Genomic DNA, 72,089 nt, shown 5'->3' on the forward strand with positions numbered 1-72,089 from the left:
GTTGTATTTGCCTTGAGTGTTGGAGACACTACTTGTATGGTGAGAGATTCGAGGTGTTCTTAGATCACAAGAGTCTCAAGTACCTTTTCTCCCAAAATGACTTGAACAACAGACAGAGGAGATGGGTTGAGTTCTTAGAAGATTATAATTTTGATTTGCAGTATCATCCAGGCAAGACAAATGTGGTAACTGATGCCTTAAGCCAGAAATCTCGTGGAACCTTGGCCGATTTAGCTATTCGAAAATGAAAGATGCTTAAAGATCTGGCGGAGATGGGATTGTAGTGTTTTGATGATGATGTTTGCAGTGAGTCGGCATTCTTGTTTAGTCTTGAGGCTCAGCCTACTCTTGTCGGATGAGTGATTGAGTCATAGAGATAGGATTCAGATTTGGATGCCATTCACGCTTTGATCTCCAGTGGCGAGACAGTAAAGGATTGGACCTTGCATACAAATGGAGGTCAACAGTACAAGGATTTGTTGGTTGTTCCCACAATTTGTCGAGAGGATGTTTTACGGGAGTTTCACACTTCCCGCTTTGCAGTTCATCCAGGTGGTACCAAGATGTATCACAATTTGAGGCGTCAGTATTGGTGGAACAGAATGAAGAAAGATGTTGCACAATTTGTGGTTAAGTGCCTTACATGTCAGCAAGTGAAGACCAAGCACCAGAGGCCAGCCGGTTTGTTGCAACCATTACCTGTAGCGTAATGAAAATGGGAGCAGATTACTATGGATTTTGTGACAAGTCTTCCAAGATCACGGAAGGGTAATGAAGTCATATGGGTCATCATTAACAGACTGACCATGACGGCACACTTTTTGACTATTAAGGCAACGGATGACGCAGAAGAACTTGGTGAATTATACGTGAAGGAGATTGTGAGGTTGCATGGAGTTGCAGTAACTATTGTTTTGGATAGGGATGCCAAGTTCACTTCAAAGTTCTGGGAAGGACTTCAAGCGGTGATTGGCTTAACGTTGCACCTGAGTACGGCATTCTACCCACAGATGGACGGCCAGTCGGAGCGTACCATCCAAATCTTGGAGGATATGCTTCGGGCATGTGTGCTTGATTTGGGAGGCAATTAGGAGGATCACCTTCCACTTACTGAGTTTGCCTACAACAACAGTTACCAGGCAAGCATTGAGATGGCTCCATTTGAGGGGTTGTATGGTAGACCTTGTTGGTCTTTAGTCTGTTGGACTGAGGTGGGCGAGACAGCCGCCTTAAGACCGGACATTGTGCTCGAGACTACCGAAAAGATTAAGCTAATCAGATAGAAGTTGCTTACAGCTCAGAGCCGATAGAAGAGCTATGCAGATAGGCGGAGACGACCGCTATCTTTTGAGGTGGGAGACCATATTTTTCTACAGGTTGCTCCACGGAAGGGTTTAATGAGATTCAGAAAAAGTGGCAAGTTGTCGCCGACCGTTTGAGATTTTGGACCGCGTAGGAGAAGTTGCTTATAGACTTGCTTTGCCACCGCAGATGGACAGGGTTCATAATTTGTTTATGTATCGATGTTACGGAATTATGAACTGGATCCATCACATGTTTTGGATTGGGTTGATATGGACGTTGATGAAGATGTCTCCTCTGAAGAAGGACCAGTTCAGATGCTTGACACACGGCAGAAGGTGTTAAGGGACAAGACGATACCAATAGTAAAGGTTCTTTGGAGGCACCACGAAGTTGAGGGAGCTACTTGGGAGCTTAAGCAGGAGGTTCGCTCCAAGTATCCAGAGTTGTTTTCTTCACCAGCTATGGCTTGATTTCGGGGACAAAATCCTTTTAAGTTAGGGAGATTGTGATGTTTCCAATTTTCAGAATTTTTTATTTTTCCAGAAATTTTTATCGTTGTAAGGGCATTTTCGTCTTTTTTCGTTTTGAGTACCGGACACTGCGGATTGTGCTGGTTGTGTCCGAGAGTTGGTTGGAGCATTTCATTGAGTTCAGGACTCTTTGAAGTGCAAGGATGATCATTTTAGCATTTTTCAGTTTTTTGGGCCAAACGGTCTCATGTAGGACCTGCTACCGGAATTATTGCGTACGGGGTTTTTGTTTAGGTCTATTTGCATCATGTTTATTTTATTTAATGTGTGGTATATGGTTGTGATTTAATATGTGTATATATGTATGTGTGTGGTGTAAATTAAAAATAAAAGAAAAAAGAAAATGGTGGGACCCACTTTAACGTCAAAAATAGGGTCAAGAGGCATTTTGGCCTCATTTCTCATATCTCCTCTCTCTCTCCCCACTAGTCCTCTCTTTCACCCCCTTTACTTTGCTTTTTCTTTTTTTTTTTAATCAAATCTTTAGATCTTGATTTCTCCCTTAATATTTGGTATTTTTTAGAGCCGTTTGCGGCAAATTGAAGCCCACGACGAGATCTACGAGTTAATCGAGCCAATCTCCATTTGACCATCATTTGAGGGATCTATAAATCCTAGGGTTTGAGAAGAAATTGGCGGTTTTTGCTTAGATTGAGGTAAGGGTCTCTAATCCTCACTTTCTTGCACTTTTGTGAGTTTTTCTACTATATTTGTTGACAAGCATGATTAATTTAACTTATTTGTCTCTTAAATGATTTGATTTTGTATATGAAGCATACAATTATGTGTAGTTGTTGATTTGTATGAAAAGCATGCTTAATTATTGATTTCTCTATGTTATTGTGTTGATAAAATTGCTAGAAATGATACGTAGAAGCATTATGGAAATTTTCTTAAATTATTGTAAAGCTTACTTATTTGTGGAGTCTGAAATTTCTTATTACCCTAGCATTAAATACATGAGACATACATGCATATTATGGGGCATGAATGATGGGAAATGATTTTGAACAAATGAAAAGGGGGTTTTGGGAAAATGTTTTGGTTGAAGTGATTTTATGAAAACCTGGTCGCCGCGGAGTCACCAAAAGGCCGGTGTGTTAATATAGCCTAGAGGGAACTAGGGAGATTGCCCTAGCGTGGTTAAGCTATCTGGGCCCCAAATGAGGCCGCGGGGGTACCAAAGGTCAGGGACAGTAGCCAAACCTTCTCTCGAGTTACTGCGGAGTCACCAAAGGATGGGTTATATTAACAGTTTGTGAAATGATGGATGTTTTCTGAAAATAGGGAGTGACATGCATGGCATTGCATTCATGGCACGACATTCATTTGTTTTGAACTTGAAAATTTATAATGTGTTTTCCCGGCTTAGCATGACCCCGTTCCCTATTATCCTATTCACTGTTTGGATTCACGAGGCTACAAGAGGTGTGTCTTAGACACCACCTATTGAGCAATTTGTTCACCCCATTTTATTTAGCATTTTTCAGGACCCGGGAAAGAAGTTGTGGACACTGAACCATCTCAAGCTTAAAGAGGATTAGAAATTTGTTTTTACTACCCTTTTTGTGTATCTACTAGTCTTTTGTAAAGTCTCAAATATTGTAAAGTTCCCTCATATTGTGAACCATGGTTATGTGTTGTAATTGTAAACCATAAAGGTATTTTGATATAAACTTGAGACTATGTAAATATGTGATGATAAAAGGGAAAGAAACCTTATTTTGAATAATCATTAGCACCCCCTTGTATTGATTTATGTCTTGAACTATTGCCGTGAATTCGGAACTTCAGTCCATAACAAGTTTATTGTGGGTTTAGCAAGCACAAAACACATTCAGTGGCTATTCTAGTGAGTTTCAGGGTTCAGGACTTTGTTTCGGCCGGCTGATCCTCACCATCAGTCGACCGAAACTCCAGGTTCGGCCGACCGAACCCCCATCGACGGCCGACCGAAGCTTGTACAGTGAAAGTCCCGAGAGCCTTTATTTCACCCCATCGTTTCAGCCGAACAACCTTGTAGGTCAGCCGGCTGATCCTGCCTTGTCAGCCGACCGATGAAGGCCCATCAGCCAGCTGCTCATCCCCATTTGACCTGTGTTGTTTGACCGTCATTGTGGGACTGTGATTAATGGTGTTTTAAACCCCGGAGTGAGCTTTACGACAGTTTTTGGACATAGGAAGTGGCAAGTATGACCCAGTGGACCTCGGGTTCAGTCAAGGACTCGGTTAACGGTCCGGACTCACGGGTTCGAGTCATTACAGTGTGATCGAAAGAGAATTTGATTCTGGGGCGAGTGTGTATTTCATTTAGGGGAACGGATATGGTGGTTGTTTTCGCTCTTGAAGATTCACATCTGTGAACTTCCTGGTAGAATGGTTTGGGTCGTCAGGGACGATTTTGAAAGCATGTGTGTGTAGTAACTGGACCATGACATTTCATGTTTTATTGTGAGCACTAGGAGCTTAGAGATTTAATGGCCGATAGTTATGGTGTAAACATTGCCCCCTAAATTTTATGTGCCTGATATTCTCTGAAGAATAGTAAGGCATATAAAATTTTAGATAATAAGTAAGAATTTGGCATGTCATACTTCTATTGGGTGACGAATGGGACAACTAAAAATTTTCAGCCTATTGTCTAGGCCGAAAGTTGTAATCTTAAAGGCTTGATACCTTTCATCCAATTTGTTGGCCCCTGAGGTCTCGGGGTTTACAAGGAGGACGAATTTGTACATCTTTCGACCAAATACATTGTTAATTATCTATATTTTGCCCCCCAAACATCTCTAGAAGTGGGTTTGGGTCTACTAGAAGTAGGGATGGCAACGGGGCGGAGTTGGGGCGGGTTTAGCTAAATGCTACTCTGCCCCGTTAGACAATCTATCATACCAACTCCGCCCCAACTCCGGAACGGGTTTGTAATTGTTATACCATCTTCGCCCCTACTTCGGTACACAAAATACCGACTCTGCCCCAAGTACTACGTTTACTTGCAGGGGTGGGTTAGATTTAGGGGTGGCAATTCGTGTTGGCGTGTCGTGTTCGTGTCGACACGATTACGACACGGACACAATTAGGGTTGACACGAACACGACACGATTATTAATCGTGTCTAAGACCCTTGACACGAACATGACACGATTATTATACATGTAACACGACACGACACCCATAACCTGTTTAATAAATGGGTCAAGATTCGACACGACACGAAAAGACACATTTAAGTCATTTTCAACACGAATACGACATATTTTGCTAAATGGGTCATTTTTTACCCGAATGCGACACGTTTAGTTAATCGGGTTAATCGTGTTATAATCGTGTTTACAGGGTCAAACACAAACACGACACGTTTAGTTAGCGGGTCAATCCGTGTCGACACAATTATGACACGAACACGATTAACCCAAACCCTAACTCGCTTATCTCGTGTCGTGTTAGCGTGTCATGTCAAATATTGCCACCCCTAGTCGGATTATGCCACTTTTATTATGTAGAAAAAAAAAAAAAAAAAAAAAAAAAAAAAAAAAAAAAAAAAAAACTAGCCCAATGTGCTCAAATTGGGCTGGTAAATAAGTTTGTCCAACTTTTAAATTATTAAGTAGTGAATGTTAATATATTAACAGACACTTCCAACAAAGTTATAAGAGTCTTAAAAATATAAAATATATATTTTATATATAAAACAATAAAATAAAAAGTACATATATAATCGGTGCGGGATCGAGGCGGGGTCATCACTAAATCCGCCTCCACCCCAAATCCGCTTAGGGTTTATAATTATTTTACCATATCCATCCCAAACTCATTTAGGGGCCACTAAATCCACCCCATTAGGGGAGGGAGCGGGGCAAAAACCCGTCAGGTCGGAGGAAATTGCATCCCTAACTCGAAGGTTGTTGCTCCATCGAGGTTTCTTTGGAAGGGGTTATGATACCCCTCGACTCCGAGACATAGGTTGATCAGGCCCAAGCCCAAACCCGAGGGATATCAAACAATTAAAGTATTTAACAAACATAGAATGCAAAATGTTTTAAGAATAAAAAATAAGTAAAAGCTGAAAGAAACTAAAATAATAAATCCTTAAATAAAATAATCCTCCATAAGATAATTCCATAAAATCCTCCACTATAAAAAAAAAATCCAATCCACTGATATCGTTACAACTCGGGAATCCATAATGTGGAACCCTCATAATCCCAATCGAATAAAAGAAATAAATCCAAAAACTAAAACATAAAGAGAATCCTATATAAAATCGGAAAAATGATGTGGACTGTCTCTGCTCAGCATGAACAAGCTCTATGCCTGAAACTGACGAACACCTGAAAAATAATAGTGGGTCAGCCCACAAACAAGTCTTTTCTACGACAACCCAAACAGAGATCGAAGAAACTACACATTTATAGCTAACCCATGCAATAACTACATAGTCCATAAATATATATATACACACTAAAGGAACCTCACTAGACTATAGGGTTACCTCAACCTGAATAGTAGGCAACATGCAAAACACACATATAGTGGGCATGAGTACCTAGACGTACCAGGGCACACAACTACACTATATCTAGCTACACATCCCTGGCAATATACGCACCCTAACCACTGATCCTAAGATTCAAGCTCATATCTAGGATTTCTGGAAATTTTTTTTATATTTTTCTGGATTTTATTTATATTTTTCTGATATTTTAGAAATTATATATATAATTATTTATGTGTATTATTATATATATATATATATATATATATATATATATATATATACACTGTATACACTGGAGGCGGCATCTGTAAAAGAGGGTGTGATCCAGTGCGGCGCGGTACAAAGAACTATGGTGTGCCGCGGATCTGACCCTTGGATGCGGTTTGATCATAGGGAGAGGGATCTGGTGTGATGCGGTATAAAGAACTTCAGTGCGCCTCAAATAAAGACCATGGGATGGTCATGATGACCAGCGAATAATCCAGTGTTAGCGTATACGTGGGAAAGGTTGCAATCGCTGATCTGGGCTGTTGATTAAAGTAGATGGGTGTGGGATGATTCAGCGTGGTACGGTTCATAGGAAGATGGTACACATGCGGATCTGGCGGTTAGATTTAGCTGAAGAAGGGCGGCCGATCCTGTGCATCGCGCTGCACAAAGAAGAATGCATCCAGCGAATGCAGGTGTGCCACATCAGTCAGAGAGAAGTAAGAGGCGCGTGGGAGCGCGTGAAGGAAGCTGCCAGCTAGTGGTTGCGCGTGGAAGCGCGTGGGATGTGTTTAGGAGCTTGTGGTGGCGCGTGGGGGCGCGTGAAATACTGTTTAGGGTTCCATTAAGGTCCTGTGAGGTCCGGTGAATTTTCAGAATTTGTTTTAAGCTTATTGGGGTTGAAAACAACCACTAGAGGAGGTGTCTTGGTATTCTGAAAACCATAGAGTGTTACTACGAGGATTAGTAGCATTTTTTTTTAGTAAATATAATAATTTATTATATTGTTATGGAAGGATGTGTATATATGTATATATAAGTATATATATATATTTACCTATATGTGTGTATAAAAGGGATTTTATTAAGTTATGATTAGTAAGGAAGGAAGGATGTATATATATATATATAGGATTGAAATAACCAAGGGTTATTAGGGAAGGATTATACACATATATATTATATTAAATATGTGTATATATATGTATGTGAATTAAGATTATTAGTATTATTCTTTCTTATTTGATATATTTGGATAGACTGGTTATTTAATTAAGTATGTGCTTATAATCAGTAGGGGATATCTATGTATAAATTAGTTATTGTTAAACTTACAATTTGTACATGGATGAGTTGTCATAGGTGTAATTATATTGCCTAGGTATTTGTATGAATAAAAATATATACATCGGAAGCATGGATGAGTTGCTAGGTTATTAGTATAAGTATATATACTTAGAGGAGGCATGGTTGAATTGCCACATGTATAAATAAATATATTTAAAAGAGGCATGGTTAAATTGCCAAAGGTATAAATAAATATACTTAAAGGAGGCATGGTTGAATTGTCAATATATAAATAAATATATTTTTAATGGCATGGTTGATTTGCCAAGGTTCAATTATTGCTATGTGTTAGATGATTAAAATATATCATCTATGGATACTGCATGTATAGGTTGGATTTTGATTAATTAGATATTCTTAAATTAGAATAGTCTAATATTTTCAGGATAGTATATTATTTCATACATGTTAACAAAATATTACTGATGGTGACATGGATGATTTGTCAAAGCCTAGTTGTGTGATTTAAATACTTATAAATGATGGTTTTGGTCTAGGGATGATTAAGAATTAATCGTTGGTGAATGGTTTAATCAAATTAGTGAACCTATTAATTGATAGGATTACCGTTTTATATAAAAGTTTTTATATACTTATATTAAAGGTTAAAACTTTAATTAGGATGATTTTGGTTAGAGATGCTTTATTTATTGGTTTTCAGAGGCTTGGTAGAGGGAACTTGCTCGTGGGTCTAACCCACGATTTATTTTTCAGGTTATTAGAAGTTTCAGTCTCAAGGTTGAGGATCCGCAGCTGGGAGACTGTCATTCATCTACTCATCTTGTTTACCTTTAATTAGTATAGTTAATTATTGTTAAATGTTTTGTATAAACTGGTGGTTTATAAGATTTTGGTTTAGAGGTCCTTAACTTATGGGATTCCCGAGTTGTATAATATTTTCAGAATTTGAAACTCATGGAAATATTTTTGTAAAAGAGATTTTATTTTATTAATAGAATTCTATTCAGCGATTTAATCATTTTTTTTTTTTATTCCTCTTGTATTCTGTGTTATTCCTCTTGTATTCTGTGTTCGTTTAAGTACTATATTATTTTGATATTCTCGCATTTTCGGGTGTGGGCCTGGCCAGCCTACACGTGGAAATGTGGGGGTATCACATAATCCCTATTTAATGTTCAGGACTCCTCAAAATCAATTAAAATCAGTTTAAACGTTGTTTACGAAAATTCCCCAAGTAAGGCTCGAGCTTTTATCCTGGTAGCTCAAGCTTTCTATCCATGGCTCGAGCTTTCATCAATGGCTCGAGCTTTGCATCCAAGGCTCGAGCTTTTCACCTATGGCTCGAGCTTTGCTTCTAAGGCTCGAGCTTTTCACTTATGGCTCGAGCTTTGCTTCTAAGGCTCGAGCTTTTCACTTATGGCTCGAGCTTTGCTTCCAAGGCTCGAGCTCTGTAATAGCGAATCGAGCACTGTTACACAAATCAACCCAGAAATCCCACTGTAAGTCTGTTCTGCATTGTTAAGGGTTCAAAGGCATATTACTAAGTCCCATCAACACAGAAGCATGAAATTCATAATTATAACATGTAGAAATCCATAAAGAAATCCAATTTAGCCCATAAATTTATCAATTCATACAACAAGAATAAACATGAACATAATTCATAGAACCTATGTTCTAGATCAATTAAATTATAGATTCCAATTTTAATTGTTCTTTAAACATCCCTAAAGTTATACTAGAGATATATAGATCACAGATCGAAGGGAGAAGTGTAGAACAAGAACTTGACTTAAATTTTCGGATCGAAAGTTAAACTCCTTCTTCCTTGATCTTCTTCTCTAATGGTTTTTCGCCTCCTTCTTCCTTCCTCTTCCTCCTTCTCTCTCTAACTCTCTCTCTCTCCCTAAAATATATTATGTGATATATTTTCCAGCCCCTTTTACAACCCTATAGTTATATATTTATAGATAACTAAAATAATCCTAATCTTTTTCCCAATCCAAGTCAACTTAATAAAGAAAATAATTAAATTAAAATATTAAAAGGTAACTAAAAATATGTTATGTATATAATCTATGTATAACCTTATTATATAAATACATAAAATACAACATCAGATTATTTATTAATACTAATGTTACCATAATATTAATTAATAAATTACTTTTCTTTTATTAATATATATATATATATATATACACATATATAACTATCTATAAGTAATTATCCATACCCATTAACCCTCATATCCAAGTAGTTCATGGAACCTAACTAGTTGGCCATTACTACTAACCATAACCATAAAACAAAATAAAATAAAATAAAATAAAACAAAACAAAATAAACATTTAATCATTTAATCTACAATTAATTACAAATAAAAAACAACATCAATTAAATCAATCAATTCAAATAAAACACTTAAGCATATACTTTCAACTAATCATTTAATTTAAATAAAATATTTAATTATAAGTTCAATTAAACACGTAATCAAATAGCCAAATAATCAAGTAAATAAATAAAATTGTAATTAAAACAATTAAATAAATACCGAGACTATCATTTTAAAATTAGGGGTATTATAGGGGTTGTCCTTCAAACGCCATTGGAAAGGCCATAGGTGGCCTTGGTGGCGTGGTTGCAAATCATTGAATACTCACAAATAGGACCTGAGATGAAGGTGGTTGGACTATTGTTGGTGGAAGATACTGCACTTGGGGTGGAATCTATACATGCAGTAGAAGTGGTTGAATTATTGCTGGTTGAAGGTTCTGCACTTAAGGATCCACTTGAAGTGGAACGCGAACTGGTGGTGGTTGTGGCTGCACTGCTGGTGGAACTAGTCGTTGCTGAGTGTGTGGACGGGTTTGTTCATATTGTTGGGACCTTTCCCATTCTACTATTGCATTCCGAAAACATTCTTGGAACTTTTTCTTAAGTTTTTGGAAATATTGCTCACGTTCGTAATAAATAGGCTGGGACTCATTGAAATTCTTCTTCCATCCATTATCTCTAATTTCTTTAACCAGTGGTCCCACTGGGTGTGCCAATATGTTTGGCCACAAAAATTCATTTTGTTCCAAGTGGAAAGGTGGAAGATGCAGGCATGCCAGAATTCGCCGAGAATCCAATGGAGATGGAATAAAGTCAAACTATTTTCCAAATTTGGCCGTGAGAGGCTTGAAGTTCAGGCGATTGTGGAAAGCTTAGAATGACTGCTCTCGCTAGGTTCTTTTTGCCTTTATGGAAAAGGACTTCTAAAATGGAAAAATGAAAATGCTCAGTGAAAATGCTGCTAGAATATTGAAATGAACTTAATTGAATGTCTGAAATTCATTAAACTGGGAACTGAAGTACAAGTTCTGGAAATTAAAGGAATTGAAATACGCATGCGAGAAATTAAAGTGCTCAAAAAGTAAGATTACACTATGAAAAGATAAATTGCATGAAATGAAATGAAGAGAAAATTAAAATAGGAGTTTGATCTGTGTGGAGATGTCTTTTATTCTGTCCAAGTCTTTTATTTATAGCTAGTGGCAGTTCCATCTATTGTTGAGATGTTTCCAAGTGGAACGTCCGATTTGTGCCAAGTGGAACATCCGATTTGTGCCATGTGGAATGTCTAATTTTTGCCACGTGTCCCATGTCCCCCTTAGTCTTCTCACAGTGTTGGCACGTGTAAGAACATGATGTCCCATGAATTGCAGCTTTGAATGAGTGGTTTTGGTGGTTTAATTCTAATTGAAGGCTTCTAGCCACGTTCTGAAAGTGCCAAATGGAATGGACCACGATCTCCTAACTGCCTCTTAACTTGCATGTAACTACTTTCTTCTTTTGTTGACACGTGTCCCATTCAGTAACAACATTTCAACCGTAGAAAACTGCTTCCTTCTCCGCCCGCCACATGCCCACTTGGAAAGTCACACGTGTCACTTCATGATTGCATCCTTTTTTGCATGTCACCCTTCCACCGGAAACGACCACCCTTCCATCAGAATTGGCCATGACAACATTTCCAAACATGAAATGGTCGATAGTTATGGTGTAAACATATATAAATATAAAGTTTTATTTATATACATCTAGCTGACATCTAAATCATCTATGAGCATATCTTAGCATAGAAAACAGAAATAAATTAAAACTTTATAATAAAATAAAATAAATGTCAACTAATTCGCACTCAGCATAATAATAGAATTGCACCACGAAAAGCACCGTTAGTCATGTTTTTTTCTTCCCACAAGCCACGAACTTTTCCTTGGTCAGCTTCAAGCCACTTGTAACACTGCGAACAATGGTTGTGGCATGAAATTTCTTACTAAATCCATTTCCATTTTGAATTCCGTCATTTTCAGACAAATTTTTTTTTTTCTTACAAAATTAAAATCCCAGCAACAATGTTGTACCGGACAATGTTATTATTGTTAATTGTATCAGGAAAAAAGAATACTGTACAGAATATAAAAGAAAAATGGACCGATCCACCAAACAGTTTCGGTGGGCCCAGTCAACAAGCCCAAAAGACACTCACATAAAATAAGACAAGACCACAATAGGGCCCAAACAAAAGCCAACCAGAGAGGGAAGCAGCCCAACCCAACCTTCAATGGTTGTGAATTTGAATTTGAAGTAAACTCAATAATTTGATAAAATTTTCAAATTTTCCAAAAAAATATAAATCATTTAACACAAATGACAAAATGAAATTAAACCACATCAAACCAAATGAACACCTCATTCGATAACACAATTAAGCTAAACAAATCAAAATCTCTATAATTTTCCTTAATTAATGTTCACAAATGTATTGCTCGTCAGAGAACCCATATACACAACATAGCTTCCAGTCGGCAATACAGAACTCCAGTAAAACAGTACTTACCGATGATCAAGATATTGCACCCACAAATTAACGGCCTTTGATCCGTGCAAGGCTAATCGAACCAAGTGGACAGCATAACCATATATATATGTGTGTGTGTGTGTGTGTGTGTGATTTGGTTGCTAAACCACAATTAACTAGCCAAAATGATCAAATATCATCAATCCAACCTGCGAATTAACCGGTTTTACTATGCTAACATGCATGTCCACATATTTGATAACATATATAAGACAGAAAAAAGCAAGATTGACAAAAACATACGATCGACACCGTCCAATCTTCCTGATTTCAAATAACATCTCTAGTTAACCACTTTTCATGCCGACATACATAGCCATAAATTGAAGGTAATGAAAAACTAGGGATGTGTCATTAGACTAATAGATTTCTCCCTCAAACAAAAATCAGCCTATACAAAAAAATTGTTTATAATTCGGCAGTTCTCCAATTCATCTGTTTCTTTCACCATAATGGGACTAAATCCTATATAGTTCCTGACAACTAATCCACCGAAACTCTGACCTCAATGTCTCCAAAAACGGCCTTGTGGCTTTTGCCCTTGCTTCCGCCTGCATCAAAGACCAAATTAGAATGTCAGCCAAACGATGTTATCATAACACCCGCAAGTGTAGTCTAAGCTAGATAGGACATCTCCATTGATGGGCATAAATGGACAGCTTCCATTTACTATCATCTACAAATCAAAATGATCCATTCACGAGAGGTCCATCAATGTGGGTGTTCAAGTACTATCAATAAACGGTACGCAGTCAATTTGGCTTCCTAAATGAGAGGAGACAAATGCCTATGTAAATCAACAATTTATTATCCGAAAATTAGACAGCATGGAACGTATATTGTAAAATGGAGCAATCACGAAGATCTCCAAATCAGTGAAATGAGGTATCAATTGCAATCCTAACATTAGAAAACATAAATTTCATAAACAAAAGGGAAGTTTGCATCACAAATTTCTAGTCAAGTACTATACAGTCAACTAGTTTTCAAAAGCAGCACTGCTACAAATTAATCATTCCTAAAAAATGGTATTCACAAGAAAATAGAGTGATTTAAAAATCCTACAAATAATCCCATACATCCAACAAATCCACTCTAATCCCGTATCCCTCACTTCTCTTCCACCCATAACATTGTTAAGTGGCATCCTTCTCGCCAACGTTATTTTCAAATGCTTAAATAAGGAGCACACAAAATCAAGAAATTCAACTAATGAATACTTCCTTGATAACCCACTTAAATTAGATGCATAAAACCTAATCAAGCAGGATCTCCCGTGTGTTGAGTTACACAATGAAAAATACAGCTCAAGACACCGTTAAAGATATAACAGAATAAGATCCAATTAGCAAGTCACATACATATATATAAAATCCATGCAAAATTTGAAATATGGAAGGAATATGTAGCATTTTGAACAGAAACCACAAGGTCCATAGCCAGAGCTTATTTAACCAGTACCTTACAAAGGTAGTTGGCTAAACATAATTGTAAGTGTTCAACTACGCGTCTGCAAATAGTAAACACACATATTGGAAGATACTTTTACCTCTGGAGCTCTTTGGAACGCTCAATGAACTCTTTACCAATATCACGCCCTTGATAAGAGGCTAGTACAGGACGGATATCAGCTGGTCTATGTATAGCAACATCTGCAGCAAACCATGCAGATAATTAATCCTGACATCTAACATAAGTGTAAGCAGTAAATTCGACAAACATGATCATCAAGAACACAATAGTGCCTTCTATAAATATATAATATAGTCTGATAATGACAGGATGCTCACATTCAAGAAACGGGATAAGATCCAACAGTGCTGTATCATCTTCTTCAACCTTCCACGGCTTAATTGGTACATTGTTCTCTGGCTGAAGGCTACTTTCAAGTGCATGACCACTCACGTAAAGAATCCTTGAAGGGTCTCTATTCAGCTTTGAAAGATCCTGCCACCAGGAACACCTTATTAAGAGCATTTCTCCTTTTCATGAAAGTAATATGGCAAGTTGTATCTATCAAGTATGAAGCATCCATCTGAACAATGCTTCACGAGGTAGAATTATATACAGTCACAGGTATGTTCATTCTAAACTTAGTATATATTAAAATGATACAAAAAAAATAAAAAATAAAAATTCTCCTCAAACTACCATAAACAATTCAACCACATGTCTAGGTTAAACCTATGTCTCTCACTCTTGAACTCTCTTTGAGAGAAAGCAAAGGGTTAAATGTCAGTATAAAATTTAAGAGATTACAGAAACCTATATTAGGGAATTATCGATCCCCCTCAAACTACCAACAACATAGGAAACCAGATTTCGAAGACTGGAGTTTTACCCAAAGATAACTCTGAAGCATGCTTCATGACTCACTTTTTTCCATTCAGACCTGTGAACCCCCTTGACTAGAACAAGCATCCTTCTACCTTAAACATGAGTTATAATAAACTGGACCAGAACTCTACAGCCCATCCCAATTTGTCAGCAAAAACAGGAATATATAATTACTAAAAGTGGTGTATAGAGTGACATGGGAAATTTGATAAATTGATTAGCATAATCTAACCTCATTTCTCTTTTACCCAGAAATGTGGGATGATACTATAACGAATAATGAAAAGATTGGCCATGCAAGGTTGTTAAAATCGGGATTCTACGTAAAATCGTTTTGGGCTCCGTAGAATCGGAATCGTAGAATCGGATCGAAAATCATAAGATTCTACCAACTAGTGAAAAAAATAATTCAAACTAACTTCTTAAACAATATAATGTGTAAAATATAGCAAGAATAAGGCCAAAACACACACACACACACACAAAAATTTAAAAAAAAAAAAATTAAAAAAAATAAAATAAAAATTATGAAGGTACCATTCCAAAGTTCAAATATAATATAAAAGGGAATGTAGCTCAAAAGGTAGAGCTCTCATGACAACTATACAATTTGTAAGTTGTGAGGTGTGTGAGAAGATCAAGGTTTGAATCCTAATCCATCACATAAGTTCACAAATCCCAAATCCTAATCCAAACTTCCAACAGCTCCCTTAAAAGAAGAGAACACAAATAAAATAGAAAAGGAACTAAACATAGTTATTAGTTACAAAACATAATGTAAAGAAGTAAAGTACAGAACAGAATTAAAGGGTCCATTCTTCATGCTTAAAAAAAAATAAACAATTGATCAGAAACAGGGAAAAAAAATAAAAAATTTGAACAGCAACAGAAGAAAATAAAATAAAATAAAATAAAAAATAAAAAATAGAATTGGGGATTAGGGCTAAATAGTTTTTTTTTTTTCTTATTTATATGGACTTTTTTTGGGCCCCAAAACTGTGGACCTTTCTTATTTAGAGAACCCAACACTTAAGAAAGTGAACCAGACCCAAAAACAAAGCCCAAACAAAAAATATCTCAGAATCTTCTATTTGCGATTCTACTACGATTCAACACGATTCTATACGATTATGCACAGGGAGCAATTTCTATACGAGTTGACTCGTTTTGGATTGGTAAGATCGTAGAATCGTGCGATTCTACGATCCAGGATCGCGATTTTGACAACCTTGGGCCATGTAAGCGCCCCAAAAAGTAAAAGGATCATTACACTTTCTACATGGTAATTAATAAGATAATTTTTATTTGTGTCACTTAATTCATTGAGGAATGATAGATAACGCGAAAGAGAAAACGCGAAAACTCCCCAAATCTGACTTGGGCCACTTGGCTAAGCCACGTCAGAGTTAAAAAAGAAAGAGTCATCTCTTACATGGTAAAACTGAAAGGGGGAAAAAAAATAAATAAATAAAAATAAAGATGGAAAAAGAATAGTGCTTCCTCTTTCCTCTCATTAACTGGAAACTAAAATCTCTTCCTCTTCCCCATTACCATAATCCTAAATCACAATACATAACAGATTATAAATGATACTGTATTTGTTTTGTTAAAATCAATAATTAAGGAAGTTTCGACTATTAAAATGATTTGACATATTCAAATTGTATAGTTCGAATTTTTACCAAGTAATTTCCAGTTAGTGATTTTATCTTTTGCTCTCTCCCTCCAATTTTGGAGAGTTTTTAGTTTAAGGGGAAAGAGGAAGCACCATGTTTTCTTTTCTTTTTTTTCCTTTTTTTTTTTTTGTTTCTTTCCTGTGTTTTTTTCCTTTCAGTTTCCATGTAAGAGATAACTTAACTTTTCTTTTTAACTCTAACGTAATGACGTGGCCTAGCCAAATCAGATTCGGGGAGTTTTCGCATTTTCTCTTTCGCGTTGCCTATCATTACTCTAATTCATTATATAATTGTTTGTATAGCATGAAAATGAACAAAACTTGAGTAAATAAGGTAAGCACCACAAAGTAAGAAACATGGCTGTTTGAAAGAGCTCCAAAAACAATAAACATTGTTGCCGGATTCATTTTGGACAGACAACAAAACTGTCTACTAATTGCACAATTCAGAACTCAAAGATAGAAAAACAGATTACTTTGTGAAACTATTTTTAGCACCTTTGTCACCAAACAATTCAACACCACCAAGCAAAGTCAAAGTTGCAGTCCATGATTGCAAGAATCCAAACATGTGGATATATAAAATAAATCGGAAGGATGGAACAGAACCAGAGTTTAGCAGTGCAATGTGGATCAACATGATAGTTGAACAATGCATTCAAGCACAAAGCACAGCCAGCTCCATTACTAGGTGCAAACTCTTTTAACACTAAAATGCATACACAGCACCTACACATGAACCACATTTTTAATTTAAAGAGCAATGATATTTTAAAATAATATCATATTTCTTTACAAAAATTAAAAAGATTCCCCATAATCGACACAAATATACATGTAGGGGCACAACATCAAATGGATAATTTGGTATAATAACAAACTATATGACAATCTCCTATGAAGGAAAAAGAAGCAGCATATTATGATGACCACAAAAGCTCTGGAAAACTATGTGATAAAATAAATGTCACATGTAATATGTGAGGAAAATTATCAACTTACTCTATAATGCTTCCCGTCTTGATATCTAGTTGCACTCCTCGATAGCCTATATCTTATACATTGCTTCGAATCCAACCTGTCAACAACAGGATCAACATACTGCATATGCAAGAAAAACAACGTTAGTGTTAATGGTGAAACTTACAACCTAAATAAATGATGACACAATATAGGGAATAAAGAATCAAAATTACCATACTCGGCAGGTCTGAATACACTATAATTTCATAAAACTGAGCCAGATGTTCCAAAAAGGCATCAACTCCAGGCCTTTTGAATGTTCGCCAGCCTCTATCACGCTTTACAAAGTGAAAAAAGGAATAAATAGATAAATAAAGACATTAACATCATGCAACATATAAACAAATCAACCATGCTAAACCATTTGGAATAACTGAAATCTTTTGTAGGACTATCATAGCTCCAAAAGGAGAGTCAAAAAATAAACCATTGCACATGATGATAAAACATATCCATAATAAATGTCTGTAGTAATGCCATACAACCATTCTATCAATTTTTAAAAGAGTTAAAATAAAGAAAAAATAATAAATCAAACCATTAAGAGTCAAACCTTACCTTCCAATCAGAGTATAATAGTGTCTCGTTGACATCTAACACAAGTGTAAACACATGCTGCTCCATGGGGTGCAAATCAGGAAGGAGCTTATCTGAGGTTGGTTCCGTAAAACCCTATAACGAATCAAGAAGACTTTAGATTCGTTCCAAACAAAAAATGAAAGAAAGAATAAAGAAAAATAAGAAAAAGCAATGGAAAACAAGATAAAGTACCAGTCAATATAAAGTATATAACTACTTACTCGAACATGCTCCTCAATCGACCTCCTCAAATCTAAGTAAAGTTCAACTGACTTAGCAGGCACTGAAATACACAGAAAGGAGGCAAACTTATGATGATAATTGATAGTAAGGAAAGAATGGCAATATGATAATGATGATGGTCACAAGGCATAAGCTGAAATTGGAATTTCGCAATTAACAAAACAACATTGTGGAGTATGTAAATGTCATTTTGCCAGTGGAGACAGTAGAACTGTAGAACGTACATAAAGCTAAACATATAGCAATGACCCTAACATTTCTGTGTGAAGCATCTCCTATCCTAAGGCATGGTTTTGTCATTTGATGGGTAACAAGCCACAAATTGAGAAGAAAGGAAACAAATTGGGGGCACACTGTTTGTGCCACAACCACCTATGTCACATGCAAACAAACTCATCCATGGAACATCCAGTTTCCACATTACTAGCTCTGGAAAACTACTATAACAAAAATGACAATATTAGTAATCTTTGAGTTCTTCAGCATTCTAAATCTTGGAACAGTTAAAATATCTCTTTCTTTTGCATAACAACAAGAACAAACTTCAATAAAGATTAGGTAGTTCTAGATGTTCACACATTCTAAGGGCATTTCTTGAAGAAAAAAAACTGATACACCTCTCCTTTTCACTTCAGTAGCTGAATTTAGCAAACATAGGCAAGGCTAACAAGTGTCTGTCTTACAAAATGATGATATTTATATTACTGCTTTGAAAGAAAAATACTGAACAATAAAATAGATCTATATTGAAATAAACTAATCAGTTAGAATTAACAATTAAGTATAATATACCTAGCAATAGATGCTCAGTCCATAAGAAGACAATACATAATCTTCGAGGAATAGAACGCATGAACATAAAAGGAGGAACAAAGTATTTGATTAGTAATATGAATATGAAAACAAACCCGACCTGTCATTGCAGCAGAATAGAGCGAACCTTGAAATTTCTGCACAAGTGATTGACAGCAAAATGTTATTCTCTGTGTTTCATAACCTTAAAACCATTGAAGTAACAATGGTAGTGTATTTGTACCATAAAAATGAGACTCCAATTAGATACACAAATCCTTGCATGCACCTATATCCACACACAAACTAACAAGACTGTCCATCCCAAAGCTGTGGTAGCAAAGTAGGGGAGCGTTCGGCACGACATTTAAAAGAAAGGGAGAGGGTCAAGGGTTGTTCAATTCTTGTCATTTAGGGGACTAGCTATAGTGTAAATGGTAAGGTAATACAAAACATTGGCAAAAACATATAATAGTTCAATTATTTGCACTTGAAAGAGAAATTGGCACTCAATCAACTAAACAATGTCTGTTATCACAATAGTTGATGAACTAATCAAGTAATAACTTCGTGAGCAAAGTAGCTCCTTTTTTCAAAATATATGTTCTTCTATATCAATAGATTGATATTCTTGACTCCTAAAATTGCTTCATGACCAAAACAGCTTCTTGCCTGGTTAAAACACTTAATTTCTCTGGGATTTCTTAAATTCTCTGGGATTTGAAATTGCAAGTCCACCACCATGTCGATATTACTAAAAATTACAATCCCAAATACATAATTTACAGCCAAATAATAGAATGTTATGCAGACTCACATCAAGAGCAGATGCACCATCCCCTATGGTATAATTTGCAGATGCACGCAACGTCTTTGTCTTCTCATCCACCTCATCCAAAGTATAAGCTGCAAATAAACAACAGATATGATTGCGATCGTAGTGAGTAATGAATTATTGGTCAATATGCCAAGCAACAGCATTTTGTTTATAAACTAGTCAAAGCCCTTGACACCATGAGCCCTTCATTACTATTTTTTAGCGTCTTCTGCATTTCATAACAAGAAATTGACTTTGCAACATCACCCAAATTCAAACTTTCAAAAAAAAAAAATCACCCAAATTTAAGCAATATTAAGTGATGACCAATACAAAGCAAAATTAGCAACAGAAAAAAAAAATTTAAAAGAGGAAAATATTAACATCCATAAAGACCAAGATATAATTTTTTTCTACAATAACAAATACAGAACTAAATAGGACTGTTAAGTTACAGTTATTATCAAACCTTCATGCTATGCATGTTCTAAATTCTCTGAAATCTCCTTACAGTGTTCAAGAATCGCTAGACTGATTCAAGAGTCATCAATCCCCTTTCTTTGTTTCGTTCAAGAAGATCTCCAAAGAAGAAGAAGAAGAGAGAGAGAGAGAGAGAGATAGGGAGGAGGAGGAAAAAGGAGAGATATACTGATGCAAATAATATACAGGAAAGATTTAGAATATACTAGGGGGGGGAAAAAAAAAAAGGATAATTGGATTCAAGGCCAATATTGTCACTTGGAAACATTCTAATGTAGAAGTTGCCAAAGCGATGAACTACCTTTAAATTGTATTGCTGTTTTTATGTTTTAAATTTTTAACATCACTTCGATAATTTTGGTCTAAGAAGCACGGATATGACACGACACCGACACGACGACACGGCAAATCCAAAAAAATTAGGACACGGACACGACGAATAGTATATATATATATATGATGTAGTACTTTAAAAATTACTAAGTGTTGCTATTTTTCATCAACCTCACAATGAAAAAAAAAAAAACACAAATCATAACTCATAACTAATAAACTATAAAAGAACAATGTTGCAGAATTATAAAACCAAATAAAAAACAAGACATTAGAATAATAACTAGTATAATTTAATCGTCATTGCAACTTTACTCCAAATACAAAAGCATAGACAGAAAGGACTATTAACTAAGAAGCACGGACACTCCAAAATGGGCGAAGAATCCGTGTCCGACACGTGTCGGACACGGATACGCGTCAGACACGCCCCGACACATGTCGGACACGCCAAAAAACGTGTCTGGAATTTTTTTATTTTTTTTAATTTTCGGACACGGCTTGGACAGCTCGGACACACTTTTCTGGAATTTTTTTTTTTTTTTTTTTTAATGCTGATATTTCATTTTTTTTTTTTTTAATGCTGATGTGTTCTATTCTTTGTTTTGTACTACCCTAAAGATGCTGATATATATCTATACTAACCTAAAGATGCCACAATTCGCCGTATCCGTGTCCTAAAGATACTGATATATATATATACTAACATATCAGTGATATATATATATATATATATATATATATATATATATATATATATCAGCATTAATAATTTTTTTAAAAAAACACTGATATGTTTAGGTTGGAATATATATATATATATATACACACACTATTCGCCGTGTCAGTGTCCTAATTTTTTTGGATTTGCCGTGTCCGTGTCGTGTCGTATCCGTATCAGTGCTTCTTAGACTATTAACATTCAGGACTGTTTAACATTCAGGACTTTACTGTTAGCACTTAATATTCACAAAAACCTAAAGGCTAGTCCCCAAAAAAGATACAAAAACGAAGTCAGTGTACTATCATCTATTCCCATCCATCATTTGACCTAGGACTTTTACCATTTACAATACCAAAAGGGTAGTAAAAAACAAAAAAAAGAACATATCAGCATTCAAAAAAAAAAAAATTCCAGAAGTGTCCGTGCCGTGTCCGCGGAGTGTCCGTGTCGTGCCCGAAAATTCAGAAAAAATAAAAAATTCCAGACACGTTTTTTGGCATGTCCGACACGGATTCTTCGCCCATTTTGGAGTGTCCGTGCTTCCTAGATTTTGGTTTTGGGCAGTAGAATGGGCTTCCATGTTGGACTTTTGACTGTGAGCTTACTTATGTATTTTATGGCAGGGTTTGTGAATCTAATGAGTTTAAAATGGTCCAAACCATTTTGTCAAATTTGGCCACCAGATTGCTTGTTCAGAAACTTCCCTTGGTATCCCATCTCTAGAACTTCATATAAGGTGAAGAATTGGCCTTCTCTTCGAAAATAGAATAAGGAAATCCTTTAATTATATTAGCTGTGAGCCTGTGATATGAAGTGCATATTTTCTTTGGTGTCATTGCAATTGCCAAGGCTTCTCACTCCTACTTCCATTCTCTCTCTTAAAATTTTCAATCTTATTTCTCTAAGTTGTTCCTTCCGCTCTGATATAAAGTTATTAGTGCACAGAACACCGATCTTACATCATTTACAATTAACATGAATTATCAATTACCAACGTTTTTTTTTTTTTTTTTTGATAAGTATCAATTACCAACATTTTTGGTTTCTAAAACACCAAATAGGAGTGTTAAATGTTTCTGGACTGTTAAACCTTCAAGCTAAAAATGTTCCAAAATTCTCAGGGTTCTCAATTCTAGAGAGCTCTAAGAGTAGTTTGATATTATTTATACTAAATCCATTCTCTTTCTTCTTTCAGTAAAAAATGTTTCTTCTAGAGTGTTCTAAAAAATAGTTTGTTCCTTCCTCTAATGTAAAGTTACTAGTGCTGAGATTATGGATCCCACAGCATTTAAACTTTACATAAATAAAGAAAATATTTTGTTTCTAAGTACATGTACACCGCCAACTCACATGCCCACTATTGTCCCAACGACTTGAGAAATTGAGCTAAAGGCTCAGGACTATAAATTGTAGATATTTAATATAAAAATAAAAAATAAAAGGAATGTAATTATTCAGCCATTGCCAAACCGCCACACTTTAAATGTTCTAAACTTCTCTGATCCGTAATAGTGCTCTGGAAATACCATGAAGTAATTTTTACTAAATCCCTTCTTATTCAATTAACGTCCGCAAAGAGAAAAAGGTTTACACTTTACAAGAATTATCAACAATTTTGGTATTACATGCATAAATAATATATTTTTACTTCTAATAACATTTGCATATCAGATATAAGAGATAGTTCCAGATGTATAAGTAAGGAAGAGAAAGAGAGAGAGATTAAACAAAGAAATAACAAAATTGACTATTACAGGAAGAACTAAACCATAAGTAGCATAATTAGAAGCAAGTTCCTGTAAGAACTCCATTTATTTCGATATAGATTCTTTGCACTAAAAATTGTTTTTCTTGTAGTATGCCATTTTCTTTCTCATTTGATTGAATCAAACTATGAACATTATTTAGTTTACAAATACCAAGATGCAGGAAAGGCACTTACATAAGCATGTAGAGGACATTCATATCGACAAACATATTTGCAATATAAGCACATTTTTAGTTTGTAAATGAATTGAGTATATTGAAATGTAGGCACTCGACTTCTTGATGTAAATATCAAAGAAAGTGGAGTGTCAGAGGCTTTTTTTTTTTTTGAAGTGCTAATTAATTTCCCTATATATATGCACATATGTGAGTTACATCTACCAGTGTATTATGCGCACACATAAACACATAATTCTCTATGTTATCTTTTGTTCTTTATGTTTTAAAATATCTACATTCTCTGAGTTATTTTCATTTTGGTGTTGTTTGATAACCCAATTCAACACTTAATTTTGAATGGATTAAAAGGTTATTAATTAAGTGTGTTCGATAATGCATTTTAAATGTCACCTAAAAAATAAGTTTCACTTAAAATGAGGAAAAGTTTTAAGTGACAGTGACTTCATTTATCACTGATTGTGAAGAACACTTAAAATCTAAAAAAATCTCAATTTACAGTTACCTTTAAAACTTCAGCACTCAAACTTAAGCTCTTAAAATTGTGAGTACTTTATTTTTAGTTTTATCAAAGACTTCATAAAATTGTGAACAAGCGCCAAACACCAGAAATGGAATCTTGAAATTCTAGGTTCTGTGGTTAGGTTTCAAATTATTCACTTTTCAGCGATACCTAAATGGTTCAAGATCGTGCTTGTGCAATTATAGAAGCGAATTTAAGAACAATATTCTGGTTTCAGAACACATAAATACATGAACAAAAATACATTTACAAATATACCGAAATTGATGTATAACTAGTGCCATATACCGAAATTATTTTCTTTAATCATTTGCTGTTTCCTCCAATTTTGTTGCTTATTGAATTTTTTTTACCAATAAGAAAAAATTGGAGGAAACATAATTTCTATGATTCAAGAATGTTCAAATAACCTTCACATATTCTTGCACCGTCCACTTATATCACATATTTGACATCTAGAAGTTACATGACAAAACGTAAAGAACACAAACCGTAGGTGGCGTAACCAGTAGACGCAACACCGCCGGTGAGAGCTGCAATGAGCCCGTACTTGAGAAAACTCCATCCCTTCTTCTCTGTTCCGATTTCCGCTGCTGCTGGTGGAGGCGGAGGCGGAAGCGGAGGCGGCGGAGGAGGAGGAGTGTGAGGTGGTGGAGGTTGATTGTTGAGGATAGATGAAGCGGAAGTTATTGGTTCTTTGGCAGGATCTTTAACGATGTTCGATGAAAAACGTCGATTTTTCTTCAAAATGGTAGAGAAAACCCTAGATCGAACTATCGCAGACATTGATGATCTACTTTTATTCAGAGAGAGAGAGAGGGGGGGGGGGGGGGGGGGAGGGTTTTGTAAGGGTTTTTTGCGAAAATGAGCAGTCTTTATGGGCCCCAGTTGGTTTGGACCCCAAGTAAACCCATGCTCCTAAACAAATGTGTTCATAAATCGTGGACAGAACCCTAAATGCCCTATGAAAAAAAAGAAAAAACCCTAAATGCCCTACTGTGAGGGTCTTGTCGCATATCATACTTCAACAGGAAATAGAGATTGGTTACGCATATGCGCGTATTACCCAACAACAGTGTTACTTTTTGGATCAAAAAGTGGCGTTTGATAAAACTAAATATTAAGGCTGTGTTTGTTTTGACTGTAAAATATTTTTTTTGGAAATATTTTTTTTTAATAAAATATATTTTTATTTTGACTGTAAAATATTTTTTTTGGAAATATTTTTGTATTAATAAAATATTTTTTTATTTTTATTATGTAAGTGTTTGGCAAACGGAGCCTAAATAGTAAAAAAAAATTTAAGAATTGAATTTTAAATGCTAGAGTTTTTAAGTAATAATTAAAAATAAATATTTTTTAAAATTAATAACATTAGTGATATCTCTTTCACTTAAATTTTTATCTTATTTTAAGAGGTGTTTAGCATTTTTAATAATATTCAAATTACATTATTAAACACACTTAATTGAATAAGTCCTTAATTCGTTCAAAATTAAGCGCTGAATTGAGTTATCAAATAATACTATTAAGTCTCTAATCCATTAGTATTAGAGCAAGACTTAGTCTTAGATTCATTTCATGTCAAGCACCCGTCTTCGCTTGGGAAGTGCTCGGATCTATACCTAGTAGGCAAGATAATCCAACCGCAACTAGGTTCGACTGAACCTTTCAAGACTCATTGAATATACTCATAAAATTTTCGTTTTTATATGACTATTGATAGAATTAGTTCAACGAATGTCAGGTTTTAGTACCATTAAGTTACTACTATAGTCTAGACAATTAAAAATGTTATACATCAATTTGCTAAAAAGCAGATGTTACTATACAACCTTTTTATAAAAATAAGAAAATAAAATTCATACCAACTTGGTAAAAATCATTCTTACTTACTAAACAACGGAGTTTGTTAAAATATTTTATATATATATATATATATATTAAAAGTATAAAGTATTTCAGTACATTATTGAATTTTAATATTTTTATACATTAATGATTTAATACAGTGATATAGCAGAAAGAAATAAATTGTTTCAAATCATTTAGTTGTATTCGAGACTACTTTCACTTTGAAGTTCAAACCTAATAGACTAATTTAGTTGCATCAAAATTCTTATATCTTCTCACTCTCAAATCTCTAGAGACTTTAAAAATTTAATATTACATAAGTAAATTGTTACAGGTAGATTTTGTCTCACATTGAATTTGGATGAAAGTTGAAATATATAAAAATGGATAAGTATGCATCACTACTCAATACTTTAAGTTTTTGGATAAATTGACAAACGTCTATCATTACAGATATTAATATCAAAATCAAACCCAATTCTTAATCCGCTAATGTTATAGTTTGACTAGAGCGCCTGGACAAGCGCCCACCCTTATTTACATAAAACGACTATAGACTTTTTCTCAGATTGTTGTTGCTCTTCCCTCTCAAATTCATTTTTTTGTCCCTCTCTCTAAATATCCTCTAAATACTTGCACTCTCCGGCCTTATTTTCTCTCAATATATCTCTCTTTCATAACACAGAAGCGCGCACACTCACACATATATATATATATATCTTATTTTGTGAGCATATTAATAAATCAAGGGATAAAAACAGTATTCATTCAATTTTTTTTTTTTTTTTTACATAAGTATTTATTTATTCATTTTCTTTTACTGTTATTATTCTCTGCTCATGTTTATGAGGGATATTTGAAAAGTGATGGTTGCGGAACAATGCAAATTCTAATGTTGACTCGATGTGATAAAAATAAATTAATGTACTAAAACCACTATAAATTAATGTGCTAATGTTATAGTTTGACAAGAGCGCCTGGACAAGCGCCCACCCTTATTTACATAAAATCACTATAGACTTTTTCTCAGATTGTTGTTGCTCTTCCCTCTCAAATTCATTTTTTTGTCCCTCTCTCTAAATATCCTCTAAATACTTGCACTCTCCGGCCTTATTTTCTCTCAATATATCTCTCTTTCATAACACAGAAGCGCGCACACTCACACACACATATATATATCTTATTTTGTGAGCATATTAATAAATCAAGGGATAAAAACAGTATTCATTCAATTTTTTTTTTTTTTTTTACATAAGTATTTATTTATTCATTTTCTTTTACTGTTATTATTCTCTGCTCATGTTTATGAGGGATATTTGAAAAGTGATGGTTGCGGAACAATGCAAATTCTAATGTTGACTCGATGTGATAAAAATAAATTAATGTACTAAAACCACTATAAATTAATTTGCTAATGTTATAGTTTGACTAGAGCGCCTGGACAAGCGCCCACCCTTATTTACATAAAACCACTATAGACTTTTTCTCAGATTGTTGTTGCTCTTCCCTCTCAAATTCATTTTTTTGTCCCTCTCTCTAAATATCCTCTAAATACTTGCACTCTCCGGCCTTATTTTCTCTCAATATATCTCTCTTTCATAACACAGAAGCGCGCACACTCACACATATATATATATATCTTATTTTGTGAGCATATTAATAAATCAAGGGATAAAAACAGTATTCATTCATTTTTTTTTTTTTTTTTACATAAGTATTTATTTATTCATTTTCTTTTACTGTTATTATTCTCTGCTCATGTTTATGAGGGATATTTGAAAAGTGATGGTTGCGGAACAATGCAAATTCTAATGTTGACTCGATGTGATAAAAATAAATTAATGTACTAAAAAGTTCTAAATGTAGAGATTCATGAAGTCGCTACATAATATTAGATTATTGTAAGTCACTTTAAATATATATATATATATATTACGAAATGTGATTTTCGAATAATTTCTCAGAATGATTTTTGAAAAGGCCTTTTTTTAAAAATAGTTTCATGTAAGTCATGTCACGGTAATTCATGCGATTGGAGTTCGATTGTATCAGGAGAATGTCTTAGGTACTCCTGAAGCGTCCACAAAATATTATGATTATCACATTCTGAAATAATATTTTTATATATTTTTATCCTTCGAAATTTTAGAAAAAATTGCAACCAGTTTGAAAAAATATTTTTGTTTGTTAAAGAATTCAATGTTTATCCTCTTTGTCTGATTGTAATTTTAAGTTTTGGAAAAATCATGAAAATTGAGTTTTTGGTCTTCTCGGGACTTTAATGATGCATGAGTTTTTGAAAAAAAATACATTAAACCCCGATTAAATGAGGAAATATAGTACTGTAATTTTGGAGAAAATTAATTAATTTTGCATTCTCTACTTACTTATATTTCTTCATTTAATTGGATATGATTTTTTATATATAAAAAATAACATATGAATTTATAAAAAAACATGATTTGTCCCGCGACGAATTTTGATAGGAGTTGAAGTGTTGAATCGGTGTCACGCCAAGCTCCCACGTAGGGCATCTGGGTTTGGACCTCGGGTAGGCAGGGTGGCTTGGCATTACTCGGATTTGGGTGCGAGAGAATGTTACAAGTGGGACTTCTCCACATCAGGAGTTGAAGTGTGTATACAGGGGCACAGCTCAATCTAATTTGAAACCTTAGGCGGAAAATAAAAAGTGGCCTTTTTAACCATATAAATAAAATTAGTCACAACTCAAAAACAAAATATAAAAATATATATACACACACAAATTTATAATAACAAAAGTTAATAAATTTAAAAATAATTAAAGAAAAAGAACCATTAAACCTAGTTTAGAAAACCCAAATCTAATACTTCTATAAATTTTTTAATAGAATAAAAAAAAACAAAAAAAAACGTTCATAACAACTGTAAGAGCATCTCCAGCGGTCTGTTGAAATATATTTTTGTGTAAAATATACACTGCCACCTATGATGTGTAAATTTTTTTCATTTCCAACAGTTTATTAAGATATATTGCCATACCACCAATGTGTAAAAGGGTTGTATATTTTACACAACATTTTTACACTACCGGATCAACATATTTCATTTTTTATCTCTCTTCTTGTTCCATTAAAAAATCAACCATATATTAAGTAGTTTTGTAAAAGTTATGTGGGGTCCTTACATGATTCATGGTTGATTGTCATTGGGAGATATATTTTTACACAAAAAAGTATAAAACAACCATTAGAGTTAAAATTAAATAATCCAAAATTTTTGTATAAACTCATCATAACACATCAGATTTATAAAAAAAAATAAAAAAAATACACAACGGTTGGAGATGCTCCAAACTTGTGACGAGAGTATAAGGAGAAGAAGATAAAACATACTAAAAAAATAAATAAATATGGAAAGTTTTTGCTACTTTTCCAAACAACAACGTATATTTAATATTTTGTTAGTATAACTTATCTAAAAATATTTTTAATGCTGGTGTAAAAAATGTGAATGAGAGAGAAAGAAAGAGGGGAAAAAAATATTTATCATACAAAATTTTGAGCTTAGTATTAAATTTCTATATTGGTTAGAATTTAATTTAAAGCGTGAATGAGAGCAAAAAAAGGGAACAAAATAAGTCATATAATGATGTAAATTTTTGGGGGTCAATATTAAATTTATATATCAATCAGAGTTCAATGAATGAGGGAGGAGAGAGGAAAGAGAAAAGAAGAAAAAATTATTTTAAGATATAAATATTTAAGGCTAATATAAAATCGGAATGAATAAATGAGGAGAAAAGAGAAAAGAGAAGGACTAAGTTATTTTAGCATATAAATATTTGAGGTCTAATATAAAATTGAGTGGGGAAAGGGAAAAAAAGAAGTTATTTTAGGATTTAAATCTTTAAGACCTAATATAATTTTTTTATATTTATTAGAGTTTAACAATATTAGCAAATAATTATAGTATAACTTAATATAAGAAAATTTTAAATTTTTGGACCTTCTTATTGGCTGGGGCTTTAGGCAAAATGCCTAAGGCTCGAGCCGGTCTATTTGTATAAATAAATGAATATGCAGCAGCAGTGCTGTCTAATAACTTAAGCTTTTTGAGTAAATGAGTAAGCGGCCACCCGTTATAACTATGGCCTTCGATAGTCCCAAGTATAGAGTTTAGAGTCATCCTCGGACAAGAACAGAAAAAAAAAAAAAAAAAAAAAAACTAATTTATTTTTACAATGTTGTAATGACATCACTTCTTACATAATGACGTCAATTAATAATTAGTGGGATGTGTTTGACAGTTCAACAATCTTACTTCCTGTCATTACCCTTATTTTTATCCTAAAAAATTAGGAAAATTTATCCGGCCAAAGTTTTGTTGTAATAGTGAACTTGTAAAAAAAATGGGGGCAAACCCAGATTGGGACCAAAATAATTTGAATACCAAAATAATTTGAATAATGAATAGAAAGATGGGTTATATGTGTTCGGTCATGTCAATCGCTCTGAAACCCAAATAGCAACGAAACACAATTCTTCAAAGAAGCCCGCCACATCCACTCTTTCAATCCTGGAGAACTTTACAAATGCAATCGGGAGGTGAATCACCTGTAATTCCCTCCGTTTCGGATTCAGATTGGGACAAACCCTTCACACACCAAGAACTCGAAGCAATCGAAGCCGCGTTTCAATCCGCAACCTCCTCCTCATCTCCGATCAAGCGACGCCGCCGTTCTCCGATTTGTAGCGATGAGGACGACGGCGCTGGCTTTGACCGCCGCAAAAATATCCGTCGGTTGCCGGATTCAATCGCCGGTGGCTATTGCTTAAAAAGTGAAAGCAATTCGATGCAATTCCCGAATTCATTTTCTTTCGCGCGTTGTCGGCGAAATCCACTCCGCAGTCTTTATCACTCTTCCTCTAAGGGTAAATGTTTTCTTTACTAACATTTTTTCAATTACTTTTTGGACTGTTTTCGATAGAGTTGGAGTCCATTATTGGTTTTGATGTCCATGTGTGTGTGTGTGTATATATATATATGATGCGCAATTGAAATTGGATATTTGGTAGTTTTGGTGCCATCTTTATCATTTGGGAACACTGATACTGTAAGCAAATATTTGGTATAGTGGTACATTACCATATTGGGAACTCACTCTTTCAGTCTTTCCCTTGTCCTGAAAAAAAAAAATTATACATTAGGATAGTTTTATGAGTTCAAATTACAATAAAATAACTTGGATGATATCAAAGAATTTTTTTTAGCATGGTATGAAGTTCCATTTGATATAGTGACAACTCTGGCAAATCATCTCAGCATTGCTGGACTCTCTTCGTTTGGATAGAGTCATTTGGAAAGAAAAGAAAGGAAAGGATAGTGGAAATTGTGTTTGGGTAGTTTTTAGTGTAGAGAAAACAAAAGATTGGGAGGGATAGAAAATGGGAAGATTTGGAGGGAAAAGATATTGGGTTAAGTAGTATTTTCATAATCTTAAAACTACCCTCTTATAACATTTGACTCATATCTTTTAAAATTTTATAAAAAGGTTATGATATTAATGTAGTGGTTATCCTTTCTTTTCTTTTATCTCTTCTGCCTGTTCCAAACAAGAATACTATGTTTTCCTTTCTTTTCCTTCATAATTTATCCAAACATGAATAGAGGTTATTGCTATCATTTCTTTTCTTTTCTTTTCTCTTATAACTAATGGTATCATTTATTTTCTTTTCTCTCATCTTCATCCAAACAAAGACATAGTAACAGGAGAGAAAAAGAGAAGCTTGATGTTGTGTCTTTTACCAGATATGTCTAATGTGGGTCACTTGAAATGACTTTGTTTCGTGAGGTGACTTGTGAGACATGAAAAAGAAAGGAGCAAGATATGACCACGATAAGGAATTGCAATTACATTTATTGGTGGAAATGAGGAAATTTAATTCAAAGAACCTTCATGTGTCTTTCTTTGATTGAGGGTCGAGTCAAAATAGAAATGGGTGATAGTCTAGATGGTTTTCTTTGCACTATTAAAGACACTAACACGAATATGATAAAACATGGATATGATGACACGTCAAATTCTAAAATAGATTTAAAGACACGGGTTGGACAAGACTATATAAAAATATAGAATTTTAATTATATACATCTACATATAAGACAACAATAGAACATCATTTTAATTTTCCAATTCCAAACTAAGAATTGAATAATTTGGAGGGTGAAGCTATGCAAATGTCATAATTTTTTTACTTTATATACAAAACTGCACTCTCTCCTATTGTGTTTGTTTCATTACATTTATATTCTTGTCCTATATTAATTTGTGTGTTAAATGTTTGACTTACCAATAACCATGTCTATGATTTCAATTTTTCATAAAGAAAAGGTTGGGACACTTGGGAGTTTGTTCATTTTAGTTCTAAGATTGATGGATATGATTTCTTTTAGGATGTGTTTATGCTACATAAGGCTTGTGTCTGGGATGTGTCATCCAAGTTTTTGAAATAGTGAAATTTATTTTTGAATTACAGACACATTTGTGATAATACCGGGCACGTGTCTAGGAGTGTTTGCAAAGTGTCAACATCTAACACTTGTTTGACATGGACACTAAACCTTTTTAGAAGTGTATGTTCTTATCTTTTGCAATATATGAAATCCGTAAGTGTCGGTTAGGTCTCCTTTGTAATGTTAAATAATTTAATATAAATTGAAAAATATAATGTGTCACAAACATGGATAGCAAAACATAAAATAGCATTACAAGGAAGATCACACTGATGACCTCAACCAGAAGTGGATCTAGATTTTGACAAGAGAAGTGAAAATGAGAGTGGTGATGAGAGTGAGAGGAGGAGAATAGTCCTGAGAGGAGTGTTAATAACGATGATGAGGAGGAGGAGCAATGATCATGACTTCTTTGTAGCTACTTTGCTTATTTTGTTATATTGCATATCCATGTTAGGACTTAGTGTGATGTTATGGGAAATTTCATTGTCAAAACCTTTGTCGAGCTGTAATTTTCTATTTAGTTGTGTCTTGTTGAGTTTCGTGAGGAGTAAATAAGAACACTCTAAAGACATTTCATAATCAGTCACTGAAGGACATGTAATAAGAACACTTAGAGATACAGTAACTGTTAGCAATTCTGGCTAACAGGATTAGGTTTTAACTCTTTGGATTGTTTCAACTCTAGACTAAGTCCTTGTTTTTCCTGTTCAGGTTTTTTACATAAAAAAATCCAGTGTCTTTGTACTTGCCTTTTACTTGTAATTATGCTATGTTTTTTTATGATTTTGTTTGATAATCATTTAAAAGTAAAAAATGGTGCATTGACTAAAGGCGACTTATTCACCCCCTCCCCAGGTTACTTCCAGAGGATCTAACTGGGTATTCCTGTGTCAATTTGTTAAACTATTATGTATTTTTAGATTATATTTAATAAACAATTATTTAGATAGTAATTGTTTAATTTTGATACATTTTTGTTAGTCATTTAGACCAATTCTGTATGTGTTAAATGGTATATTTTGTTTATTTCATGACGTGTTTTGTAATTCCTATTTTTCCTAAAATTTCTGTACTCTCTTTTATTTTTTATTTATTTTATTTTTTATTATTATTTTTTTAATTTTTTTATTTATTTTAAAACAAGGATTTTTGTCATTTTATCTAGCAAATTGTTGCATATTGCTGCGTATTGCCAGATACCAATCTATGATGTTCCCATCTAGTCACCTTAGCGGCTCTTGAATCAGCGATCAATATGACAACTTCAGTCTCGGTGATATTTGGAACTTTTTAAAAAATCTCATTATTGGGGTCTATTGTGTTTTTCCATTCCTGCATGCCTCTGGTATATACATATATTTGAAAAAGTTACTCAAAAAATGTAAAGAGCCACTGATACATCTTTGGTATTTGGCGAGCCAGAAAGCTATTAGTTTCTGAATGGGAGGTAATAAAGTTAATTACTTAATTAATATTATATATTTTCTATTAACTTGTGGAAATGTGCTCCTATATAGTATTGCACAAATGGCTGTTCAGATTGCATATCAAACATGATGGTTGCTGTCTCAGTTATTTGCTGGCAAACTGCAAAGAAATGTATTTCATGTTTTTGTAGCATTAAGGCATTTTCTTGTGTCTTTCTTCGACAAGACTTTGAAGATGAGTTTTACTATAATTGACCTTTATGTATATATATATATATATATATATATATATTCTAATCTCACTTTAATGCTTCCTCTCCTCCTCCCTCCCTTGTTTTTTTATCATTCCACAGGCACTTTGAAACTATTTCTCTGCATTCTTTTAAAAATAAGAATAAAATAAAATAAATAATTTCACATTTCTTTAACACTCTTATCCAAAGCTTTTTTTCAGAAATAAGAAAAAGCTTTAGTGACACAATCTTCTTTGTGTTCCCAGTATCAGCTAAGACTGCTAAGTTAACAATGAGATATCCCACATTGAATTTTGGAGGTCAAATCCTGTATAGCAGAACAGTTGCTGAGGTAGATAAAGCTGCAAAGGAGCTTTTAAAGTTTGTTGAATTTAAGAAAAGTGAAGTGGGTCGGGCCGTTCTTGGATTTGACATTGAGTGGAGACCAACATTCAGAAGAGGTTGGTTCAATAAACAGAAAATTCTTATTTTCATTTGATTTAGTATGCATATTTTGTATGATATTTGCCAGTTGATGCATAAGGATTATTGAATATATATATATATATATATATATATATATATTTTAATTTTCTTAACCTGCTACTTAAGCCTGAATTTTTACTTCTTTAGGTTGGCTAATTCATGGATATGTTGGATGGCTGAATTTAATTTCTTTTTGTTTGATCTTTTTTGTTTCCTTTCCCGTTGGATAATTTTGTGTGCAGAGTTCAAAGAATATTACATTTTATTAATTTTGAGATATTATAACTTGACAGTGAAATTGTTAATTTCTTTTATTTTCTTTCTATTTTTCTTTTCTATATTGTTACTATTATTTTCGATAAAATTATATTTTCACAATTCATTTAAGGTTGTATTTTATTATGTTTCTTATCTTATTATATCAATTCAAAATCGTGTGAGTTATACTGGGAAAATGCTTCCTAAGAAAGCAATTTGGAAGAAAACAAAGTATACACTTAGTCACATAGTTCGCATCTGAGGGTCACGCTCTCAAGCTCCGCACGCGGATCGGTAGATTGGGAGCAAAATCGTGCAAAATTCGCGATTTGTTTATCTGAATTCGCGAACTCGTTTTTTTGAATTCGCGAATATAATTCTTGAAACCGCATAATCATATTTGTTCTTCTCTTGCGGCTCTTGCCCCTTTACTAGACCGATTTGGGCTTTTTTGCAGTCCAAATGCAGATTTCAGGTCGCTCATCTTCCTTGGGAGAACTTCATCAGTTGAGCATCGCACCATTGGAAAGGTCTAAATATGCAGAATTCAAGTAACAAACTAATACTCACCAGATTGAGGCTTGAGTATTATGATTTGTAGATGATTGAAGAGTGCATACCTTCCTCTTCACTGTTATCAACCGGATCTGGACAAGGCTGCTTTCTATGGGAGTGACTTTGTCTTCACAAGAAGACTCATCCACCGGAGCAGGATCGAGCGTTGGAGGCTTTTCCTCTCTCTTCTAGAATGTTGAGTAACTTTGCCTAGGGTTTTCTAGACTATATAATACTGTAAATTGTCTTTTGTCTCTTGGACCAACCGTGGATTGGGGAGGGCTTTTGGCATGGCGATCTGGGTTTTGGGTTGGGCTTTAGTCATAGCCCTTTGTTTTTGTTCATATTTTGGCTGGGCTTTGCCCTGTGTATATTTTTAATTCATCAATTATATATATATATATATGACTACTCCATAAAATTTATTTAATCAAAGTAATAATAATTAAAAATTTGATTATTTTTGAATAATTTCAGAATAAAAATAATAAAATATAATATGTAATAATTAAAAATGATAATATATGAAGTGAAATAATTACATAAAAATAAATATACAGCAGTTCTCACAGCGTTCCCGCTCTCAACTAATTTTAAATTTGCTGCTCTCGCGCTCCCGCTCCCGCATTATGTGACTTAGAATATATATGCAAATTAAAAAAATATTTATTCCCAAATCTCAGTCCACGTGGAGAACATATTGTGGCTTAGCCTCTTAGGCAAACTTTTGAATGGATTTTAATTTTTTGAGACCCAATGCATTTTCCACTTTCTCTTCCCATATATATTTTTTATAACTCCTATTTCCGTCATGACTAATAGATTTTATTATCTATATATTTTGATTGCATCTTTTCTTTTTTGCTGGATAGAGTTAGGCTTTATTGTATAAATAATACAATGGTATGAAATTTGTGGAAATATATTTTTACTTCAATGTCAGGTGAGGATTAGACTAGTGGAAATACGATTTGAATTTTAGATCTCACCAAAGTATGAAAGAATCATTTTGTTTCTCAAGCATTTGTGTAATATCGAATGGTTTATGTGATTCATAGTGATATTCCATGAATAGTAGCAACTTGGTTGGTCATAGTTTGGGAAGAGCTTCTGAATCTGGAATCCTTGAGAATAGTGAGGGTGTTTCCTGCATATATGAATCCAATAGTAGTTTTAATACTAATGATAATAGTGGCCTTACTTGCTCTCTTGTACACTTGGATTTCTACACTTCAACACGACACTCAAATGGAAAAGATACTTGTATTACTACAGATAATAGAATGCAAGGACTAGAACTTATAGGTACAACACTTGTTACCAATGGAGAACCAACACTTTTTAAGTAAATTACAATAGAATAGAACGTATACTCACTCTAGTGATACTCCAGCTATTGGGGCTTGTTGGTCAAATGGACCCTCACCTCTTGTATAGGCACCCACTTTCACTTTGAGTGGTTAGCATAAATATGATGAATGTCTAGGTACCTCCATGCTTGCACTCTCCTTTTGATTCTAATGCACTTAAAAGAGCGACTCAGCAGGGGATACAATTCAATAATATGAATTCTTTTCTATGAGAGCTTAATTTTGCCAGTGGTTAGACTTCTATTATTGGATCATTACTAAAAGAGACCTAAATGCTGTAGGTGTTTCGCCCGGGAAGGCTGCGGTTTTGCAGATATGTGGGAACAAGAATTTTTGTTACGTGATGCACATTATTCATTCAGGAGTTCCTCAGAGTTTGCAATCTCTTCTCGAGGATCCTTCATCTGTGAAGGTTAGTTGATCTGTAAACTCAAATAGTTCTGATTTTGCTACAAGTAATGTCTCAACCTTTCATAAATTCTACATAATTTATATTTATCTAGTGTGAACTGCTTAACTCAAGCACAGGTTGGAGTGGGAATTGGAAATGATGCTGTTAAGTTTTTTAAAGATCATAACGTATCTGTGAAAGATTTGGAAGACCTGTCTGCTCTAGCAAATCAAAAGCTTGTTGGAGATCCCAAGCAGTGGGGTCTAGGATCACTGACTGAAATGGTTATCTGCAAACAGGTTATTTTTGGGGCTCTTTATTTAATCAGTATTCTTTGCTCTCTCCTATTTCTAATTCTGTTTTGGCAAACCATGATGGGTGACTCAATAACTGGGGATAACTGGTTTGGTTCCCTGTTTTAGTGTTATTCATTTCCTTTTCCATTTATTTTCGTAATGTTTCGAATTGTTCAGAACATAGTTTATCTGATATTTATTGAGTGAAGTTCACTGTTGCTTTTCATGTAGTTGTTCATTGTGCCATAATTCATGGTAAAGTGCATGCATAACCTCTCTGTGCCAAACTTGATAGACATAACTTAAAATAACCCGTATTGGTTGCTTATGGAAAACGTCGATCACTATCAATTACAATATTTTATTCTGATACTTTAAACAGGGCTTTTCTAATGGAAAGATTCCGTTAAATTTGTAATGCCAAGTGCCGTGGTTGAGATTAATAGGCACAAGGATAGACTCTGCAATAGCTTATGAAGACATTGTTGACATGATCACCTAGGCGTTTGCTTTGATATAATATCTTTTCACATATGAATAAGCAATGCCGTTGAAATTTCTAATGTTGTTCCTTGAAATTCCAGAGTTTGTTTAAGGAATCAATTAAGTCGGTCCATTCAGCAATACTCTTGCCTTACAAATAACGTTTTGTTTTCTAGAAGCTTAGACTTGCTCGACGTGTTACTGCATTATGACTTACACTTGATTGAATGATGGTGTCTAAAATATGACTTTAGCTACTTGGTTTCTCAGTTTAAGGCCATCATATGCTTTGCAAATATACGCAAGGATTATTGCCATCAGGTCTAATCTAAGTTTCAAAAATGTTGCAGATTCAGAAACCCAACAGAATTAGACTGGGAAACTGGGAGGCTAATGTTTTATCACAGCAACAACTACAGTATGCTGCCACAGATGCTTTTGCTTCTTGGTTTCTATACGAGGTAGATGGATCGTCTTTTTCTTTGTTTTCTAGTTACATTACTGTCGTTTCATGGGTGAAGAATATTTTCTTCTTGACATTACTACAGGCGCTGAAGAGCCTCCCAGATGCTGCTGTTAGCAAAAGTGAGGAACCGTTGGAAGCGACGCCACAATGATCTTGCTGCTATCACCATCAATCTTTACCATATATTTGGATAAGAGCCATCTTGAAATTCCAGAGTACAAGACATGTTCCTGAGTTTGTGAGTGATTTCCTTCGGTTCCCTTCAAAGCAGTGACTGTATCGGACTCCCAGGCCTTTCCTAGAATGAAATCCAAGCAAGTGGGAATCTGTTTCCTTGCTCGAATCTATAAGAAGTTTTGGTAAAAGGAGGAAGACCCGCGACTTTGCCCTAAGCATTTTCTTTTTTTAGCTTTGGATCAGAGCATTCTTCAGATCCCCTTCAAAGTAAGCTCTTTATCTTTTTAATCCTCTTTGTAGAAGAAATATTTATTGAATGACAATCTTATGGGTAGATGTTGTTTCATGGGTTCGAATCGTAAACGGGTTTACACGATTAACCCGTTTAATTAATCGTGTCGTATTTGGGTTGAGAGGTTCAACACGTTTAACTATACATGTTATAAATAAATTTCTATTTAAGTTTCAAAATAGCTATCTAAATTTGTATCTTATAATTTATTCATTTGTAAATTAGAGATTATTTGGATTGAAACTTGTATTTTTTTTTTTTTAATATTTATTGTTTAATTGAATATTATTAATAATTTAAATAATATAATGTTTCGTTTTATTAATAGATCATTAAACGTGTTACACATATAACCTGTTTAATAAACAGGTCGGGTTAGTGTTGAGAGCTTTTGATACGACTATTAAACGGGTCGTGTTCGGATTGAGTTGTTTAGTATAATATCCTTAGGTCGACACAATACTATTAGGATCCACAAACTTGAATTGCTACCCTATTGAATGTAGATTAAAGGCATAAATCGCCTATGTATTACGGATATTGTGCATATTACACCATTGTCGTCAATACTGCAAATGAACAGACTATTTGGAACATCTCGGGCGCCACTCAGAATCATTCACTAAGTAATGAGTCGAGCCAGGAGTCATTTAACAAACGAGCCCAACTTTAACAATATTAAGTTCGGTTTACGAAGGTAGTTGACATACTCATTTACATAAGACCCATTATATTTAAAATGTTATATTTGGAAGCCTCCCATAATATTCAAGTTTAGTTTTTGTCACTTTCATTAGTCCGGTTGGTAGGATTTACATTGCGGAAATACAGGCGGCCAATTTTTTTTCCAAAAGGGCCAAATTGGTAAATATAAAATTTAAATTTAAAAATAAAATAAAATTGTAATGATTTTTTTTTTTTTTTTTTCAATGCATTTTAATGTATATCTTTAAAAGTCTACAAATGATATAGAATAAAAAATGACGAAAAAGAATGGTTAACCATCCATGAATTGAATTCTAATATGTACTCCTTATATTGTAGCCACCAGAGTTACAATAATAATTAACAAGTTTGATATTAGATTAAAATTTTAAAAGCGAAATTAAAAAGGTTCATTTAACTTAAAAATAAAATAAAATAAATTCAAACTATCGTTATTAACTAGATAGATAACCATAAAATAAAATAAAAATAGAAAAGAAAATTTAAAATTTTGGAATGGCCAAGAAATTAAATTATATTTGAGTAACCAAATTTAAACAAAATTGCTGACCATAAAGTAAAAAAAAAAAAAAAAAAAAAATGAATAATGATCGAATCTAAAAGTTAAATGCTAATGAGTGATCATTTAATGTTTTATTACGTAAATGTCTTTATTATAATAAATTATTTTATAATTAACCAAATTTACCCGCCCATTCTTTTTTCTGCAGCTCAAATTTGTGAAAGAGCTGGGAAAATTATTTTCATGGCTTCTGGTTCTATTTTTAGCAGAATTCCAATTAAGTCTTTTAATTGGCCTACATTAGTAGGAATCATACTTCTTTTCAACTTTTTATAATCTTATGTTCCCCACTTTTATTTTATTTTTCTTTTTTGAAAAGAAATAAAAAAAAAAATGTTTTTAAAAGTACACTTACACTCTGATTATATAATCAACTCAACTTAACAAAAAAATTTCTTTTCAACGATTTAAAGTTGGCTACATGAATCTTGTTCAGAGGGCCACATATGATCCAATGAAAAGGTCAAATTGTACAGTTGGAAACCTAATACTGAGTGATGTGAGAAATGACACTAAATTTTGTTATTTTTTAAATTAATACGTATTAGATTTGATTTAGGTCATATGTTTAAATTTTTAAATTTATTATAAAATTGAACTGGACTTGGACTTTTATTATGTTGGAGGTCCAAAGAAAATAATCATGTTAAAAGATTAAGAAAAAATTACCATGGCCACAATTACGACAAAGTAAAAAAAATATTTAAAAGTTGCTATATTATCACCTAAAGGTTATGCAGAGAATAATTAAACCTATCACTCACTCTTATTCATAAATGTCATGCCACTTGTTCTGTCATTTGACCTTGATGATACTAGAAATGACGAAATTTATAGGGATTTTTACGTATGCCAATTGTTCTGTTATTTTACCTTGATGATACTAGAAATGACGAAATTTATAGGGATTTTTACGTATGTGGTGGTAGCAGAAGTATATTATTAGATGATTGACTAGTTTGTATATTTACTATTTCATGAACCAAAAGTGGAGAGTTACTAATTGAACCCCTTTTATAAGATAAAATTATATTTTTGCCCCTAAAGTTTATTTTATGCACAAATTATCCAAAGAAGAACTTCTAGCAATTCTAAAATATTTTTAAATAACACTTAGGAACTGTTACATTTCACGAGAATCGGAAAATGCAACATATAACCTTCAATGAAGAATAGAAGAACTTAGATCTAGAATTATTCTTACACAGAATATTCTAGAAGTTAGATGACAAAAATTTTAGTTAGGTTTATGAACAGAATAAATTTTAATAACTTAGACACCTCGATAAAATGACTCGGAGAAAACTTAGATTATATTAAAACAATAGTTGAACAAAAGTCTAGTCCTGAAAACTTAGATAATTAAATTATAATTTTCGCCATTAAAGATATAAATAGTGATATAAAAGATATTGCAAAAAATCAAAAAATAATTATAGACAATTTAAAATCATTAAAAGAAGATATCCAAATGTTATTGTAATAATTTATGAGCATTAGTAATCCTGATTACCTATAAGCATTATCTGAGCTCTATAAAATAGATAAAGAACTTATAGGATTTACAAGTTTTACGACAGATGCAAAATCAACCAATATATATATTAGACAAAACAACTTTTTAATCCAGTTATTACTCTAGCTATCAGAAAAAGTTAATAAACTCGAAGAAGGTAGAAGTATTACAAGAGAGTATTCCTAGAGAATCTTTTAAAGAAATAGCTGAGCTGAGCTCTCAGATAAAATAAAAGATTTAAAATTATCAACTAATCATTTCTCGACTAAAAGCACCAAGCCAATAAATCTATTACAACCATATAAAGAATGACCATTATTCTTAGCAAAGCCAAAGAAATAATGCGTGTACAAGATTTACATGATAATGAACAAGATATTCAAAATTATTTAGAAATAGGAATGAAGAAAGTATCCTATAAAGTTAATCTTTATTCCAATAATCTGTTAGATTTCTAGAGTGTAGACACTAAAATTTAGGGGGCTTTGGTTTTAACGAATGGACCCATTAAATATAGGCCTAATGTTTAAATAAATTATTTAATTTACCAGGCTTGGTCCACTTAAATTATTCAATTAGCCCAGCCCAGATAATTAAATGAAACGATAATTATTCCTAATAAAATATATTTTGAATAATTATCTTTAAGGATAATTATCACAATATAACCGGTCCGGCCCAGTTATAGTTTTATCCTTATCAGGAGATGACACGTGTCATCATCCTATTAGTCCAAGAAGCCTATAAATAGAGGCTTGGAGGAAGAAAAAAAAAGGGAGAGGATTCAGAATTCAGAAGTCTACAAATTCAGACACAAATTCAGAATTCAGAAGTTCAGAGACTCAGAAATCCAGAGACTCAGAATTCAGACACAAATTCAGAATCGAAACCCAAAAGCAAAGAACATCAAGCACATCCAACAACGTGCCGTTCTTCATCAAATTCCACAGTGATTCAAGAACAAGCTCGTGCAACCCTTGGATCCAACCAACCAAAAACAAGGAGATCGAATCAGAGGACCATTCTTTGATTGTAAAAGATATTACAAAGGACTGTACTCCACATTCATAAATTAATAAAATTGATATTTGTTCCATATTTTGTTTCTATTGCAGACTTACAAAATTTGTGTGTACAAATTTGTGGCACGCCCGGTGGGACCACCTTTGCCTCTCATCTCTTTCTCCTACCATCAAGTTTCTTCTCTATCAAATTCTATGGCTCCCCCTAAGATTCAGACAGACAAGAAAGCCCAAAAAAACATCGCTATTGCAAAGGTCGACGCTAAAGCCACCATGAAAAGTGGCACGAAGACCAAATTAATCGATGGAAGTACCTTGACGGGCCCTGTGACACGTAGCAAGTCCCAGGCGATGGCGTCATTCAAACTTCAGTAAGATGTGGTGAAAACTAATCCTGCAACACCGGCGAACGTGAAAACTCAACATGTCAAAAACCTTGACATTGTTCCAGAGGAGGCTCCACCACCAGATTCACTTTGTTCTATCTATGATGCTCACTCTAGTGTCGGTTCACCCCCAGAGTCACCACGTCAGACTTCGGAGCAATCAATCACTTCAAGGAACGTGGATTCTCAAGGCTTATCATACTCAGATGTGGTTGCTACTATGATGACTGGAGCTGCTACGGTGGAGGAACAACTAGCAACTATGGCTCATTCCATTGAGAACCTCACAAAGACTATTGAAGAAAAGGACTTGCAAATCGCTACACTAATGAATAAATTAGAAGTTCAGACCTTCGGTGAAACACCAATGCCATCCAGGAATCGTGCAACTTTCACACCACCACCGTCTGGGAAACCTACATCTTCCACAGCAATACTAACGGAGAATCCTAATTCTACGGCACAAGGTACTCACAGGGAGAATCCCAAACAGACGCCGGTGACAGAACAAGTGACCAGTCAAAACCAGACGCCGGGGATAGAATAGGCGACTGGTCAAACCAATCATACCTCTTCTTCAGTCTCTTCATTATCTGTCGAACAATTGCAAGATATGATAGCGAATACAATCCGAGCTCAATATGGTGGTGTCTCACAGAGCACTCTCATGTACTCAAAGCCCTATACAAGGAGAATCGACAATATGAGAATGCATGTAGGATACTAACCTCCGAAGATTCAGCAATTTGACGGAAAAGGTAAGCCCAAGCAACACATTGCCCATTTTGTCGAGACTTGTAACAATGCCAGAACAGAGGGGGACTTACTAGTCAAACAATTTGTCCGGTCCCTTAAAGGAAACGCGTTCGAGTGGTACACTAACCTAAAGTCAGAATCAATTGATAGTTGAGACCAGATGGAACGAGAATTCTTGAACAGGTTCTAAGCACTCGTCGTACTGTTAGTATGATAGAGTTGACTAACACGAAGCAATGGAAGGATGAGCCTGTAATCGATTACATTAATTGGTGGAGAGCCCTCAGTTTTGACTGCAAGGACCGTTTGTCAGAAGTATCTGCTGTGGAGATGTGTATGCAGGGAATGCATTGGGGCCTGCTCTACATTCTGCAAGGCATAAAACCTCGCACATTTGAGGAATTGGCTACGCGTGCCCATGACATGGAGATCAGTATGAAATCCTATGACGGCAAAAGTCCCATGACTATAGAACCACGCAAAGATAAGAAGGACTGGAAGAAGGGCGACAAGTCATCAAAAAATGCGGCTAAAGATTCAATGGCTATCTCAACCACCCCAATCAAGATATCTGTTAAAGATGACAAGAAGGATGATAAAAAGCCTCGCCAGTTTCAAGAGAGAGAGAGACAGCGTCCTACGCTAAAGGAGTTAGAGAAGAAAGAATACCCCTTCCTCGATTCCGATGTTCCTGGCATCTTGGAATGTTTACTTGAAAGTAAAGTTATAGAACTCCCTGAATGCAAACGTCCTCCAGAGATGGGACGTATCAACGATCCAAAATACTGCAAATATCATCGCATTATCAGTCATCCAATTGAGAAGTGTTTTATCTTCAAGGAGGTGGTGATGAATCTGGCAAAACAAGGAAAAATCTTGTTGGATACAGACGAAGTTGTAACTTCAAATCATACTACTGCTACTTTGACAACCTCTGTCGTGGGGAGTGCTCGTTCTCAACCTTTAACTTCGGAGGTATCTTGCACAACTATCCAGTTTGGTTCATTGGAACCAATTCCAATCTATATTGGCCAAGGGAGTGTACGTGACATTTCAACATTTGGAAGGGTTTTTCCTCAGGATGATGAAGAAGGATGGACTCTGGTGACAAGAAAGAAACCACGGAAGCAACAAGCTGATATTTTTCAGACTAATTATTTTGACAGAGGGCAAAGGAAGAAGAAACCCCAATATCACCATAAACAGTCTGGCCATAACAGAAAATGGGTCAAGAAGACACAGTCAACTAAACACACCTCTATAAGCAAAAAGAGTCAGAAGCCTATTACTTTGCAAGAGTTCTTTCCAAAAGGATACCTAAATGACGAAGTTGTAACAACTTACATGGTTTCAACTAAGAAAATAAGCCTTAATGATGAGAAGAACGAGGATCAAGATGAAGTCCAGACTGTAGAGAACCATAATACAGCCATCATTGAAAAATCTGATGATGATGAAGTGGTCAGAGGTACGTTTGAGTCATGTTGTGCACCAATTATTTTCACGGACGAGGATCTTCAGTTGGGTTCGAAGCCGCACAATTGTCCTCTCTTCGTCTCCAGTTACATAAAAGAACGAAGAGTTACTCGTATTCTTGTTGATGGTGGCTCGACGGTGAATCTAATGCCAAAATTTACGATGAAAAATCTTGGCATCACAATTGACGAGTTATGGCGTAGCCGTCTTATTATTCAAGGTTTTAACCAAGGAGGACAGAGAGCTATAGGCATGATTTGGGCAAAGCTAACTATTGGCGAGCTCCAAGCAGAAACCTTATTCCATGTGATTGATGCAAAGACGTCCTACAATTCGTTGTTGGGAAGGCCTTGGATACATAGTAATGGCGTCATTCCATCGACTCTTCATCAGTGCTTCAAATTCTACAAAAATGGCGTACAAACGGTTGTGGCAGATCATAAGCCATTTACAGAGGCAGAATCTCATTTTGCCGATGCCAAGTTCTATATCGATCATGATACACCTTCGGAAGTGCCTATCCCAAGCCTTCCGTCTACACAAGAGATTCAATCTACAAAAGCAAAAGAAGCATTAAGTGATCCACTAGACGTTTCAGTGACAGACATTGTAAAGGTAGCTAAAACGCGAGGGGTCTCGATAAAAGCACATCGGACGAAACCTATTTTAAAGTATGTTCTAAAATCTCAGCGACAAGAAGGGCAGGCACCTGTTATCGAGATAATTGAAACTAAGGAATTTAAATTAAAGATGTCACAAACCAAGGAAAAAGAAGATATGCAAAAGTTTAAAGGAGAGTTAACTCTTCCTCTCCCTAAGATTCAGAAGTCTTCGCCTTCCAAGTCTCCGTTAAAAGGGTTCGTGTGGCCTTCTCAATCTATGGTTGATCATTTATCACTTCCAAAACAAAGGACCGGCGAAGGATTCGATCCTAAAGCATACCAACTCTTGGCTAAGTCGGGGTATGATTTTACAAATCCTGCAAGCCTTGGAAAACTGAATGCTGAGGTCACCGGTGAGAAGGTGCACGGCCTCAATGAGACACAGAAGAAGTTGAAAGATCAAGGGCATAAAATCATTTCACCTAAGTCTGGTCTCGGTTTCGTAGCTTCTGAGCCACTTCGAATTCAAATCACAAAGAGGGATAAGAAGTCAAGCACCTCATACATTGGGTTTGAAGAAGTTGAGGATGAACAAGATCAGCAGACTGGGCATTAAAAATCAGTCTTTGACCGTATAAGAGCTCCATGCGATCGAACATCTGTATTTAACAGATTGTCAAGCCGAGAATTAAATGTTTCAAGTTCTCATATCAGCAATTTGCCTCGTAACTCTGTTTTTAACAGAATGAGCTTTCATGACCAAGGAAGAAAATCTGCACACCTTCAATCTCGAAAGTCAGTATTTTCTCGAATTGGTACTATCCATGATGCACCACTAAAAAACAGCAAGATTGTGAAGTCAGAAGAAGCTAACATCGACGTGGTGAATAATAGTGAGGTTCAGAGCCTAGTGCCTTCGCGAATGAAACGTAAGACAGAGATAGATGTCACCAATGATGTTACATTGAAAGCTCGAAGGCGAACCATTGTATTTACTAATCAATCAGCAGAAGTGGATAGAATAGAAGGCACTGGCGAATCGTCTTGTGTTACTTCATACCACATCACTGTTGAAGAGGAACCTGACTGTGAACAACCAGATGATATCAAGAAAGCTCCACCAACACTAGAAGACGGGGGGCAGGCTACTGTTGATCAACTCAAAGAAATCAACTTAGGAACTGACAATCAACCCAAACCAGTTTTTGTTAGTGCATTCCTAAACCCCTCAGAAGAAAATGATTACTTTCAATTATTGTCTGAGTACAAGGATGTCTTTGCTTAGACATACAAAGAGATGCCCGGTCTTGATCCTAAAATTGCAGTGCACAATCTCGCTGTCAAACGTGGGACACGTCCGATTAAGCAGTCTCAACGTTTCTTCCGTCCAGAGCTAGTTCCAAGGATAGAGGAAGAACTCAACAAATTGATTGAAGTAGGGTTTGTCCGTGAGGTCAAATATCCAACATGGATTTCGAGCATTGTTCCAGTGAAGAAGAAAAATGGACAGATTCGAATCTATGTGGACTTTCGTGATTTGAATGAGGCATGCCCAAAAGATGATTTTCCTCTTCCCATCCCTGAGCTCACTGTAGATGCAACCACTGGACATAAAACTCTCTCTTTTATGGATTGTTACTCTGGGTACAATCAGATAAGAATGACTTCGAGGGACGAGGAGTTAACTGCCTTTCGCACTCCTAAAGGCATATATTGTTACAAAGTTATGCCCTTTGGACTAAAAAATGCGGGAACAACATACCAGCGCGCTATGCAAAGGATCTTCGACGACATACTCCACAAGATTGTTGAATGTTATGTTGATGACTTGGTGGTTAAGACAAAAGAACGAAGAAATCATTTACAGGATTTACGTACTGTCTTTAATCGCCTTCGAAAATATCAACTTAAGATGAATCCCCTTAAATGTGCATTTGGTGTGACTTCAGGGAAATTCCTGGGATACGTCGTACGTCATCGTGGTATTGAGATTGATCCTAATAAAATTGAGGCCATTCAAAAGATGCCGCTACTAAAGAATTTACGTGAACTTAGAAGTTTACAAGATCAACTTGCGTTCATTCGTCGGTTCATCTCAAATTTAGCGGGTCGTTGTCAGCCTTTTAACCGACTCCTAAAAAAAGATGTTCCATTTAATTGGGACTAATCATGCCAAAATACTTTTGATAGCATTAAAAAGTACCTTCTCAATTCTCCGGTATTGGGAGCACCGGTACCTGGAAAGCCACTCATACTTTACATTGCTGCGCAAGAAGAATCGCTGGGTGCCTTACTTGCTCAGAATAATGAAGAACATAAAGAGAAGGCATTGTATTATTTAAGTCGCAGACTCACCCCAACGAAGTGAAATTATCCTCTAATTGAAAAAACATGCCTCGCACTTGTCTTCGCTTCTAAGAAATTGAGGCATTATTTCTTGGCTCATATGATACATCTTGTTGCAAGGGCAGATCCTCTCAAATATGTCATGTCTAAGCCGGTCCTTTCCGGACGATTGGCGAGGTGGTCAATTTTGTTCAACGAATTTGAAATTATTTATGTGCCACGAAAAGCAGTAAAAGGACAAGTCTTAGCTGATTTCTTAGCTGACCATCCTATTCCAGCCGATTGGGAAATTTCTGAAGATTTTCCTGATGAAGAAGTCTTCCTTGTGGACATCCTCCCTCCATGGATGATGTTTTTCGATGGGGCAGCACGATCAGATGGGGCTGGAGCAGGTGTAGTTTTTGTTTCTCCAAAGAGACATGTCATTCCATACTCTTTTGCACTTGCTGAAAATTGCTCAAATAATGTAGCTGAGTATCAAGCCTTGATTATTGGCCTTCAAATGGCGAATGGGATGAACATCACGGACCTCGAAATATATGGAGACTCTAAGTTGGTGATCAACCAACTTCTTAAAGAATATGAGGTTAAGAAAGATGATCTAGTACCGTACCATCGTTACGCCTCTCATTTGTTGGAACGGTTTAATAGCGTCATACTAGAGCACATTCCAAGAAAAGAAAATCGGATAGCTGATGCTTTGGCAAATTTGGCTACAACATTGGCGTTAACTGATGAAGACCTGGTTGATGTTCCTGTATGTCAAAGATGGGTCTTGCCACAAGTCTTGGAGGATAAATTTGAAGAAAGTAATGTGGTTTCTTGTTGGACACAAGAGGAAGAAGACTGGAGAATCCCTATCATTGATTATCTGGAACATGGAAAGCTTCCCGAAGACCTACGCCATAAGACTGAAATACGAAGGCGAGCACCTCGTTTCATCTATTACAATGATACATTATATAGGCGTTCCTATGAGGGCATTTTCCTTCGCTGCCTTGGAAATGATGAAGCAACGCATGCAATGAAGGAGGCACATTCTGGGATTTGTGGAGCTCATCAATCTGGTCCAAAGCTGCACTTTCGCGTCAAAAGAATGGGTTATTATTGGCCCACCATGGTCAAAGATTGCTTGGAGTATGCAAAAAGGTGTCAAGCCTGTCAATTCTATGCCAACTTCATACACCAACCACCGGAACCATTACACCCTACTGTGACATCATGGCCGTTCGATGCATGGGGATTAGATGTAGTTGGTCATTTAGAAAAGTCTTCAAAAGGCCACTTGTATATCTTAGCTGCAACTGATTATTTTTCAAAATGGGCGGAAGCTGCACCCTATAAACATGTGAAAAAGGAAACAGTGGTTGACTTCATCAAGTCCAACATTATTTATCGATATGGTGTCCCTCGATACATCATCACTGATAACGGGACGAATTTTAAAAACAGTTGGGTAACTGACCTTTGTGAGAAATTTGGATTCAAACAACGTAAATCCTCCATGTACAATGCCCCAGCAAATGGTCTCGCAGAAGCATTCAATAAGACTCTATGTGAGCTATTGAAGAAAGTAGTCAACCAAACAAAGCGAGATTGGCATGAGCGAATGGAAGAAGCATTATGGGCATACCGCACTACGCATCGGACACCTACTCAAGCAACTTCATATTCTCTAGTCTATGGCGTAGAAGCAGTTCTTCCATTGGAACAACAAATCCCTTCATTAAGGATAGCCATACAAGAAGGTCTTACAAGTGAAGAAAATGCCATCTTAATTCTTCAAGAACTGGAAGCATTGGATGGAAAGAGATTAGAAGCTTAACAACAGCTAGAGTGTTATCAAGCTCGACTGTCTAAAGCGTTCAATAAGAGAGTTCGACCTCGGTCATTTCAAGTTCGAGACTTAGTATTAGCTGTTCGTAGACCGATTGTCATAAATCGCAAGGGAAATAAATTTGTATCCAAATGGGATGGACCGTATGTTGTTCGTGAAGTTTATACTAACGGCGCATATCTCATTATTGATGAAGACGGAGTAAAAGTGGGGCCCATTAATGGCAAATTCCTGAAGCGCTACTACCCATGAAGGCAATGCTTCTGATCGTACGAGCTTAAACTGCACTATGCTCCTGGCCTACATGAGTTAAAACTGTGATTGCTAAAAAAAAAAAAAAAAAAAAAAAAAAAAAAAAATGGCAACATACTCCTGGCCCGCAAGAGTATAAACTGTGAACGGCAAAACCAATAAACAATGATAACATTTTTATTCAAAAAAAAAAAAAAAAAAAAAAAAATTGCTCGTCACGAGATATCAAAAGGACTAGTCACAATTAATCAACTTGGTTTACTGTCAAAATATTATTGTTGCTTGTCACAAATTTTCAACTTGGCTTGCTATCAAGATGTTGTCACTCATCATACGATATCAAAAGTGCTCTTCGCACTCTGTCAACTTGGCACGCCGCCAAAATGTAGCTGCAAAGAAGAATTTTGGTCCGTCGTCATAGTTATAGCTACAAAAAGAATTTTGATCCGGCAAAATGTAACTACAAAGAAATAATTTTGGTTCGTCGCCAGAATTGTAGCTACAAAGGAAATTTGATCCGTCGGCAAAGTGTAGTTTCAAAGAATAATTTCAAAGATTTTCGGTTCGACGTCAAGGTGTCGCTATAAAAAATGACTTGCCGCCAAGGTGTCGTCGAAGAATCCAGTTCGTCATCAAGGTGTGGCTAGAAGAAATAAATAAATTTGATTTGCCGCTAAGGTGTCACCGAAGAATCCGGTTCATCATCAAGGTGTGGCTGGAAGAAATAAATAAATTCGATTTGCCGCCAAGGTGTTGCTGAAGAATCCGGTTCATCACCATGGTGTTGTTGCAACAAATTTTTGACTCACCGTTGAGGTGTCGTTGAAGAAAAAAAAATAATAATTCTGCTCGCCGCCGAGGTATTGCTGAAAGAGAAATTTAGCTTTCCGCTGAGGTGTTGTTGAAGAAAAAAGTTAGGCCCACCGCCAAAGTGTAGTTGCAAACAATAAAACCATGACGAATATTAGTGGCTGGGCACCAACATTCGAGAAATGCTTCATCTTCATGGCGATCATCTGAAAATAGGGAGGCAAATAGATCACCATATAGTTGTTATTTTGATAGAAATTTTTCCTTGATAAGGGAAACCACCTAGCATATATAAATCTCGAAGAAAAATTTCGTTTGCCAATAGAACCATGAAAATTATTAGTGGCTGGCCCCAACATTCAAGGAATACTTCATCTTCATGGTGATCATATGAAAATAGGGAGGTGAATAGATCACCATATAGTTGTTGTTTTGATAGAAAATTTTCCTTGATAAGGAAGACCGCCTAGCATATATAAAGCTCGAAAGGAAATGGATAGCTCGCTAATAGAACAATGAAGAGTATTAGTGGCTGGCCCCAACATTTAAGGAATACTTCATCTTCATGACGATCATAGGAAAATAGAAAGGCGAATAGAGCACCATATAGTTGTTGTTTTGATAGAAAGTCATGGAAACGCACCAAGACATCTTTTAACCACTCCCAATATAGTTCGGTGTATAGCAATTCAACAGGAAGTTTATAGGGAATACTCCATGATATTTCCTTCGCCTGAACATTAAGACCCAATAGTGAAAACTGGTTTTCTTCAACAACTCTCTCATGAAGTGAAGAATTTAGTATCAAGGCTTTAGAGACAATAGATTCTTCATTAATCTGATCAGAACCAAAGTCGGTGAGTTCGCATGTGGCCGTGCATGTCCAATGAGATGAACAATGTTTATTGTTAGAATCAGGCACTTGAATAGCATTGCGACCAAAAAGTGAGTCATATACACTTAATGTCGTTCCTTGGACTCGTTGACTATTTTCGCTCTCTAAGATAGTCAGCTTTTGCTTTGCGAAACACTTGAACACCACCATGATGGATAACAAAGCTCAAATCGGTGTTGTCTAGAAGGAGGATTCAATTTCTGCTACGGTTGACACAAATCAAGTTGTTATACCCAATCAAGCCCTACAAAGAAAAAAAAAAAAAAAAAGAAGAAGAAGAAGAAGAAGAAGAACAAAAAAAAGGAAAGAAGAAAAAAAGAGCGTGAAAAAAAAGGTAAAAGAAAAAAAGGAAGGAAAGAAAAAAAGTTGTGAAAAAAAAAGGGAACAAAATCGTGAAAGAAAACGAGGAAAAAAAAAAAAGGGTGAAAATTTTTTTAGTGTGAAAAAAAAACCCTCTCAAGATCAGTGAAGTTTTGCATTTGGAAGTTAGCTTCTACAAATTTATTAGCCTTGATTATTATTATTTTTTAATATTCTTCTAGCTTTAGCTAAACACAAAAGATTCTATATGTTTCTAATAATAACATTAAGCCTTTTCATGTAGATTCTAAAACTTCCAGTTTGGAGCTATGACTATTACTTGACCTGTTTTGATAGTTCTTTGTTTTGTTGTTTTGTGTGTATAGTAGTAATACATGATGTATATGTACATAGGAATACGGGAAGAGGCCATGTGATTGAAAAAAAATTGGATGCAGTCTGTGTTCCTACGAAGAAAGTCAACAAGGAAAAGGAAAAAAGATGAAAGATATGTGCAGTAAAAGAAAGAAAGAGATTTTGTTTAACATACCTTCACGGGAACAGAGAAAAGTTATGTGAAACGATGCTGAGCCAGGCTGACAATTTGGTGCGCTAAGCTGGTCGACGTGACTCAATGCTTGAAGTATCTTTGGGTCTGAAGTTGACTTGCTAGCTTTAAAGTGATACTCAAGAAAACACGGCATTGATCATACTTATAGAGAAAAAAAAAAAATCCTTTCTATAATATGATTTTTGGACTTATTGTTCAAATTGGAAAGTGAAGAATTACAATCCAAGGTTGAATAGAAAAGTGGAAAAAAAATTCCAAGGTTGAATAGAAAAAAAAAAAAAAAAAAAAAAAAAAAAAAATTCCAAATTCAAAGTTGGATACTTCAAGTCCCACTTGAAAAAGGAAACAAATCTTGTTAAACATGGGACTTGAAGTGGGGGCAATTTGTAGACACTAAAATTTAGTGGGCTTTGGTTTTAACGAATGGACCCATTAAATATAGGCCTAATGTTTAAATAAATTATTTAATTTACCAGACTTGGTCCACTTAAATTATTCAATTAGCCCAGCCCAGATAATTAAATGAAACGATAATTATTCCTAATAAAATATATTTTGAATAATTATCTTTAAGGATAATTATCACAATATAACCGGCCCGGCCCAGTTATAGTTTTATCCTTATTAGGAGATGACACGTGTCATCATCCTATTAATCCAAGAAGCCTATAAATAGAGGCTTGGAGGAAGAAAAAAAATGGGAGAGGATTCAGAATTCAGAAGTCTACAAATTCAGACACAAATTCAAAATTCAGAAGTTCAGAGACTCAGAAATCCAGAGACTCAGAATTCAGACACAAATTCAGAATCGAAACCCAAAAGCGAAGAACATCAAGCACATCCAACAACGTGCCGTTCTTCATTAAATTCCACAGTGATTCAAGAACAAGCTCGTGCAGCCCTTGGATCCAACCAACCAAAAACAAGGAGATCGAATCAGAGGACCATTCTTTGATTGTAAAAGATATTACAAAGGACTGTACTCCACATTCATAAATTAATAAAATTGATATTTGCTCCATATTTTGTTTCTATTGCAGACTTACAAAATTTGTGTGTACATAGAGTAAAATATATAATCATCTTAGCCAAAGAAGAATAAGTGTAATAAATAATCAAGTAATATTAGATCTCATAACGCCAGAAGCTTATCATAAATTAGAAAAAACTAAATTTGATCTTATTCATTTAGGTGTTATAAAGATAGACATAGTATGATTAAATAGATCAGAGGTAGGAACCAAAAGCACTTGTTTATATTTATGATGATAGATAGACTAACTATCAACAAGTACAAATAGCTAGCGCAGAAGTAGATTTAGCAGTTAATGCAACTATTGTAGAATGTATTCCTAATTAAACAATAACTACTTGAAAATTTAGTAAACATATTAAGATAGCCATATCTACAAAAGGATATACTATGGCAGGTTAATATGAAAACCTATTAATTAATACTTTGTTTATGGGAAAAACAGTTAATCAATATAACCTAAAGTTTAAAGCACAATTCGATTAAATAGTTAAGCCATTTAGTAGTAAATATGTTCAAATGATTGAAGCTAGAAAAGTAAGTAGTGAAACATACGAAGGAACTGAATGGGAATTACCAAATCTTAATAAAACAATTTAAAAGATTCCAGAAAATAATAAAATATATGTAAAACATACCGGAGACGCCAGTATACGTTTCAGTAATTATAAACGATAAGATAATTTAATAGGCAATAATAACGAAGAAGATTTTGTAACAACTCTAGTTGAAATAGAATCTCCCAAAGAAATTAATGTCCTCTATGATAAACTAGAAAATGAAATTCTAGATAAAATTATGTTTGACTTTGATAATTTAGAAATAGATGATCTGAACAATAAATATCCAGAACCAAAGTATCAACTACTAGAAAACATCTACCTAGGACAAGGAAATAATGAAGATATTAAAAGAAATATTTCGACGGTAGGATTTGAATCTTTTTACACGAAGAATGAATTAAACACCTTAAAAGAAGAATTAAATGTAGTAAAACATAAAGAAGGAATTAAAAGATATAGTAGAAACATCAATCTCTTAAGGCCAACCTACAGGATCAGTCGACCAAGAAATGCCTAACGCCACCGGTAGTACTAATACCATAAATGATGACTATACTACTGGACAACGATTAAATCCCACACAAGAAACCTATGTAGAAAATAGAAACATACCAGACATGTACACATGGACACAAAATCGTAGACATTACGATAATATACCGACACAACAAGTAGGAACAATACTTGACATATCACGACACGATCCCAATATACCGACACAACAAGTAGGAACAATACTTGACATATCACGACACGATCCCCAAGATTGGGCAAAAGTAATCGAAAATTGGGAACAAGACTGTATTAGGCAATCTATTCTAACCAATTTTGATAATAAAACACAAGCTCTAACTTATTATAAAACTTTATTAAGGGGAACAATCTATGATTGGTGGTAATCCTATAAAGTGACTTATCCTAATGATTATGCCCTCCTACATGGTAATTTTACAATTCAAGGTTTTACCAGCTTAATAAAAAAGGTGTTAGTAGGAGAAGATAGATTATTGGATGAAACCCAAATAAAGCAAAACGAAACTTTACGTAATCTAGAATTACTACATATTTGTGATTTTAGATATATAAGGGATTATACTAATAAGTTTTTCGAGTATTTCGCAGCCACAGGTAAAACAGGAGATAAAACATTAATAGATAGGTATCTTCAGAAATTACCAAGGAATGTAGGAACTAAGATATGGAAAAAATGGTTAGAAAATCCCAGAAGAAATAGGTTAACTATATGAGATAGAGTAAATCATATTTATAATATGTTAAAAGCATAATGTAGACAACGTAAAAAATCTAAACAAATTAAAAAACAATTTTATTATACATGTAAGTAAATAGACTTTCCACCACAGTATCGTTGTATGCTTCAGAAAAATTATACTTATAAGCATAATAAACTTAAAAAATATAATCTACGCAAAAGCAAAACCTACAAGAATTATCGTAATAAAAAACCTTATTTCAAAAGTAACCCCAGACAATTCAGAAAGTGTTTTTGGTATAAAAGGCAATAAATAAATAAAGATAATAATAAAAAGGATAATAAAGATAATAAAGTTAACACACTATCGTCAAAAGAAAGAAATTGCAAATGTTTTATTTGTGGAGATCCAGGTCATATAAGACCAAATTGTCCTTATAGATACAAACAGAATCCTATTAAAAGAATTCAAGAAAAAATCAATATACTTGAAGATATTGAAGAATAAATAGAAGAATTATATGAACTAGAAAGTGTTTATGATTCCGATGATGATAATGAAAGTATATATAGTATCGAAAGCATAGATGAAGAATTCTATAATGATGACGACTTTGAGCAAGGACTTCAATCAATGGAAGATTTCGTTTACACAATAAGCAATTTATCATGTCATTGTACTTTTGTTAATTTTCATTTTTCATCTTTTGATTGTAAACAATGTAGTGCATCCATTAAAGAAGGTCACTACTATAGAGACCATTGTAAAACTTTGTTATGTCATGACTGTTACTCAAAATACGAGAATCAGTAGGAAAATACACTAGTTGAATCCATAAATTCAATATATAAATCATCTAGTCTAATCCAATTCCCAGTAACCTTAGAATTTAAGGAAAAATTAGTTCAAACATTTGCTATGTTAGACACTGGAGTATCTAAAAGTATAATTCAAAAGCATTTAGTACCAGATGAATCATTAATAAAATTAAATTATAATGTTAATATAAGTCAGTATAATAATAAAAAAACTCATAATAACTCACTGTGTTCAAAATATTCCTATATTAATTAACAATGAAAAATTTATTTATCACAAACTTATGTAGTTAATAATATTCATACTACTAATAATTTTATTTTAGAATTAAATTTCATAAATTCAGTCACTGGAGGATTCATGAATACCCCTACGGGTTTACAGTTCTTTAAAAAAGGAACCTTTATTCCATCCGACCCTCCTTATATTCCTCGGAAAGAAAAAAGAGTTATTGCGTATGTCAATACTTTACCTATGATAGAAGAAACTACAGAAAACTTATTTGATGTAACCGAATTTTTGGAAGATGTTTCTGAAGCATTAATGTTTCTCAGTCATTTAAATGAACCAAAGATTTTCCGTAATAACAAAGCTATATTTAAAAATCCTAAAAGATTATTTGAAACCACTGAAATTTTAGGAAACGATCCCCAGAAACACTGGTATAAAAATAAAATCGAAGCAAAATTAAATATCATAAATCCTTTTATAACTATAAAAACGCAAGATAATCCTTGTACTCTAGACGACCAAGAAGAAATCCAAAAACAGATTAAAGAACTTTTATTATTAAAAGTAATAGTAGATATAGGAGTCCAGCTTTTATAGTCAGAAATCATGCAGAGATAAAAGGGGAAAAGCTCGTATGGTTATCAACTATAAAAGATTAAATGATAATACTTATGATGACAACTATAAAATCCCTAATAAAGATGTTTTAATAAATAGAATACAAGATAGAAAATGGTTTTCTAAATTTTACTGTAAATTAGGATTTTGACAAATCCGTATAACTGACGAATCCATTGAATGGACTGCATTTACATGTCGTGAAGGACATTATAAATGGTTTGTTATGCCTTTCGGTTTAAAAAATGCACCACAAGAATTCTAACTAAAAATGGATACCATCTTTAATAAACATTCAAAATTCTGTTGTGTTTATATCGATGATATTCTAGTCTTGAGTTAAACTAAAGAAGAACATCGAAAACATCTTGAAATAATATTAAATGACTTTATAACACAAGGACTTATTATAAGTAGTAAAAAGATGATATTAGAAAAATAAAAAATCAAATTTTTAGGCTTATTCATAAAGGGAGAAAAAGTAGAATTATAATCATATATTGTTCAAAAGATTTTAAATTTTTCCGATAAATTAGAAGAAACCAAGTTATTACAAGCATTTTTAGGATTATTAAATTATGGTCACAATTTTATCCCAAAATTAGGACAATTAGTAGGACTATTATACTCTAAATTAGGAAAAAATGGTCAAAAATATTTTAATACACAAGACATAGAACTCGTTAAGAAAATTAAATCGTCTAATAATCTATCTTCTCCTACTAAAACCTTTTTTATTAAGTTGGTAAAACCTTGAATTGTAAAATTATCACGTAGGAGGGCATAATCATTAGGATAAGTCACTTTATAGTAAACCCGTAAGGGTATACATGAATCCTCCAGTGAGTGAATTTATGAAATTTAATCCAATGTAATAAATAATCTAGTAATATTAGATCTCATAACGCCAGAAGCTATCATGAATTAGAAAAAATCAGACATGTACACATGGACACAAAATCGTAGACGTTACAATAATATACCGGCACAACAAGCAGGAACAATACTAGACATATCACGATACGTTCCCCAAGATTGGGCAAAAGTAATTTAATAAATTCACTCACCAGAGGATTCATGTATACCCCTATGCATTTACAGTTCTTTAAAAAGGAACAATTAATTACTTCTAAAATTTCTAGATTTGTTGATGGTAGAGTAGATTGTGCTTTATTAAAGGTTCTGTTTGCATGGCGACAAATTTGTCCTTCTTCTCGAGAAGATTCTTTTGTAGGTCTTTGAAGAAGTAAACAAAATCTTAATCCATTCAATATATTTTCTACAAAGATGCCTTAAAAATTGGAAAAAGAACACTGTCTTCTTCCATTCAAGCAAATCCTTTGTCTTTATTTGCTAAAAAAATAACTGAAGACCATTTCATGGTACACAAAATCAGTGAGTTTCTCTTTCGAATTTGTAGACAAGCATGAGGGGAAGAGAGATCTCATTATTATCGAAAAGAGATACTATAACGTGTGGGCGCTTGCGCATTTACCTAAAAACTTAAGTTGTTGGGTAGTTCTGCGTACCCTCCCTTTTATACCCAATCACTTTCTCATCTAGATTTGATACGGGACAAATGAACCTTGTTATATTCTCCCCCACCCAAACTTACAATGCCTCTGTTACAGTCGGGCAACCCTGCCTACCCGGGGTGGCTTACCCAGATGCTTCCAGGCCGAGCGCTTGGCATAACACAGGATTAAGGATTGAGTTTGGCTCTGATACTAATTGTAACGGATGGATGCTTGCCCATTTACCCAAAAACTCAAGCTATTGGGTAGTACTGCATACCCACCCATTTATACCCAATCACTTTCTTATCCAAATCCGATATGGGACAAATGACCCTTGTTACAAATATCAATAAGAAAGAAAAAGATTATTTTGGTCATTTCCTTTATTTGGAATAGCAAGTGGAGCGCCTGAAGAAGTATTTGGAGTGCTAATAACACCACGTGAACCTTTCATCATTTCTTCAAGCTCTGCTACAAAACCATCCATCACCAAACCACGGGAACCATTCATCATTTCCTCCAGCTCTATTACAAAACCCTCCAGCACCACTTGAACCGCCATTGCCAAAACCACCTCGAGGAGCATAACTCACACGAATATTCTGCCCATCTAGTGGCTGAAAAACATAAGTTGAAAGGTAAATATATATATATATGAGACTGAAGTAAAACTTCATTATAATTCCTGATACATTCTAATTCTCACATGTTCATCCATAGCACACAGTGCAGAACTGACAGATTCTTCGGAGGAGAAATATACAAACCCGAATCCCATAGACCTCTCAGTGGAAACCAAGATTATTATTTATTAAATAACCCATGAGACGATAATAATAGCAAGTACCAGCAACATGAGATAACATAAATTAAAAAATAGATTGAACAAGTCTATCTATTTTGGTAAGTGAATCATTATATGCACCCATTATTGTCCCATTTCCATTTGAAAGGAGTAGATATTGTTGGGGTGCACCCACGTTATAACATACGTAATGTGATGTGAAGATAGTGATAAACTCTTTATCTTTTGGATTATCTTATACGGGAGATTGTTAGAGGATTCTACTTTTATTGTATATAAAAGTACACACGTTGTGTCGAAAATGTAGAGGTTAAGAGATTAGATTTTTTGATCGGGGTACAAAGAGTTGAGGGTGGTGAGTGAGATCTCTATGTAATCCTCTATCGTTGTACATTTTACAATTTTGAGTGAAAATATTGTTTGTGGATGTAGTCCTGATTTTGGGTGAATCACGTATATCTCCTGTATCCTGTGATTTGTTTTCTGTGAATTGTATAGTTGTTTGCTGCATGGGTTATTGATTTTATTTCCCAACAATTGGTGTCAAAGCCATAGGCTAACACACTATAAAAAATTCTTGATCTAGATTTTTATCAGAACTTTGGTGTTGGATGGCGCTTGTGACAACCATGTGCAAAGGAAACGTTGAAGATAGGGAATGTACTCTCTTCTTGATGATAAGAGGAATGACCGTGGATCTAACAAAAATACGTTTAGATCAATGGGCAAGCAAGGCCATAAATGCCGAGGCCACATCAGAAATGACTATCCCTGTGAAAAAGGAAATGAAGATAATGGCAAGAAAAATACATCTATCATATGTGCTTCAGAATTTGGAGATGTACTCATAATCTCCCAAGGTAACACTCAACATAACTGGTTATTACATTAAGGTTCTACAAACCATATTTGCTTCATGAAAAATTAGTTTGATTATTTTTAAGAACTTGAGAATAGTTTTTTTTGACTATTCCATAGTTAAATGGTGATACAAGTACTTTGAATGCTGTGGGAATGGTAAAAATCAAGATGTTTGTTGGAGTGGAATACACTTTGGAGAACGTTGCCTACGTACCAATAGTGCGGTTTAATTCAATATCCCTAAGCCGGTTGGATTCCATGGACTGCAAGTGTTCTATTGTAGGGGAGTCATGAAGATTACAAAAGGTGTTGCGAAATTAAACAGAAAACACAAGAAAGAGATGAAACACACATACATAAGAACACACAGATTTTACTTGGTTCACCCAAAATCAGGGTTGCGTGCAAGGGTTGCAGTGATTTTCACTATGATGATAAAAAAAATTGCAGCGAATACAGAGAGTTCAAAGTGAATAAATACCCTCGCACAAGGGCTACATAACAAGTGCAGAAATTACCAAAATACCCTCCAAAAAATCTAGGTCAGGGCCAAGCCCCCGAACTGGGGGTAGATTTACTATGAAGTTGGATCCGCGGAGTTGGGGTTTGGTGTACAGTATCTATCAGGCTCCATACTACCCATCAAAAGGCTACATGGTGTTGATGTAAGGAGAAAGTGATTTATATCATTTAGTGAGGTGTTTCCAGATAAATGATGATGAGTTGAAAATTCCTGCTTGTGAAGTGCTTTCTTCGATGTCCCCTTTCAGAGTTATTTAATCATGTTGACTCGGTTCAGTTGCACATATGCATTGGCCATGGAACTAAGGTGGTTGTGAGGTGTTTCCAGATAAATGATGATGAGTTAAAAATTCCTGCTTGTGAAGGGGTTTCTGCGATGTCCTCTTTCAGAGTCACTTAATCATGTTGACTTGGTTCAGCTGCACGTATACATTGGCGATAGAATCAAGGTGGTTGTGAGGTGTTTCCAGACAAATGATGATGAGTTGAAAATTCCTATTTGTGAAGGGGTCTCTGCGATGTCCCCTTTCAGAGTCACTGAATTATGTTGAATTGGTTCAGCTGCACGTATGCATTGGCCATGGAATAAAGGTGTTTGGACTTGGTTTGGGTTATGTGTAACTGGTATACAGAAAGCCAATGGACTACTTGAGGATTTGTATGTAGGAATCTCGTGCATTGAAATTTGTGAACTCTGTCTAAGGGGGAGCCAAGGACTTGAAGAGTTTGGACTAGACGAGTGTGCTCGGTGATTTCTCTTCCTCATAAGTGGAAGGGGAGATTATTAGGGTCCACCCACGTTATACACATTATAACATACATAATGTGATGTGAAGACGGTGGTAAACTCACATGTTGTGTGGAGAATGTAAAGGTTGAGAGATTAGATTTTCCTGTAATCCTCTATCCTTGTACATTTTACAATCTTGAGTGAAAATCTTGTTTGTGGAAGAAGCCCTAATTTTGGGTGAACCACGTATATCTCCTGTGTGTTTTCTTGTGATTTATTTTTTGTGATTTGTATGATTGTTTGTTGCATGGGTTATTGTTTTTATTTCCCAACAGATACCACTTGGACTAAGCCTTTGGTAACAAAACTAAAATAAAATTTTGATTTCTTAATTTTTTTTTTAAATCATAGATATATTTGAGCAAGTTAGTCTTTTATAATTGTCTCATATCCCTATTAGAACTCCAAGGATTTTTGCGACTTGCTCTTTATCCAATCACAGCTTAAATAAGCTACCAATCTAAACTCAATATTTGCACTAAGATGGAACAAAGGACATACAAGCACTAAAGAATAAGTAGTTTGTTTATTATTATTATATATATATGTATGTATGTATTAATTAATGTAGTCATGTCCACATGTCATAATTTTATGGTTTGCATATTGACAACCCATGTCCTTGTCGACACTCACACTCGCAATATAAATTGAATCAAGCCGCTGGTCCCTATGGACGATCCTTACTCAATTTGCTTTAATGCTTCTTTAGTGAAGATGAGCCTTTGATGTTTGTGGGTATCATTTCTGTATGAACCATCTTCCCTAGGTAATGCCTATGAAAATCCTAAAATTATATGGTAATGTACATAAAATCAAATAATCAAGCATAACCTATCTTCAGTAGGCATTGACCATTTACCTAACTACATTACTCTAAGGGTGTAGTATGGTCCATCTTCCTTAAGAATAACCTATCAAAATTTTCATAAGACATGCCTAGAAAACCATTCCATAAGCTCATCCTCATTGTCACCATAAGAATGTAAGGAGTATAATGATGAAGAAATGAATTCTAAGACAGAATGAACATCTCAACAAAATCACATATTTGAATGAAATTTAATTACATTAATGTGTGAAACTCTAGATTATGGAACTTGTTATATACATGAAAATCCCCAAATTGAAATATAATTAAAGCATATTTACTTGGTAAAGGTTGCATCAACTCCCTAGGAACGGAATTAGCTCATCATAGGCATGGTGGAAGCTTAGAGGATTGAAGGAGAAGAGAACTCCAACTTCAGCTCCATGACAGCCTTATTTTGCCCAAAAACTTAACTTTTCTCTCAACCTTTCTCTCCTAAAAATCATAGAATAGATAATGAATCCCAATATCTCCTTTAGAGATATAGATATATTCTCTATATCATCAGAATATATCTCAAAATCCCTTAGAATTCGTGTATTTAAGTGATGGAGAAAAAGATTCAAAGTTGAAAAATCTGACAGCTCATTTTGTTCGCAGGTGGACGTCCGGACGTAGCTTGTCATAGCTGGCTTCTGCGCACGCATAAGGTGTTGTCAATGGGCTGAGGGTGGCATGTGGCATTCGGACGTAAAATCCTTTGGCTACTGGAATTTATTTCTTTCTCTCGCAATTGTTTACCCCATTTTTCTGTTGGACGTCCGGACGTCCATTTTGTGCTTGGAAGCGACGTCCGAATGTAGCCTTGATTTCCTATGAGTACTTCATCTTCTTCGCTTATCTTCTTGGGTTAACTTCTTTCCTCAAGCCGAGCTTGTTCATGATCTTTGGACCATTTTGATTGATGACACATCCCACGATGATCCATGTCTCTCAAGACCCCGTAAATCCTTGCTCTTATTCATTTTTGGAGACAATTCTTAAAAATAAACAAAACATGCAAACACTTTTAAAGTACACATTATTAGTATAAAAATGGACTAAAACATGCAATTAAGGGCATTTGAATATGAAATATTTGGCACTTATCAAATGGCCAAATGGGTGCTTGGGAATGGGAACGGGGACGAAAAGGGGTAAAAGCCCACATTTCTGGTTCTTCCGAGAACTTGCAGTCCCTAATGCGAGCGCTCGAGCTAATGGGCAGGAAATTCCAGTAAGGAATTTCCTTAGCTGTGCATTCAGACCGCGCCCTACCCAAGCGCGCGGTTTGGCCTTGTACGTGCACAAGGGTGCTTATGGTACCCTGCGAGTGCCCAGAGGGTGTCAACCGAGCGCTCAGCTAAGGCTTTTAGGCACTATTTTTAGGGCTCATTTTCTTTGGCCAAGGACTTTAACGTAATGGACCTAATTGACTACAATGATGATAAATGGATAGAATCACTTAATTATGGACTTTACGGCGTGTAATAACCATAATTCCCTTAGGTTACCGGGTCTAGGTAAGGACTCGGATGGCGACTCGGGTCCCCGAGTTTGGGTCATTACAATGTCATATCTGAAGAAATTACTACATTGAAGAAAATTGGTACAGTTGATAAGCTGGCAGATATGATAACAAAGTCCATTCTGGTTCTCAAGTTCAAGCATTGCTGGACTTGGTTGGTATTCTTGAATTTTGAAATTGCCCTTATGGGCTTTGTGGAGAAGACATGTTGTTTGGCAGAGATAAAGTGCCTTATTCAATTTTTTCGCCAAGCTGAAGATTTGTTAGAATAACGTGGCTCAAAATTAAGTTTCCAACTTGCAACAACTACCCATGCTTGGAGAACAAGTATTTGATTGATGTCTTCCAGCTCACTTATTGGAACTTGTGCCATTAAGTTCATTCGTTTAAGTTACTCATTCGTTTGGTCAACAATTGTCGTTGTTCTTGCAAACAAAAGAAACTAATATCATTGGTTTAAATTATGGCTGCAAGGTGTCAACAACTAGTCTTCATGGCCAACTCAAATATAGCTTTTGTTGCTTGAACAACAAGTTGATTTGTCGCCTAACTAAATGTAATGCACCAAAACCCATGATCCGGTGCATTAATTAGGAAACCCAAACTCGACGCGGAACCCGAGTCTAAAATGCAGAAGCGAGTACAAAAGAAGATGTCACTAGAGACAAATACCATCTTTAGGACAACAAGAGAACCACAAAGAAAGTCAACGAGACCAAAACTCAAGAACAACTGTGGAAGCTAAGGACAAAATGATCACGAACACGGAAACTAGAGCCCACATTATCGTACATGACTAACGTGAACCAAAAGATGAATCAAATGAAGTCTAATAACATCATACAAGTCATATAGAAATATTATATGAGATCCTAAGCACTAAAGATATGAATTCCCATAAATGGGCATCCTCGGATTGTGAGATTTCCTGAACATATCTTATTAAAAAGATTATAATTCACTCTATAGTTGTAATATCCTAGTGATATTGGTATCATTGGAAACCTGACTTCAAGATAGCCAATTTGAACATAAATTTGAACCTATTTGGATTAGAAAAAGAAAAAGAAAAAAAGAAGCGATATCACTGTCTGAAGATGACAGAACAATGCTGATGCAACCAGGGAGTTTCTGTGACGACCCTGGATTTTTCAACCCAGTGTGTCATGTGATGACCCGAAACGGATCCAAAATATGGAAGCAAAAGAAGAAAGGTGACCTCTAGAGATGTATGTCATCCCTAAGGCACCAAAGTGACTCCACATGAAACCACGGAACTCAAATGAGCCAAGCAATGAGGCAAGAATACCAAACCCGAAAAGAAATGAACCAAAGGCAAAATGGTCATTTCACACTGAAATGGGTGCCACTGTATACACCATTGGAAAGACAACGAAAAATCAACAAAGATAGACTCAAGAATCACTTGATTCGGAGTCCGGACGACAAAGATATGAAGATAAAACAAGCGGCGTCCTGCGACAAAGTGACATTGGGAACCTATCTCACTAAAACCATCATAACTCTCACTACGGTTGGAGTTTCAAGGTGTGGTTAGTACCATTGGAAATCTAACTTCAAGATCTTAAGTTTAGGCTTAAAAATGACCTAATTTGGACCTCGGATGAGCAAGTAATGACCATTTGAAAACAGGTCATCGCTGCAGCCAAACTTAGTCGACTGAGTTGGCAACTTAGTCGGCTGAGTTAGGCCGAGAGCAACCGAGTCGGCTCGGTTGAGAACTTGGTTGGTTGAGTTAGGCCGAGAGCACCAAAAATGACCAGAATGAGGTGCGAATCAATTCAGTTGGCTCTTTTAAGAACCAAGTTGGCTGAGTTGATGAAAGAGTCGGCTTTTTTGGAACTGAGCCGGCTCTTTTGGGCTGAGGCATACTGTAACCTGCTACTTTGGAAAAAAAAATAGCAGAGATGGAAAACTGAAATGGAATTGGGATTTTTGAGGCCAAGACGACATTTTCTGGAAAAATGTCGTGCAGAAACTACCCCTAAAATCACATTTTCTATGTGACGGAGTCAAGACCGGAATTTATTCCCCAAAGGAAAACCCCAAAATGCCCTTAAACCCTAATATGTAAGAAAAATGTGAAATGAATCCAAACGAGGCTCATTTCACCAAGGAAGGGGCGTTTCTCGAAAATGATCATGTACGCAGACGTAACTTACCTATTAGGACGCGCTACAATGATCCACGGCTAAAAATTACTGCCGATGCAAAGTTTGACCTCTCTAACCTCAAATGCGAGAAAAATGCCTTTTAAGGACAAACCATGCAACAACCAGACTTAAATGCTTTCAAAAGGCTGTTTGGCCTTTGGCCACACTTCATACATATTAAATAGGTCCTAGTGGACGTGTCGGAACACACTTTACACCACCCGATTTGAAAATGAACCCTTAAAGGCTCGGATTTTACTATTTTAGCCCAAAATGCAAAATATGAAACTAAAATGTGAAACCTAAAACAAAATGGTGTTTAGCCCTTGGCCATACCTCATACATGGTAAATGAATGACAAATAATGAATTTCATACCCAATGCACACTCCGGTGAAAAATAGCATACTAAAACGCATAGTTTTTCATAATATTCTCATTAAAGGCAAAATTCTACATTTGTGAATATACACGAATTTCAAATGAAGTTCGGCCTTTGGCCTCATATCATATACACGAAATAAGCGTAAAAAAGTGTGCTTAGGCACACATTACAAGTTTGGAATCAAAGAATACAAGTTTTGATACATAAGGCTACAAAACGATATTTCATGCTAACATTTGCATGATATGGAAACTTAAAAGCTACAAGTCATCCATGGAGCAACAAGCATCACGAACCAAGTGTTCGTACCTGAAAAATGTCACCACTACGTAGGTGAGTAACATAAAGCTACTCGTAGGAGATGAGCATGCATCAACCTAGCATTTTACAATTATATCACCTTAAGGTGAAACATGTTAAAGGGGCTCATGCCACCTAACGTCTATGTCAAAGTGAGACTCAGGGATCATCCTAAGCTACTCATGCAATTGAAATGAACAACGACATACAAGTATACATGCTCAAGTACATTAAACCGTATTAAAACATGGTACACGACATACAAGCATACATGTTCAAGTACTCTAAATCATATTAAACAAGAAAAGCAATATCCAACATACATACACAAGTATTCGATATACATATAAAGTACTCACAAATTAAGTATACAAACACGAGTAAACTAAGTTAAACAAATATCCACAAGACAAGTATGCATGGCACAAGTATACTAAAATGAAACATGGAGCAAGTATACAGGTTCAAGTATACTAAATAGGATTCAAATACCCAAAGTAAGCATCAATTCTCAAGCTACAAGTAATCCATGATTAACAACTTGAAATTAAATGTGAAATCAAAAAGTGAAAAGATTAGGATCCTTGGCTGCAGACCAATCGAGTTATTCCGGGTTACTAGCCCGCAAGGTACTACCTAGTGCGTATGTGTATAAGTTATTCCGGGTAATTACGACCAATAAGGTACTACCTACTGCGCACTTCATATGACTTAGGAAACTCACGAATCCGTACTAAGGCCAAACCCTAGCCATCACATGAACATGATCCTTACAAGCCTCCAAAAATAATAAGTTCAAAACTTATGCAAAATCAATTAGTTAAACCAAACTTATACATCTCAAATAATGTCTAGGAATCAATTTACATGCACAAGTAAGGTTGAATCCACACAAACCATATCCTAGAGTTCAAGTCTACAATGACATTCACAATGTCGAATCTTCAGTGTGCGATTCGTTACACGCTATGAAAATTTTATTTCAATACTAAAATGCAATCTCATCCAAACGATCCCTAATTCAAATATGTTAAAAAACATGGTATGGTCACTACACAAACCAACTCAAAAACTAATTTGGATCATTGAGACAACAAAATAGAGTTTAATTGAAATATGTTAATTAAATCTCTAGATTTTCTAAAACAACCCCAAATGGCCCCAAATGGATATATACAAGTGAACAAGCCCAAGTCACTACCATATCAAGTTAAAACTCAAGTAAATTAGTGGAACCATTAATTAGATTTTTATTAGTTCATTTAATTCAAAATCTCTATATTTATAAACTTATCCAAATGCTTTCAATTTAACATAGGTTAGAGAACATGCCAATGCCTATTTTAATCTCACATTACAAGTTGATTTCATGCTTGTTTCAACTATGTGAACTAAACTTTCATAAAAGATAGATATTAAATAAGTTTTGCAATTCTTATTCAAATGCTTCAAATTTAATATATGTTACTCAATATATCAAGGCTTAATTTCCTAGCATGTCACAATTCAATTCTAAGCCACATTCATCCATTAGAATTAAATCCTATACAAGAAATTAATTAAATTAAATTCTATGATTTATACAAAGCATGCATACAAGTTGTATAAGTTTATAAAACAATCAATACAACACATATATGATCCTGATACATCCCCTACCTCAATTTGAGATGAAAATCTCAAAAGCCACCAAAATGAAACCACTCCGAATCTGACGATACTTCGGGGTTTTATCAGGGACAACACGGTGAACATTAAACTCCAAAGAGGACCTACCAAAATCCCAACTTGACCTCAAACCCGAACTCAAAATTTGGCCAAAAACGGGTTCTAATAAGGGTAAAAGATACGCGTTGTCAAAGACAAATATTAAACACTAAGGCACTACGATGTTTCAACAAAGGGAGGTGGCCGAAAAATAAAGAAGAAGGGTGGCAGCCCCTTGGCTGCCATCGCTGTGATACCCCTCGATTCTAGAGCCATGGGTGATCAAGTCCGAGCACAGATCTGAAGGATATCAAACAATTAATATTTAATCGAACACAGAATACAAAATGAATTTAAGAAATAATAATAAGCTGAAGGAATACTAAATTAAAAATCCTCAAATATAAATATTTAAACTCTGACAATCCAAACTTCATAAGTTTACAACTCGGGAATCCATCTCCAGTGGACCCCTAATAAAAATCCAAACCGAGCGAAAATAAATAACTGAAGATAAAAGCCCAAATCGAATATCAGGAAAGAAGTCCTACATCATCGGTAGAATGAAAGATCGTCTCTGCTCAGCTCGAACAAGCTCTAAGACCTCAACCATCCAATACCTGAAAAATAATAAGTGGGTCAGGCCCACTAACAAGTTCTATACTACTACTACCCAAGCAGAGACCCGATACGCATGTACATCCTAACCAATCCAACAATAACTAAATAGTCCGTAGATACATATATATATAATCACACTACAGGACTCTCACTGGACTACAGGCCTGTCTCAACCTGACTAGTAGGCACCATGCAAAACGCACCTGAGGTGGGCATGACTACCTAGATCTAGCAGGGTACACACCCAACCATCATAGCCAGCTATGCATCCCAATGCATATATGCTCCCTAGCCAACGACTCTGAAACTCAGGCTCATATCGTGGCACCATAAAAATATATTTAAAATCCGTTCCAAACTAAAAGTGTCACTCAACTATTTAGTGATCTGACACAAAATACAGGTAGGACTTAACTTTTGTAGTTAATCCATCCCTTAATCCAGAGTAGGTAGGACTTAGCATTTTTAAGCTAATCCCCCTAGTATGTCACCGTCCCATACCGGTGCATACCAAACATCCATCCAGAATTGATAATATATATATGACAGCATAACATATCAATATCAACATATCCAATCATAAGCATAACAAGAATGTTTAACTAGCAGGCTTGTTCAACACATCCAGTACCTGATTCTCCAACAAATTTTAAATGCAGAGAATAAATATAACCATCCTGTAACTCACAATAAGCATAATAATAACATTAACAGACTTTACATGCTTACTTGTAATTACTCCACAACATCCCACAAGTTGACATAAACAATTTTTTTTTTAATCATCAACTAGTTCCTTATTAAGTATTAACTGAATTTATATTAGTTAATAGGCTTAATCCCATACCCCTGTTATATGATTTACATATCAAACGCCTAATTCAATTGCTAAATTAAAATTAAACAACTTGAATCATTCGCACAAAGCAACCATGTAAACTTTCTTAAAAGTTTCATAATGTCCCTTCTACTAACCTTCTATGGTATAAATATGTATTATCATGCCTTCTGAAGTTTAGTAGGAATTTAAACATCACTGAGAACCTCTAATTAAACTCTCAGTTGCCCCTGGAAACCCATTAATCCAAGCACAGTAGCTAGCAGTCTCGCAGAAAACCAAAAAAAAATGAAAACCCTCGAAGGAGCCGGCTCCACCTAGAGTGGAGCCGCCTCCATCACCAAGTAGAGCCGGCTCTACTACAAAGTAGAGCCTGCTCCATCTTTTAATTGAGCCTGCTCTACTTGAAATAGAGCAGGCTCCTTCCCCTGTGCGTCGTTTTTCCAATTCCGGTGGTGTCCGGCTGTGTTGATCCTCTAAACCAAATTTCTTGCTGATTAAAATTAAGTCCTTGGGTGTTCAAAAGTTAATTAACTTCCTTGATTAATAATCACATTCAGTGGGAACAAGAATTAAACAAAATAGTTTAAAAACGATTAACATGCACCTAAAAGAAAACATGCTGTTCAACATCTTCTCCAACTTCGGCAACTTTGTTCCTCCAACCCAAGTTTCTTGTTGATTTAAAACTAAGTCCTAGGGTATTCCAGAGTAATTTAAATTCATCATTCATTAATTGAATTCAATTGGAACAAGAGTTACACAAAACAGAATAAAACATGCAAAATACTTAATAGGAAACACAACCTGTTTTGAACAAATTCCATGCAACCAAGCAGTTTAATTTAGTTTTTACCCATCCTAAGATTGTGTTAGAGATGCAAAGAACACATGCCAAAGAGATAGAGCTAGTATAAAACTTGCCTTACACCGACGTCGTTTAATAAACTCCGGCCAACTCTCTGTTTCTTCCCTTTGTTGCTTCCCAAATTTCTCCCAGACTCCAAACTTCTCTCTATTTTCTTTATGTCGTGACTAGGGTTTTTTGATCTCTAAACCCTAAGTAGTCGTCCAATAATATATTTATAGGCTTAAGTAAAAACCTAAACCCTAATTCTAATTGAAAGAGAATTATACAACCGACAATATAACAATCCTATACTACGTCGGCTACAACAATGACGCTAAAACAAAACCCTAATTAATCCTACTAACGTAAAAACTCATTTACTTAATTAAATCATTTAATAATTAATTCTATTTAAAGAAAACAATCAAATAATTAAAACCCAATAAATAAACAATTAAAAATAGAATAAATAATTTACAACACTTAAACAAGTCACAAAATTCAAATAATTAATTAAATCCAATGAAACAATGAAACTAACAAATTCACAACTAAACACATAAAACACAATTTAAATAATTAAATAAATTTCAGAATTATCCTTGTTAAATTAGGGGTATTACAATAGCTAACGGCCAAGAGAGAGGAGAGAGAAAGAGAGAAAAATCTGATTTTTCATCTTTAAGTCCCCTATTTATAGAAAAATCCTAAAAGTGCCCCGAAAGAGTCCCGCCGAGTCCGGAAAAGTGGAATTTGAGAAGACGTGCTCAAACGGTGAAACTATGTGAACAAGAAAGATTCAAAATGAGAAAATATGAATAATGAAAGAAACGGCGTCAAAAATTGAGTCCCGAGCAGAGAGATATGCCCCAAACAAGTTTAGCGGCAATCGGGGCCAGAAACCCTGAAACTGGAGAAAAATGAACAGAAGGAAATTTTAAGAGTACACGACTCGACGGAATGTGAAAATGAATCTCGTACGAGGATCCAGGCTCAAAACAAGGCATTTA

The 72,089-nt window shown here is 34.9% G+C and overlaps 2 protein-coding genes across 3 annotated transcripts; one reads left to right on the forward strand and one right to left on the reverse strand.

Moving 5' to 3' along the window:
- Nucleotides 1-12,749: 12,749 nt before the first annotated feature.
- On the reverse strand, nucleotides 12,750-25,007 carry LOC132298826 (mitochondrial import inner membrane translocase subunit TIM50-like). The gene is made up of 10 exons (XM_059795175.1): nucleotides 24,503-25,007; nucleotides 20,008-20,096; nucleotides 19,312-19,348; nucleotides 18,377-18,438; nucleotides 18,135-18,248; nucleotides 17,750-17,854; nucleotides 17,556-17,654; nucleotides 14,332-14,488; nucleotides 14,091-14,193; nucleotides 12,750-13,092 (listed from the first exon to the last, which is right to left on the reverse strand). Exons 1-10 carry the CDS (start codon nucleotides 24,795-24,797, stop codon nucleotides 13,047-13,049), a joined length of 1,107 nt encoding a protein of 368 aa, XP_059651158.1. The 5' UTR covers nucleotides 24,798-25,007; the 3' UTR covers nucleotides 12,750-13,046.
- A 5,263-nt stretch (nucleotides 25,008-30,270) lies between these two features.
- On the forward strand, nucleotides 30,271-38,978 carry LOC132298838 (3'-5' exonuclease). Of its 2 annotated transcripts, XM_059795181.1 has the most exons (6): nucleotides 30,273-30,778; nucleotides 34,290-34,484; nucleotides 36,974-37,104; nucleotides 37,221-37,382; nucleotides 38,213-38,323; nucleotides 38,411-38,978. In XM_059795181.1, exons 1-6 carry the CDS (start codon nucleotides 30,439-30,441, stop codon nucleotides 38,477-38,479), a joined length of 1,008 nt encoding a protein of 335 aa, XP_059651164.1. In that variant the 5' UTR covers nucleotides 30,273-30,438; the 3' UTR covers nucleotides 38,480-38,978. The 2 variants fall into 2 exon arrangements, with proteins under 2 accessions (XP_059651167.1, XP_059651164.1); XM_059795184.1 differs by lacking the exon at nucleotides 34,290-34,484 and having other exon boundaries at nucleotides 30,271-30,778.
- Nucleotides 38,979-72,089: the final 33,111 nt, after the last annotated feature.

The sequence above is a fragment of the Cornus florida genome, unplaced genomic scaffold (genome assembly GCF_030987335.1).
Source record: "Cornus florida cultivar Cherokee Brave unplaced genomic scaffold, ASM3098733v1 CherokeeBrave_3.0.0_Hap2_Chr01, whole genome shotgun sequence".
Taxonomy (NCBI): domain Eukaryota; kingdom Viridiplantae; phylum Streptophyta; class Magnoliopsida; order Cornales; family Cornaceae; genus Cornus; species Cornus florida.

What these genes read in the sequence shown, in the direction of transcription:
- LOC132298826 (XM_059795175.1), bottom strand. Translation starts at nt 24,797, where the DNA reads ATGTCTGCGATAGTTCGATCTAGGGTTTTCTCTACCATTTTGAAGAAA. An exon ending in ATTCAGACCTGCCGAGTATG is followed by an intron (nt 17,655 to 17,749) that starts GTAATTTTGATT and finishes TTGCATATGCAG; the next exon opens with TATGTTGATCCTGTTGTTGA. An exon ending in TCTTATCCCGTTTCTTGAAT is followed by an intron (nt 14,194 to 14,331) that starts GTGAGCATCCTG and finishes GGTTTGCTGCAG; the next exon opens with ATGTTGCTATACATAGACCA.
- LOC132298838 (XM_059795181.1), top strand. Translation starts at nt 30,439, where the DNA reads ATGCAATCGGGAGGTGAATCACCTGTAATTCCCTCCGTTTCGGATTCA. An exon ending in GAGACCAACATTCAGAAGAG is followed by an intron (nt 34,485 to 36,973) that starts GTTGGTTCAATA and finishes TAAATGCTGTAG; the next exon opens with GTGTTTCGCCCGGGAAGGCT. An exon ending in AAATGGTTATCTGCAAACAG is followed by an intron (nt 37,383 to 38,212) that starts GTTATTTTTGGG and finishes AAAATGTTGCAG; the next exon opens with ATTCAGAAACCCAACAGAAT.